Here is a 54,678-nt window from a genome sequence, read left to right as displayed (position 1 = left end):
GCCTATTCTTGTCCCAATAAGTCGGGAAACGCGAAGTTACCATGAGAACCAGGGGAGTCTCATAGGGAACACTTTCTCTCTCCCCTATCTCTGTTGATAACCCCCCTAGGATTCTCCTTTCCATCATTCTTTCGGGGGAGGGGTTTCTTGTTTCTACCCTTGCCTTCCTCGATTCAGGCTCTGGGGGCAATTTCATAGATCAAGGTTTTGCGGAACGTCACCAAATCCCCTCAGACGTAAGAAGAACCCCATAGGTCTTGAGGCCATTGATGGAAGACCACTTCTGAAACCACTCTCCTGGCTTACCTATCAAATCCCGTATCACACATTCAGATGCACTTACCAGAACGCCCTACTGTCTCTGTACGTTCTTCCTACCAACCAATTAGATTGTAAGCACTTCGGAGCAGGGACTCCTTTTCTTAAATGTTACTTTTAGGTCTGAAATACTTCTTCCCTTTATGTGTTATTTGTATTATTTATTATTTATATGATTATCACGTGTATTACTGCTGTGAAGCACTATGTACATTAATGGCGCTACATAAATAAAGACATACATACAGTACATACACCCCCCACTACATATAAAAAAATACCCCACCACACCAATACATACAAAAAATACACCCCATCCCCGAATACATATATAAAACAAAATACACACCCACCCCCCTAATACATAAAAAAATACACTCCCACCCCCAATACATATAAAAAATACACTCCCACCCCCGAATACATATAAAAAATACACTCCCACCCCCGAATACATATAAAAAATACACTCCCACCCCCGAATACATATAAAAATACACCCTCACCCCCCCAATACATATAAAAATACCCTACCCCCAATACATATAAAAAATACCCTCCCCCCAATACATATAAAAAATACCCTCCCCCCAATACATATAAAAAATACCCCCCAAATACATATTAAAAAAACACCCAACCCCCTAATACATATAAAAAATACCCCCACATCCCCAATACATATAAAAAATACACCCCACCCCTAATAAATATAAAAAAATACCCCCCAAATACATATAAAAATACCCCCACACCCTCCAACATATATATATAAAAATTACCCCCACCAATGCATATAAAAAATACCCCCCACCCCAATACATATAAAAAATACCCCCCTAAATAAACATATAAAAAATACCCTGCCCTCAAATACATATAAAAAATACCCCAATACATACAAAAAATACACCCACCCCCTCAATACATATAAAAAATAAAACCCACCACGCCAATAAATATAAAAAATACCCCCCAATACATATAAAAAATAACCCCACATCCCCCAATATATATAAAAATTACCCCCACCAATGCATACAAAAAATACCCCCACCCCCCAAATACATATAAAAAAATACCCCCCCCCAAATACATATATAAAATACCCTCCCAATACATATAAAATATACCCTCACCCTACCCCACCAATACATATAAAATATATAGACTTACCTTGCGGATGGTCAAGCCGGGCCCAGTGGCTGCGGGGGGACCTCTGGCCGGGCCTGCCTGACGGTCCTTTCGTGGCTGGGCCACAGCTCTCCTTCATCTGCAGGCTTCTTCCTCACTCTATCCCATGCTTCTGACGTCAGCGTGCGCCGGGCCTCACTCATGCTGGCGCGTGCCAGAAGCTGGGCCAAGCTTACTTCCGGCGCGCTGACGTCACAGAGGCCCATCTCACGCCAGCGTTGGAAGCTCGGCGTGTGACAGACAGAGGAAGAAGTCCGCAGCTGATGGAGAGCCGGGCCCGGCCATGAGAGGACCAGCAGTCGGGCCTGGTCAGAGGTCGGGCCCAACTTGCAGCAACGGCCAGAGCCCTGCAGCCACTGGGCCTGGGACCCCTGTCCTGGCTGTCCCCTCCTGTCGGCGGCCCTAGCTGTAATCCCTGACAATAATACTGAAACGCACGCTGAAAGTGTAACATGGAATAGTCCGCATAAAACAGTCACAAGTATGATTATAAACAGGTAAAATTATTGTCTTTGTGTTGGGTTTTATATCACCTATTGGATTGAAACACATGATTGTTTTTTTTTTTTTTTTTTTTACACCATCATGCTTTATTACCAATTTAATAATTCTCTAGCCCAAATTACTTTTAAGGTTGACCTGGATTTAGAAAGCACAACTTGCAGCAATTAAAAACTAGGACCAACAAGACACGGGGGGGGGGGGTAAACAATACTGAAATATGCCATATTTTCATCTCTTTTAATTCCCACAGAAAAAGAGATATTTTTAATATGCAGAATTACTTAAGCATGTATGTGTATCACTTAATTCTACACAGAACTGCAAACACCACAACACTAAACCTATGTGTATTGCTTCTTTAGGTGAAATCTAGAAACGCAACCTACAGTATAAATGAAACATTTCAATAGCCTGGACTCAATGATAATATGTTTATCTTCTTTGTCGTCTTCTCTAAACAACCATTTTGTAACTATTAACTTGACGATGATCATGCCGTTACCAATTCCAAAGAATATTTATTAGATTATCAAATAATTTTTAAATGTAATGTAACCCTGATAGGTTTCAGGTTATTATTCTTCCTCCTGGCACTAATCATCCCTGTTAAGGGCAGGTTTGCCAGGAGTAATAATTGGTTTTCCCCACACACACATGTGCAGTGAAGAAGTGAAAATAGTGTCAGCAGGCTCTGTGTCTAATCACAGTGACACAGGGGTGGTGCCTATTGAAACTACTTATTGCATAGCATTTCCTGAATATAGTGAGTTCATCTCCCCCTTGAGAGAGGATAGTCTATCCCAGCAAGCTGCCAGGGCTCTGGTAGGCTTTGTGGCCTTCCCTCTGGCGAGGTGGGAGACTATTCCTTTTACTCCGCCAGGGAGTAAGAGAAGAGCTAGGACAGCTTCTAGGGCCCTTCAGGTGACAACCCTATGATGTGCGGCTGAGTGACCAGGCTGCATGATGGGCAGTCTGCCAGATGGAGAAATAAAGCATATCCTTGACATAGAAACCTTCTTGCCTGAGCCTGGAATCATTCAGGGAGAAGTTGCACAGAGAAGTTCTCCTTCAGAGATTCCTCCCTACCATTCTGGAGATCTGTTGGAGATGGAGGCGCTGTACCAGTGAGTATCACTCCGCTTTACCTCGAAAGCTTTCCTGATATCATCCCCCATACCACCGCGAGAGACCCAGGGCCCCTGTTATCAGCAGGTTTGCACCATCTTAGACACAGTAACCGGGACACCATTTCCCCTAGGGTACCCGACATGAGATTGGGGGGGGAAACAGGGTTACAGTAATCATCTACCGTGACAGGCCTAGAATTGCTAAAATGTGCATGAAAATTTTGTTATTTTTCTGCAAGATAGGAGAAAAAATAAAAGGGGTCCTGTTTTTTCTTAATATATTGCATACACCCATAGCTGTTGCTATGCGCAAACAACAGTCACAGAAGTATAAGTGACACAGACCTTTAGTTGAGAAAAGCTTTGCTATGTCAGCTTTACATACTTATTTAATAGAAAAATATTGGGGAATGACCCCCTTGTGTCCCTGGGGCTACTAAAACCAAGGCTGTTTTTCAGTCCATAATACTAGAGGAGGAAGACATCACTTGGTTATGTATAAACAATAAACTTCATCCAATTGTAGACTAGTACAGGGTGGGGGGCGTTTTTCGGTAGAAGTACAGCTGGGCACCTCCAAGGAAATGCCCAAAGGTAAGTCCATGCAATCCGATACAACCTCACCTGCACCCTGTGTCCAGCGGAGAAGAGCTCAGCGGTCAGTACTCACGAATTGCCTGCGTGATCTGCCAGTGTAGCTGAAGATGAAGCAGCACGATGTCCAGCTGCGTGGTGCTGTCGGCGTGGTGATGTCGGCGTGCTCCAGCCGTGTATAGCAAGCCAGGTAAGGGAAGGAAAAAGGAAATGGCGCGGCGGTCACAGCTCCTCCAATCAGCCTCACGCAAGTAGAAAAAATAAAAAACTTTATTTGTTATGCAACATGAACAACAGCAAAAGGACACTGACGCGTTTTGTCTGGGGTCAGACTTTTAAACCTTTTTTTTTTTTTTTAAAGTCTGACCCCAGACAAAACGCGTCAGTGTCCTTTTGCTGTTGTTCATGTTGCATAACAAATAAAGTTTTTTTTTTTTTCTACTTGCGTGAGGCTGATTGGAGGAGCTGTGACCGCCGCGCCATTTCCTTTTTCCTATACTTATTTAATAGACCAAGCCACCTTCCTGCTGAATGTAAGTACTGTATAATGCACGTATTGTGCAGTGGAGATATTAAGCACTTAACATTTTCTGTTAAAGACACCTACCTAATGTTTGTGGTTTATTTAAGAAAAATATATTTATAAAACTACATTGTTGCTTAACAATGTACAGGATAAGTAAATTGACCGGTAATGTATTAAATCAATTTTTTTATTTTCTTCAAATATTTCCCCTATTTCTCCAAGGCAAATCGAAAGCGTTTTTTAAAAAAAAAAAAAAAAAAATTATAATTTTATATAAAAAAATGAACTTTTTTCTGAGCAATTAGGAACTGGATTTTGGTGTTAGTACATAGATTTTCTCCTGGAAGAAATCGAGTCCCCACCGTTTCTGAACGGGACCGAGTGCATCAGAGATCTTCAAACACTTGATATTGCATAATGAGCCTAAAAGGAAACATAAAAGGGGAAAACTTCAATGTTTAAAGAAATAATAATATATAACATCAAGATTAATGCACAGATGTCTGAAAAAGACACTACTAACTCGATAGGTATGGCATTTTGCTACTGAACAATATCTGGCTAGTGAGAACTTTTTCTGAATACCGTGATAACACAAATGTCAGACCGTTAGGAGATACCTAAATAAGCCCCATAGACTGGGGCAATGAGATTAGCATTACAACAAAAGGAAACAGGTTTTTTGGGGGGCTTAAAGACAATTACATGACCCAAATTATTGGGGAATCTACCAGGAGAGGGGCAATACTGGATTTGGTAATATTAAATAATGCCAAAGTAATAGCAAATATTCAAGTTCGGGAACATTTGGGTAACAGTGATCATAACATGGACTTAAAATTTTAGAAAGGAAGATTATACGAAGTGTAGAAGAGCGGGAGCAAGAACAATTTGCTCATCTGTTACATGTCAATAGGCGAACTGTTTGTGGTAATAATGTTGTTCGAAAAGTGTTTTTAATTTCCCCTTGTTTTTTTGGGCGGGGGGAGTGAGAAGGGAGAGAGACGGTGAGTTGAGAACCTTTTTTAAAGCCATGTTTTGTGCAGGTCACGATATTGTTGTATCATCAAAATCTGTTATGAAGACATTGTTCGGACACACAGTGAAAAACTGGTAGAAAACAAGTGTTTTTGTTATTAGGGGCACATAATGATTTCTGATTTTTAGGTTTTTTTTTAAAGGTGTGTCCGGAACAAGCCAGACTTATTCCAGTATGCTGAAAATAACTTGAAAATCTTCATATACTTCTTCTTCCTGATAAAACATGGTACTATCTGATTAACTCTGTTTCTGTCCTAAAAACGTTGGACTCTTGCAAAGGACTGTCACACAAAATGTATCCATGCAGTGGCTCTGTCACCTTTTCCAACTGTAGCATATCAAGCTTGGCGTAGTCAATGTATTATGGGAACCCAGACATTTAAATGTCTGTGAAGTGACTGTATAACCCTGTTCTTTTATTGTAACCATGTATTTTTTTATAACTCTGTGCCCAGGACATACTTGAAAACGAGAGGTATCTCTCAAGGTATTACTTCCTGGTAAAACATTTTTATAAATAAATAAATATAATAAACTGAGGAATAATATACAAGGAATAAATTGGGATGACGTTTTTGCATGGAAAAATGTGGAAGATAAATGGGCAGTCTTTAAAACAGTGTTAGAATACCTAATGGGAAACAAAATTATTAGTACAGTAATAGTCAGCATGGATTTATGAAGGATTGGTCGTGCCAAATTAATCTTATTTGTTTCTTTGAGGAGGTAAGTAGGAATTTGGACCAGGGTAATGCAGTTGATGTGGTCTACTTAGATTTTGCAAAGGCTTTTGATACGGCTCCACACAAGAGGTTGGTGTACAAAATAAAGAAAATTGGACTCAGTAATAATATATGCACCTGAATTGAAAACTGGTTGAAGGACAGACAACAGAGAGTTGTCATAAATTGAATTTTTTGCCAAAGCGTTATAAGCCTGCAAGCCACGTCACGACATTACCAATAAGCAGGTCCTAACACTAACTGTGAAAATTCTCCTTTACCTCTGCTGGGGGGAGAATGACCACAGTGGGTCTGTCCACACAGGAACATGAAAAAACCTGCTACTGCTAGTTATCGATTTGTCTATAGCTATATGGAAAGGCTTGATATTTTGTCCTAGGCGGCCTCCTTTTTCCCCTCATACCCGCCCTTATCTTGGTGGTTGTGGGGCTATATGTTATTGGTTATCCTTGCACAGTTAGGATATATAATTTTTCACAATTGTAAATTGATTCACAATTAATTATTGTAATCATCACATTATAACAATAGGTCGAGCGCTTGTTTTGTAGTTTAAGTTCTCTTTATATCACTAGTGTTAAGGCCTGCTTACTGGTCATGCCGTGATGTGGCTTGCAGGCTTATAACACTTTGGCCAAAGGGTTTAACTAAGTAACCCTTACTCACAAGAATATTGAAGTATTTTACTATGTATTTTTGTCACATTGGATGTAGCATTGGGCATTTCTGTCTTTTTGTGGTATACATTTGGCATACAAATATTTGGGTACAATACAAGGAGCTTTCAAAAGAACTATTCATCCCAAGGGCAGAACAAAGGACACGGGATCATCCCTCAAGGTTGGAGGAAAGGAGATTTCACCAGCAACAAAGGAAAGGGTTCTTTACAGTAAGGGTAGTTAAAATGTGGAATTCACAACCCATGTAGACTGTGATGGCAGATACAATAGATATCTTCAAAAAAAGGTTGGACATCTTTTTTAGAAAGGAAAGGTATTTATTTATTTATAAAATATTTTACCAGGAAGTAATACATTGAGAGTTACCTCTCGTTTTCAAGTATGTCCTGGGCACAGAGTTAAGACAAATAATACATGGCTACAAATAGTTACATAAATGAACAGGGTATACATTATATACAGGTATACAGGGATATACCAAATAAGTAACCAGGGAAAAATCTGATTGGCAATATTTGGAGTCAGGAAGGAATTTATTTTTCCCCTTATGAGATATCATTAAATAACGTTTCACTGGGGTTTTATGTTTGCCTTCCTCTGGATCAAAATACTGTAAGGAGACGGGCAAGGATGGTTACACTTACATTATCTGAATTGGTGGGGTTCCCTGCAGTTGATCCACGGTCCCTCAACCTCTGGGAACTGCCACGTTCTTAAGACATATGTTTGGTGGACCCAATATGGCCGCCGGCAGTTGTGAAATGAACAGGCGATTCGGTTGATTCTGTTGGTGGTCTGCGGCTATATTTGTATTCCTTTGTGTCAAAAACCGGAACGCAAAATTGATAATATCTTGGGAGAAAACGTGATCCTGGATCAGCTGTACTTCAGGTAATATTAAAAATATATTGCTGATTGCTGCACTAAATTACAGGCAAGAAGCCTCCAGTTCTCCCTGCGATTCCCATTTACTGGACAGCAATAACATGGTTGGTTTGGGGTGACTTACCAAAGAATGTTTCCACATCCTCATCTGGTACATAAAATGGTGGACCTGAAAAAATACAAATGTTAATTAAGTTAACCTTTTAAGTAAAGCCCTGGTGTGCACTGTCAGTGTTACAAGAAACTACAGTAATGCAGCAGAGGCCCCTACGCCAAAGGCTCCACTTGTGATGACGTTGCTATGCACAAGCCAATTTTAAAAACAAAAATAGTTACATGTTCAGATAAATAGCTTCTCCTTGTAGTTTTTCTTACCAGCATGCAATTTTGGATCATATACAACCGTAACCAGGAGATAACGACAATCTTTATCCATTAGTGACAATATTTTGTTGCTGTAACTGTAAAGGCAAAATATAGTGCAGGGAGAAAAATTAGAAGGTTGTTCAATTTAATCCACAAGTACAGATGGATATCAAGCAGGGCCAGCTGGGAGTTATCTGATGCTCAGTGCAGTAGGGTTTTGGCGGGGCCTCTTACCTTCTTCAGAGCAGCATCTCCTCCTGCTACATCGCATTGGCAGAGCGACACATCATCATGTGACATCTTTGTCAAGGCGTTGTAGTCACATGGTTGAAGGAGGAAATGCCGGTTCCAGAGAGAAGGTGAAAGGCACTTATAGAGGCCCAGTGCTCTCCCCCAGCAATCAGTTTAAATGTTGTGGGGAAGAACACGGGACCTCTGCAAGCACATTGCAAGAGGCAGTGGCATCAATGACACTGTCATCAAGCCAGCCCTGTGACAAGACCTGTATTTCTTTGTAGTGAAGGAGTAAAAATACAACATTTAACACAGGATCAAATGAGCTGTTTTATGGACAACTCAAATAGCATTCACCATGCCTTTTGAATGGACATCCCTCTAAATTCCCACAGGCCTATTTTAGACTTTACTAGATGGGAGAAAATCCCTGCTGCATAGGATAGGTCAAAATGGCAAGCAGAATTAGCTGAAGCATCATTCCAGTCTAATGGTGTCACTTCCCCTACTTGGGCTGGAGAGCCAGCTAAAGACGAGAACGTGTCTCCCTAACATAGTGCAATTTTAAAAATTGTACATTTACAAATGGTAAAAATGTGGTGCTTATAATTGGTCACTCTTTCATATAATTTTATGTGATTTGGGACATTTCTACACATCTGATTTGGGCAAAAGAATAAAACTAAACTAAGACATCTAAAGAAAACATGGGAACCTGCGCACTATGGCTGCGCTTATAGTGCCGGCGACGCGATGTTGCGTCAAAACAAATGCATTGAATCTGTAGCATGCGCTTATAGTAGGGGCGATGGCGACGGAGCGACGAAGAGACATGAATCTCTGTAGTCAGTAGAATTTGATTTTTACAGAGACGGTCTCCTCATGTGACAGGCTGCAACCAATCAGATAGCTTCTGATCTGATGCAGGGAGAGGAGAAATGTGTCTGTGTGTGAGTGCAGGGAGAGGGGGGGTGATTGTGTGTGTGGGATTGTGTGCGTGTGTGTGTGTGAGGGGGGACTGTATGTGTGTGTGGGATTGTGTGAGTGTGTGTGTGATTGACGGTGTGTGATTGTGTGTGTGTGTGTGTGTGTGTGGGAGGGGGGGTTGTGTGTGTGTGTGTGATTGTGTGTGTGTGTGTGTGTGTGTGTGTGTGTGATTGTGTGTGTGTGGGGGGGATTTTGTGTGTGGGATTTTGTGTGTGTGTCTGTGGGATTGTGTTTGTGTGTGGGGGGGGGTTGTGTGTGTGGGGGATTGTGTGTGTGTGGGATTGTTTGTGCGTGTGTGTGTGGGATTGTGTGTGTGTGGGGGGATTGTGTGTGTGGGGGGGATTGTGTGTGTGTGATTGTGTGTGGGGGGGATTGTGTGTGTGGGATTGTGAGTGTGTGTGGGATTATGTGTGTGGGATTATGTGTGTGGGATTATGTGTGTGGGATTGTGTGTGTGTGGGGGGGGAAGTGTGTGTGTGTGTGTGTGTGTGTGTGTGTGTGTGGGATCAGGGCCGCCAACAGAAATCATTGGGCCCAGGACAAATGAAAGGAGCAGCCCCCCCCACCCCCCAACCCATAGCGCACCTACCACGGAAATATTTTTTTAGCGTGTAACTTTTACTTAACCCCCCAATACATACAAAAACACACCCCACACCCCCAATACATCTAAAAATACCCCACTCCCCCCCAATACATCTACAAATATACCCCACTCCCCCCAATACATATATAAAATACACCCCCAATACATATACAAATCAGACTTGCCTCGGGGATTATCACAGGTCGGGCCTGTGGCTGCAGGGGAGAGGGCGGTGTGGTGGTGGGGGAGGCCGGAGGCTGGCGATAAGGGGGGGGGGAGATAACGGTGGCGGGGGCCCAGCGGCTGGCGGAACTGCAGGGGGCCAGTGGGTGGCAGGACTGCGGGGGGGCCGGTGGGTGGCGGTAGCACGGCGGCTGGAGGGACTGCCGGTGGCAGGGGCCCGGCTGCAGGTCACAGCAGTTGCTGCCGGCCCTGCCCCGCTGCAGGCACCTCTCAGTCCCACAATGGCTGCTCGTGTGTGCGCCGGGCACTATAAGCGCAGCCTAAGGAATAAAGAGCTGAAATGGATGATGAAAGAGAAAACAGATATCTAATTCTTGTTTGAGATTCTTTAATGAATCTCTCATGTCCTCCCTGGGCACAAGTCATGCAACAGGATGTTAGCTACTTTACTATTTACTTTATTTTAAAAGAAGTATGGCACATATTCTCCTATCCCTCATTACAGAAAGAATACACTTTGTAACAAATCGAGACGAGTGTAAGTAGTGGTTACACATCTTACAATACAGGTGTTAGGTGTAGGACTAAACATTGAATGGCTACGCTGACTGGTTTGTCAGTTTAAAATAGTTTAACACTTTCAATAAACTGAAGCAAGAAAGCTGAAGTCTTATGAGCGAATTATAGTTTTGTGCCACTCTAATGTTGAATGTGTGTTGGTATTTGCACTGAATAGTTTCATTTGCACATGACAATTAGGGCTACTTGTGTGGGGACATTCAGGGGATAGGATTTCTGGCACCTTTTTTTATGAATCATTTGTAAAAATAGGACTAAGATAGATAATTATTATTGATAGGCTTGAGTTGGGTAAATCTCAAGATATTCTGCTGCCCGCCTACCCATCCTGCCCGCTGTCAGATTTCTCATTAGACCCAGGCCTAGGGCGGCAAGAATTGCCAGCCCCATATGCTTTTGCCGCACTCTCGGGCCTATCGGACCTAGTGGGAATGCACTTGCCTGTGTCAGCGGCCTCCTTTCTGCCGCCCTCCTGCTCCTTTGACATCCCAGCGTGAAATGACACCGTGGATATCACGAATGTGGCGTCACACGCCGTGTCTGTGCCATGGCAACGTGACAGTGCAACGTCAAATGATGTCGCGTTTCCACGGCAACAAGACGCCGTGTGACCACGTTTGTGATATCCACGGTGTCATTTCACGCTGGGATGCCAAAGGAGCAGGAGGGCGGCAGAAAGGAGGCGGCTGACAGAGGCAAGTGCCTAGTGGCGTCGGATTTTGAAATCCGCCGCTGCTCCAGCCGCTCATTCTTGGTATACTCTTCATAAACGGCTCACCTTCTTGGGTTCTGCCACGTGACATTCACTTTACACAGCACAAGTCATTTGTTTGGGTTGCAAAAACTGTTCCTTTTTATACATTGTGTTTATTAGTCAGGTAAAGGCCACAATCACAGGGGCGTGAACATGTTCCCCTCTCTTTACTGCCTATAAATACTCCCCCTCACATCCGTCTTCCTGCATTCCAGTATATAGGACACATCCTCGCTCCTAACCACAATGCACAGGCTGGGAGGCGAGGCCAATGCGCTCATCCTAAATAAAGTGCTAGCACTATGAATGCATGGTAGTTACTAGTTAGTCACTGGTGCTGTTGGTTTATAGACAAATGCTTATTTATCAAATAAATCATTTTACAAAAAAAATGATTAGTGACATTAAACAAAGTAAAGGCAATAAAAAAAAAAAAATTGTATTACTAACCATTCTCTGTCACGTGGATTCACAGCTACCAGACCTCCTCTGTCCCATATGCCATCAAACTTGCCAACAATTGAGCTAGAAATAACACAAACACTAAAAATTAGAAAAATTAAATATATTGTCTGGAAAAATGCTTCCATGTTGTACTTTGTCAGCCTTGCGCTTGATGTCTGCCCAGTTCTCTTTTTTTTTTCTTCTTTCTTTTTAACATGTCGACCGATCTCACCATGTTCCCCAGCCAATTAATCCGGGTGAGGATTCTGCCCCCAATGTGCTGATTCTCAGCGGTACTTGTGCGGGAGCAGAGAGGCTACAACCGTGTGGATTGGCTATCAACCACTCCATTGATTAGGCCCTCCAGCTCTTCCTCTGTGAATTGGAGGCTTCGAATCCTCCCAACCTCAGAAGCAGGAGCAGATCCAGCACATTAAGTGGACCCTTGCTCAGCCATGTCAACAGTTGAGCTGTTTAGCTGATATGGCTGAGTTATTCACTTTGTAATGTGAATTATTTGAAATGCCAACATGCTCATGGGCGTTATGTTAGGTAACACAAAGGCGTAATGCATCATAAACTGACGTGCACTAATAAGACTTTTTACCAATGCGCATGTGCAGTGTATTGGTTAACGCGTCTCAGCGCTATGATAATCCCCGTTGATACAGGCAACATTACGTTGGTCGTTTTGCTAACAGAAGTCATTTTTTGCATCTCCGTAGCTTTGAGGATACCTGTTAAACTGAAGAAAAATAACGTCCATTCCCGATTTCAGTAACGATCGTTATTAGCCAAAAGTGACAGACTTCTGTGGCTCTACCCCAGAGAACCCTTGGATGTACGCCATCAGTACGCCAGGAGCTTCGTTTACTTTCATTTTATCAAGCTGCCTATGCACTCCTTCCTCTGTTAACCAACTGTTTGTTAATATAGCGGTTGTAGCTTCCTCCTGTTGCAATATATTTGCAATTGACTCCTCCTTGGTAAATAACGAGGCAAATTATCTGGTATTTACTACCTCCGCCTTTTCCTTATCTCCAATAATTTGCCTCCCCATCTCAAACTGAAAGGGTCCTATATTCTTTTCTAATATTGTTGTTATTAAAACAGCATTACGTCTTTCTTTTTTTTTCTACATAGGTTTGAAGCAGGGGTTCGCGTGGGCCAATAGGAAGTCGCAAGGCATGATGTCACTGCTTCCTATTTCGCGGGACTTGAGAAATTTAAGCCGCCATTATGTTAGCCCCAACTAGAGCTGCTACCGGCACACCCTTCCGGGAAGCAAGGGTCCCCGGATCTGATTCAGCTCCTAAGATCCCCTGTTTTAAAACTATTAAAAAAACACAAATAAAAAGTGTCACGAATAGTAATAACTTTTTAGGGTTGATCTTACTTTCTATTGCAATCCTTTAATAATGCGTTGAAGGCTCATCTGGCAGTGAAGTGAAAAACAGTCCATTTCCATATGCTCTGCAAACAGTTAGCATCTGACTCCTTGCTGAATGAACAGCTATAGAATAAGGTTTTCTGGTCATAAGCAGTTTGGCTGTCAATGCCTATTACTGCCTAAGAACTATTTAAATTGTTAGCACATTACCAACACTTCTTTACTACAAACATGTTTAATAAAACAGTCATTCAATGCTTCATTTCGTAAGTCAAGCTGAGCAACAGCCAAAGACATAACTTGCTGCGGCAACTGAAGGATTGTTGATAATATTCACAAATGTCGTTCATACTTACTCAGAAATATCATAGATACTGCAGCAGTACAGTGAGAGGTTCCCAGATGTGCTCTGCAACACAGACAGCTAAATGTGACGTTTCTTCTTTAGACCACATTTAAAGGTGCAATATAAATCTATGCTGTACAGTGACAGCACTCACCCACTCTCCCATTCTTACAGTCTGTTTCACTGGACGGAGGTGCAGTAGTTTAGCTTAATATATCTAATACTGTACCATGAAATACACAATACACACTGCTGCTGTTAGGAGCTTATACACTGTATCATAAATACACATTTCTCCAAAATATATGTGTGACTCCTCTTCCTACTGCAGTGTCAAAAAAGGGTATTTAAAAGTTGAGTGAATGTGTTCTCTCCAAACCAGTAGTGATGTATGCTGTATAATGTACAGTATGAACATTACAACCTAAAAATTATAAAATGCTCCCGTTTTAATCCATTTCAATGCTGACATATACTCCATTCTTGAATCTGCTAAAAGTTGCTCCCTGTGCCCCGTCTGCCAGTGAACTGTCACTGTTGAGACTCTACTCAACGTTTCTCCCGACAATCTAATCTTTTTCACTAATACAAAACCTTTGATCTGAAACGCGTTGTTGGCCCCTCGGGCAGGGAAGGGGTTTAAACATGGCAGGCTCAGTGGTTGGAACTCATGTGGGGAAAGGGAAGACTTGTGGGAAATTATAGATAAACTGGTGAGGTCAGTGATGCATGTTTCTCCTAGAGGTGCAATGGAGGTTCTGGATTTGAATTCAATGTAACCAAAAAAAAAGATCTCCAAGAGGCGTTTTATCTCTGCTTCAATTAGCTTGCTTCCCCTTCATTTGCTTACTCTATATCAGCCGAGCAGCCGATTGGTTGCTTCGGTTAATATAGAATAAGCCCCTAGATCTAACAGAATTTACAAAATTATCCTCTTCACTTTTAAAGCACATTTTTACTGCTCTGTCCCGTCTGAAATCGTTCACACAGAAGGACCACAGCTTCTGCAACTCTCTTCCACTCATTTTCTGTCAAGCTCATTCTCCCCATTTTCAAGAACCACCCAAAAAGTCCCCTTTACAATCAATCATTTTTACAGCACTGTAACGTGATCTCATGTTACACTACATACACATATATTCTCGACCTATAACATTTGCACTTCCATGTACTCCTGTTTCTGTATGTCCCCAATATACCAGTTAGATAGTAAGCTCTTTGGGGACAGGGATCCCTATCCCCCAATATTTACCTTAATGTATTATGCACTGGTTGGTATTATTGTTATGTGTGCTACAGCATGTATGTGATCTCCGTTCAGCACTGTGTACGTGGCTGGCACTATAGCAATAAAATACTATACAAAACAATAAATGCCACAAATCCAACCTTGAACACTTTAGCTCCAGGAATCCCAGGCACGGCTTCTTCAACATGAGAAATATTTTGCTCCTCAAAAAATCCCTTTATTGCAGTTTCACTAAATTCAGCTCCAACAACATTGTGTCCCATATCAGCCAACCTGCAACACAGCAGAAAGGATCAGATGCTTTTCTTAAAGCCCTGCAGTGCTCCAGTGCGGTCAGTGCATGCTGAATAATGGGCAGAGAGCTACAACATAAAAACAGAAAGGAGACTCTCTATAGACAGAAAAGGGGGTGCGTTAGGGTTGGGGGAGTGCCACAATGTTAGTACACAGTTAGGGTGACCATTCGTCCCGGTTTTGCCGGGACAGTCCCGTTTTTTTGTGTCCTGTCCCGGTTTTAAGTCCGTCCCGATTTTGTCCCTGGTCCCGGTATTGCGGGGCAGCGGCGGTGAGGAGAATGCGGCGGCCGGTAAGTATTTTCTATGTGTGTCTGTGAATGCTGCCGGGGGGACTGAATGAAGGAGAATGCCGGGGGCGGGACTTAGAATGCCGGCCGGCCCGCAGGGGATTGGTCGCAGACATGTCAGAGGAAGCCGGGGGCGGGGCTTCCGCTTTGTGCAGCGCACACGTGACTGTGACTGCCTTCCCGCTCCTGGCTCCTCTGTTCATGGTGAGTGTCCCCCTTCTGCCCCGGGTCCCAGCCAAGGGGGGGTAATAGGAGGTGGTAGCGGGGGTGCGCCTGCCTTTGCCCCCCGGCGCATGCACCTTTGCCCCCCGGCGCTCGCACCTTTACCCCCCCGACGCTCGCACGTTTGCCCCCCGGCGCTCGCACATTTGCCCCCTGGCGCTCCCAACTGTGCCCCCCGGCGCTCCCACCTGTGCCCCCCGGTGCTCCCACCTGTGCCTCCTGGGAGATGGGCTCGGGGGCGGGCAGTGGTGGCTGCGCAGTCGCGGGCGGTGCAGGGGCTGGCGGGCGGTGCAGGGGGAGGCGGGGTGTATCTGTGTGTGTGTCTGTGTGTGTGTGTGTGTGTGTGTCTGTGTATCAGTGAGTGTGTGTGTGTATCAGTGGGTGTGTGTGTGTGTGTGTGTGTGTATCAGTGGATGGGTGTGTATCAATGGGTGTGTGTGTGTATCAGTGGGTGTGTGCGTATCAGTGTGTGTGTGTGTGTATATCAGTGTGTGTGTGTGTGTGTGTATCAGTGTGTGTCAGTGGGTGTGTGGGTGTCAGTGGGTGGGTGTGGGTATCAGTGGGTGTGTGTGGGTATCAGTGGGTGTGTGTGTATCAGTGGGTGTGTGTGTGTGTGTGTGTGTGTGTGTATCAGTGGGTGTGTGTGTGTCAGTGGGTGGGTGTGGGTATCAGTGGGTGTGTGTGGGTATCAGTGGGTGTGTGTGTATCAGTGGGTGTGTGTGTGTGCCAGTGGGTGGGTATCAGTGGGTGTGGCTATCAGTGGGTGTGGCTATCAGTGGGTGTGGCTATCAGTGGGTGTGGCTATCAGTGGGTGTGGGTATCAGTGGGTGTGGGTATCAGTGGGTGTGGGTATCAGTGGGTGTGTGTGTCAGTGGGTGGGTGTCAGTGGGTGTGTGTATGTGTGTGTATCAGTGGCTGTGTGTGTGTGTGTGTGTGTGTGTCAGTGTGTGTGTGTGTGTGTGTGTGTGTATCAGTGTGTATCAGTGGGTATCAGTGGGTGTGTGTCTCCCTCACCGTCCCTGTCTCCCTCTCTCTGTCTCTCTCCGTCTCTCTCACTCCCTGTCTCGTCTCTCTCCCTGTCTCCCTCTCTCTCCCTCCCTGTCTCATTCTCTCTCCTTCCCTGTCTCCCTCCCTGTCTCCCTCTCTCTCCCTGTCTCTCTCCTCCTGTCTCCCTATCTCTCTCCCCCTGTCTCCCTATCTCTCTACCCCTGGCTCCCTCTCTCTCTCCCTTCCTGTCTCCCTTTCTCTCCCTCCCTGTCTCCCTTTCTCTCCCTCCCTGTCTCCCTTTCTCTCCCTCCGTCTCCCTTTCTCTCCCTCCCTGTCTCCCTCTCTCTCTCCCCGTCTCCCTCTCTCTCTCTCTCTCTCTCTCTCTCCCTCCCTGTCTCCCTCTCTCTCCCTCCCTGTCTCCCTCTCCCTCCCTGTCTCCCCCTGTCTCTCTCTCTCTCCCCGTCTCTCTCTCTCCCCCTATATCCCTCTCTCTCCCCCTGTCTCTCTCTCTCTCCCCCTGTCTCTCTCCCTCTCTCCCCGTCTCTCTCCCTCTCTCCGTCTCTCTCTCTCCCTGTCTCTCTCTCTCCCTCCCTCCCGCCCTCTCTCTCCCTCCCTCTCTCTCCCTCCCTGTCTCCCTCTCTCTCCCTCCCTGTCTCCCTCACCCTCTATGTCTTATCTTAACTGCCGTATACCTACACCGAAGTAACCTACCCTGCTTTCTTCCAGATCTGACTCAAGTTTCACGGGGGAGAAATCGGAAGACAGGTAAGGAACACCTCCCCTCCAGTATAGTACCTTGAGGGATTGCGGATCAGGTAAGATCCCAGGCGGGATTGCTGCTTTAGAAATTGTGAAGAGGGGGCATCCTGACACTGGTTAATGGGTTCAGAAACATTCACATCTGGTTTTTTTTTGTTCAATTAGTGATGTCATCACACACACACACACACACACACACACACACACACACACACACACACACACACACACACACACACACACACACACACACACACACACACACACACACACACACACACACACACACACACACACACACACACGTAACAAGGACTCATGATAGTAAAGTATAAGTGTACTACAATAAATAAACTGTCTATCTCACCCTCTCTCTCTGTCTATCTCTCACCCTCTCTTTCCCTGTCTATCTCTCACCCTCTCTTTCCCTGTCTCTCTCTCACCCTCTCTTTCCCTGTCTCTCTCTCACCCTCTCTTTCCCTGTCTCTCTCTCACCCTCTCTTTCTCTGTCTCTCTCACCCTCTTTCCCTGTCTCTCTCTCACCTTCTCTTTCCCTGTCTCTCTCTCACCCTCTCTTTCCCTGTCTCTCTCTCACCCTCTCTTTCCCTGTCTCTCTCTCGCCCTCTCTTTCCCTGTCTCTCTCTCACCCTCTCTTTCCCTGTCTCTCTCTCACCCTCTCTTTCCGTCTCTCTCTCACCCTCTTTCCCTGTCTCTCTCTCACCCTCTCTTTCCCTGTCTCTCTCTCACCCTCTCTTTCCCTGTCTCTCTCTCACCCTCTCTTTCCCTGTCTCTCTCTCACCCTCTCTTTCCCTGTCCCTCTCTCACCCTCTCTTTCCCTGTCCCTCTCTCACCCTCTCTTTCCCTGTCCCTCTCTCACCCTCTTTCCCTGTCCCTCTCTCACCCTCTCTTTCCCTGTCCCTCTCTCACCCTCTCTTTCCCTGTCTCTCTCTCACCCTCTCTTTCCCTGTCTCTCTCTCACCCTCTCTTTCCCTGTCTCTCTCTCACCCTCTCTTTCCCTGTCTCTCTCTCACCCTCTTTCCCTGTCTCTCTCTCACCCTCTCTTTCCCTGTCTCTCTCTCACCCTCTCTCTCTCTCACCCTCTCTTTCCCTGTCTCTCTCTCACCCTCTCTTTCCCTCGTCTCCCTCTCACCCTCTCTTTCCGTCTCTCTCTCTCACCCTCTCTTTCCGTCTCTCTCTCACCCTCTCTTTCCCTGTCTCTCTCTCACCCTCTCTTTCCCTGTCTCTCTCACCCTCTCTTTCCCTGTCTCTCTCTCACCCTCTCTTTCCCTGTCTCTCTCTCACCCTCTCTCACCCTGTCTCTCTCTCACCCTCTCTTTCCCTGTCTCTCTCTCACCCTCTCTTTCCCTGTCTCTCTCTCACCCTCTCTTTCCCTGTCTCTCTCTCACCCTCTCTTTCTCTGTCTCTCTCTCACCCTCTCTTTCCCTGTCTCTCTCTCACCCTCTCTTTCCCTGTCTCTCTCACCCTCTCTCTCACCCTCTCTCTCCCTGTCTCTCTCACCCTCTTTCTCCCTGTCTCTCTCACCCTCTCTCTCCCTGTCTCTCTCACCCTCTCTTTCCCTGTCTCTCTCACCCTCTCTTTCCCTGTCTCTCTCTCACCCTCTCTTTCCCTGTCTCTCTCTCACCCTCTCTTTCCCTGTCTCTCTCTCACCCTCTCTTTCCCTGTCTCTCTCTCACCCTCTCTTTCCCTGTCTCTCTCTCACCCTCTCTTTCCCTGTCCCTCTCTCACCCTCTCTTTCCCTGTCCCTCTCTCACCCTCTTTCCCTGTCCCTCTCTCACCCTCTTTCCCTGTCCTTATCTCACCCTCTCTTTCCCTGTCTCTCTCTCACCCTCTCTTTCCCTGTCTCTCTCTCACCCTCTTTCCCTGTCTCTCTCTCACCCTCTCTTTCCCTGTCTCTCTCTCACCCTCTCTTTCCCTCGTCTCCCTCTCACCCTCTCTTTCCGTCTCTCTCTCTCACCCTCTCTTTCCGTCTCTCTCTCACCCTCTCTTTCCCTGTCTCTCTCTCACCCTCTCTTTCCCTGTCTCTCTCACCCTCTCTTTCCCTGTCTCTCTCTCACCCTCTCTTTCCCTGTCTCTCTCTCACCCTCTCTTTCCCTGTCTCTCTCTCACCCTCTCTTTCTCTGTCTCTCTCTCACCCTCTCTTTCTCTGTCTCTCTCTCACCCTCTCTTTCCCTGTCTCTCTCTCACCCTCTCTTTCCCTGTCTCTCTCACCCTCTCTCTCCCTGTCTCTCTCACCCTCTCTCTCCCTGTCTCTCTCACCCTCTCACCCTCTCTTTCCCTGTCTCTCTCACCCTCTCTTTCCCTGTCTCTCTCACCCTCTCTTTCCCTGTCTCTCTCACCCTCTCTTTCCCTGTCTCTCACACCCTCTCTTTCCCTGTCTCTCACACCCTCTCTTTCCCTGTCTCTCACACCCTCTCTCTGTCTCTCTCACACCCTCTCTCTGTCTCTCTCACACCCTCTCTCTGTCTCTCTCACCCTCTACCTCACCCTCTCTCTCTCTCTCTCTCACCCTCTCTTTATCTGTCTCTCTCCCTCTCTCTGTCTCTCTCACCCTCTCTCTCTCTCTTTCACCCCCTCTCTCTCTCTTTCACCCTCTCTCTCTCTCTTTCACCCTCTCTCTGTCTCTTTCACCCTCTCTCTGTCTCTCTCACCCTCTCTCTGTCTCTTTCACTCTCTGTCTCTTTCACCCTCTCTCTCTCTGTCTCTTTCACCCTTTCTCTCTCTGTCTCTTTCACCCCCTCTCTCTCTGTCTCTCTCACCCTCCCTGTCTTATCTTAACTGCCGTATACCTACACAGAAGTAACCTACCCTTCTTTCTTCCAGATCTGACTCAAGTTTCACACGGGAGACCTCGGAAGACAGGTAGGGAACACCTCCCCTCCAGTATAGTACCTTGAGGGACTGCGGATCAGGTAAGATCCCAGGCGGGATTGCTGCTTTAGAAATTGTGAAGAGGGGGCATCCTGACACTGGTTAATGGGTTCAGAATCATTCACATCTGGGTTTTTTTTGTTTGATTAGTGATGTCAACACACACACGTAACAAGGACTAATGGTAGTAAAGTATAAGTGTACTACAATAAATAAACTGTTATGTAAAAAAAAAAAATGTCCCGGTTTTTCATTTTCAAAATTTGGTCACCCTATACACAGTTAGTGTGTGTGTGTGTATATAAATGTATGTATATAGCTGCAGTTTGTGTATCTGTATATTGTGTGTATATGTATGTAGCGGCAGTTTGTGTGTGTGTACAGGCAGTCCTGGTTTTACAACGCTTCGTTTTACAACAAATGGCTTATCCAACGCTATGCAATGCATACCTATGTTCATTTTTACAACGCCAAAACGGCTTATCCAACGCTCTTACGACGCTTTGCAACATTGTTTATGTGTATATAATATATATATTATACTATATAATATATTATAATATTATATTATATATCATGTTATATTATATATATAATACAGTATATACACTATATAATTTGTGTGTGCTGCATATCTTATTGCCTGCGTAAAATATTTGGTGTATTTTAGTGTTAAAAATGCCTTCAGGAACGGAACCTTTCATTTAAACAGTGTTCCTATGGGAAACCGTGTTTCGCTTTAAGACGTTTCGCTATCCTACACCATTTTGAGTAATGCATTGTGTCCGATAACCGAGGACTGCCTGTATATGTTTGTAGCTGCAGTGTGTGTGTGTGTGTGTGTAGCTGCAGTGTGTGTGTGTGTGTGTGTGTGTAGCTGCAGTGTATGTGTGTAGAGCTGCAGTGTGTATAGAGCAGCAGTGTGTGTGTGTGTGTGCACAGAGGGGACAGCAGTGTGTGGATATAGATAGCTGCAGTGTAAGCGTATATAGGAAGTGCTTTAATGTATTTACCATTTTATTTTAATTTTAAAAATCTATATAACTATACAAAAGTGTCTATTATTTATGAAAAAAGCCTACATTTAGCCTATAATAGTAATAATCCCCTCAGAACAGGGCATTACTGGACAATAATGCCCTGGCTGGGTTAAAGTACCTCGGCTTCGACTTGGGCCTTCAACTCTTCCAGCCCGGGCATTATTGGCCAGTAATGCCCTGTTCTTCAGGGATTATTACTTAAATAGCGGCATATAACATATGTGCAAAAAATTAAAAGTGAGTCAAAAAGTTAAACACAAGGAAGGAATTGTACCTAGTATAGCTAATGGCTATTGGATAACTATTAATCTGCAGTAATACACAATACACTGCATTCAGCTGGTTATGCCTGATCTTAGCAAATATACTTATTGCATTATCAGTGTACTGAAAGCCTTATGTGGCTATTGGATCAGTGTTCCCGTAAGTCAGAAGGAACAATAAACACTGTGCTACGTTTGGACTATTAATGTATGAAATCGCTCTGCACTGTGTAAATTAAACAACATCGAGCTGCTGGCGGTGGTGACCTGTATGTGCAGTCGGAGTGTTAAAACAAGCGAAGTGGCTAACAGACAGACAGTTGTAGGCAACTGGCGCAATGCAGGGTCTGTATTAAACTTGCCCATTGCCTATTTCTTAGTGTTGGCAAAACTAAATCACAGCAGAGGTAGAAGGACGAGATAACATTACTGGAGTAGGCTTACAATTACTCATCGGCGATACTATTTTCAATTCTAAGCTAAAATTGGATGAATCATATACAGTACCCTGTTACATTTCCTATTCTGTAGCCGACATATCCATTTTCACAGGTTGGATGGACTTGGCTTCTCATAAATATGAGAATATATTTTCCAATCATGTATGAGAATAATACTTTATTTCCCTTGGTAGAAGGTGCAGATAGTGTCTAGGTAAGTGTCATAATAGGGCGTTCTCAAAGTGCTGTGATTATTATCTTGATACAGTATTATCACAATAACAGATACAATTGGCATTTGATTGGTTGAAAAAATACCATTTCATATCCACAGCTTTGCCACATAGAGGGAAAAAGATTTTAAGTTGTTTTCTGTTGTTGAGCATCGTGTCCAGGAACTCTGAAAGTAATCTGCAAAATAAACAAAACAGAATGAGGTACTATTGCAGGAAACAAGGATCTTAGTACTATTTGGAAGACATTCTTTTTACTTGCCCTTTTATCCTCTTATTAAAGATGCATAACTAAATGAACTATATTATATTTCCTTAGCTGCACCCCACACGTGAGATATTTATTTGCACATGCACACAATGAGACACAAAAAGGAAATATCTACCAAAATGCTCACTTATGTATTTTAACCTGGTGAAATCCAGTATTCTTATTTTCCCATTTCTGTTTCCAGTCCTCCTCAGTCAAAACTCGGTTTTGTTTTGTGTCAGAACAGATGTTTAGTTCGGATACTACAGATGAACTGTCCATGGTCTATGAAAAAAAGAATAGCTCATTTTGACTTTTGTTCAACATATGGTGTATTTGATGTTGGTTACTCTACATGGCAATGCTATACTATTATTGTCATCAATTATTTATACAGTAATATGCCAACATTTTCTGCAGCAACGGGTAAACACAGAAACAAGCATAACAAACAGATTCAATCAAATAAAGCATGCTTCTGCTGGGCAGCAGTGAGTGGGATAGAGGTGCGGCTGTTAGAAGTACAGCACAAGCACAACCCGGGTGGGTTGCAGTGAGGGCTGATTAGTTACAATGGAATAAAAAGGCACACAAAACAACACGGAGTGCTCAAGCCTGGAGAGAGACTGTCTAAGCAAACCATGCTAGACTGATTATAGATCTATAGAGGGCTGATGCCCAAGGTGAGGGCTGATGGGCTGAGAGCACTAGGCTGGGATGTGGAAGGGTAGCAACAGTCACTGTACATACTTTAATTTGCAGTTTTATGGATCTCTGTATACATGTCTGTTATCAGGGCTCAACTAGTAAGGTCTGCAGCCGCTCAGCTGGTCTAACTGCAGCATGTGATTGTCCTGGCCTCTACCTTGGTTCACAGCTTTCCTGCTACCTGTTAGCTAGCTGTGTTGCTCCCTGCTGCTGTGTACTTTTGGATTACCTGGTTCCTGACTTCGGATTGCCGCCTGCTCTGGACTTCCGCCTGTGACCTGACTTTGTACCTTTGCTGTCTGGACCTCTGCCAGCCCTGGACCTGTGTGTGTGACCTGACTACTAATACTGCTGCCTGCTCCTTGGGACTCTGTCTACCATCCGCTCCGCTGAACCGGATTCCGGGAGTTTACCTCTGGTGAGCAACCATATTACGACCTTCATTGACTCTCCCTGTGAACACACCACCAAACCTGATATCTGTGCTGTACTAAAGGATGCTCTTAAGAGCTGCTGAAATAAGACCTCTTCCCACCTGAGTGTTCGCATCTACAACACAGCCCTGAATCCACCATGTTATATGTCATAAGACACCTTCAGGTGCTGGAAGATACTTTGAAGCAGGCCTGTCAAACTCAGAATAAGTTGGGAGCCAAATCCAAAACCCGACTGCAACACTCGGGCCACACCATCAGAGTGGCGAAAGGAAAAAAAATTAAAGTAGCCTACAGTTTGATAGACGCATATAGTCAGTAAAAAAAAAACCCACCGGCCTTATCCTCTCTCTCGCTCTCCCTCCCCCAACCTCTCTGCAACCCTCCTAACCCGGCTCTAAATGAGGTCACATCAGATTAAATATACACATTGGCAGTGCTTAGTCTCTCAGGCACAGTAAATAGACCGCCGACAGAGGGGGACAGCCGGGATAGGTGTCCCCGGGCCAAGTGTTTGCGGGGGGCCCGGCTGGTAGGCCCTGCAAGCCACGACTCTCCCCAGCTGCAGGCTTCCTCACTCTGTCCCACGCCGGGCCCTCAGACGTCAGCACATGCCAGGCCTCCCTCTCATGCCGGCATGGACCGGAAACTAAGGCCCAGCTTACTTCCAGCACACTGACTTCAGAGAGGTCTGTTGCGCGGCTGCATTGAGAGCTCGGCGTGGGACAGAGTGAGGAAGAGGTCTGCAGCTGAGGGAGAGCTGGTCAGAGGTCGGACCCACTTGCGGCGCTGGTCGCCCCCGCAGACACTGGGCCCAGCCTGACCATCCACAAGATAAATCTATTTTTTTATATATGTATTTTTTTATACTGTATATAAGTATTGGAGCTTTTGCCTCTTACCACGGCTAAAGCCCATCCTTCCACTCTCACTCGAGATATCTCTGCAGCTCGAATGAGAGTGGATGGAGTACGAGAACCATCAGTCCCATTGGGATTGGAGCCCTTTCTCCAGGTCAGTAATGTCTCCTCAAGAAGGTGCTTAAGCTCAGCACTCTTCAGTCACTCGAGGAGCACTTTTCCCAAGCACAGTCTTTCTTCTGACCGCTTGGTCATGAGTTCTCCCCTGCATCAGGCGATCCTTTCATTCCTGAGTCTACGGTGACCACCTGCATCGTGTTCTGTAGCCATAATAATGGGTGGTTCAAGCTGGGCAGAGTTTTTATCCATACTGATTGACACCCGTGGAATCTCAGTTTGGTAGTTACCTAGTGTTGTACCTGTATAGGTGTGAACACTGAAACAGTTCTGCCTCAATCTATCCAAAGACTGAATCTTTCTAGTGGCTATTTTCATTGTGAGGAATCTGGAATGGGCCATGGGGCCACAGTAGCATGACTATATTGGTATTGCCCTTCTCAGTCGCAATTCGGTTCTTCTTTCCTGAATTGTGTGGAAAGCCGATCGTAGTACTGAGATGGCATTGCGGGTGCACTTATAGCAATGCACATCTTGCTTGGTAAGGAGGTAGGATTGATATCCGGACTTAAACCAGTCTAGCAGCTTGACCCACATTCTGGTAGCGTCTTTGTTGCTGGTACTTCCTAACATTTGAATGTAGTAGAATCACACATTCCTTCAAGTATTGATACTTCGTTCATTGCTGCCTCATTCTCCAAAACGACTGAATAACTTGAGCTGCCTTTCTCTGGCGAAAAAGCAGACGAGCTTTCCTCCTTCTGTAGGCGGACTGTATGGCGACAGTCATGGAGCGTTTATGCAAATAGCTTTCTCTCGCCATCCTTCCTTGGATAAATGCTCTGTAGTATTTCTGAAGTGTCAGAATGCTTTTCTCTCTTTGCAGCAGGTTTAGTTCTTCAGCGAGATACCTCTGTTTTTTGTGTGCATCCTGCAATTCTCCTGCCATCTTTTCCATGGACTCCTTCTGTGACCCAAGTGTCTCTTAATTTTCTAACCTCTTTATCTTTGGTCTCTAACGACATCAGAGCCTGTTCCATGTTATTTTTGAAGGATTCAGCTTGATCTGCAGTTCTCCTTTCAGGGCCTTCACCTCTTCCCTGTGCTTGTTCCCAGTTTGCATCAGCGCATCCTCCATATTTTGGAACTCTGTAGAAATAGCTAGGATTGCCTTTCTCCTGGGCGTACTGACTTTTGGGGATGGAGCAGCTTCTCCATCTCTTGCTCTAGTTCCTGGACCTTCTCATGCTCCCAATCATACAGAGTCACCTGGCCTCTAAGCTACGCCTCCAGCGATGCTCTCGTGACGCTCAACGTAGCATTCAGGTCCTCATGCTGCTCTGTGAGCACACACTGGGTACTCAGACGCTCCTGCAGAACTTTTACTTTGTTAGCAGCCTGGATACTTTGTTCCTGTAGGACCCACTGCTGCTCCTTGTCCTCCTGTAGATGCCCACGCAGCTCTTGCAGCTAGCTCTGCAGTATATCCTCGAATTCGGCCTTGGCCAAAGAGTAAATTGTGTGCACAGTAGCTCAGCATCATGTTTTCTCTTCAGTTTCAATTGTTCACAGACATGCCTGGCAGCTTGCAGTGTATCTTTAGGGCTGGTCAAGGGATCGTCACTTATTGGTTCTGACTCTACTTTCCTGGTATAGTTTGTTGAGGGTTTCTAACGGTTAGCACCGGACAGGCACTTCTTTGGACTGCTGCCTTGGGCCCTCTGGATATTCTGTCATCCGCGGGATGAATCCTCCATTTTTTCTAGGCTGCAGGGCATCTCGACCCCCTTTTTCGACGCGGGATCTGCGGAAGTGTCTGTTCCTTCCACGGTAAGTGAAGAACTGCTTTTCTTTTTCCGCCTCTTTGTTTTGGACAACTCCATCCCATCAGGGATACTGGTGTCTTCTTTATTTGAAACTTCAGCCGTTTCACTGTATCCACCCTGCTTTCTTGCAGTTGCGTTAGGTGGCATAAATATTCAGCGATCTGCTGCTTCCGCTTTTGCTCGTTCCGATCACATTCGTCATCATAGAGAGCGGTCTTTTCGGTGTGTACCGAGTTTAGGCACCTCCACCATTTATGTGTTTTTTTGTGGGTGTGATTCGGTTCGAGTTTCCCATAAGGGATATCTTCATCCTTATCCGTATCCTCATAGGGCCACTCTTCCATGGGGTAGGGTTCATTACAGCAGGGGTGCGCAAACTTGTCCCCATGCACACCCCTGTCTGCTCGCGTTGGCGCCTTGCACCCCCCCTGCTCAACCCCGGCATTAAATGAGGCGCAGGGTCATGTGATGTCACGTTGCCATGGTAACAAGACGTCACGTGACCCTGCAGCGTCATTTGATGCCGGGTTACCAGGACGACGCAACGCTGGAAGGTAAGTGTGTTATAGAGGCCTCGCGCGGTCCTCCGGCAATAACGCTGGATCTCTATAACTGCCGCGCCCCCCCCAGAAAAGCTAGCGCCTCCCCTGGGGGCACGCCCCCCCAGTTTGCGCACCGCTGCATTACAGTAACGCCACATCTTGTCCTCCAATTTGGGGGTATCAGGTGTATTTTTCTTCCTGACCTCGGGAGGTGCTATGGCAGCTGTATTCTCTGTGTTCGCTAGTACCCCAGCTTGTAATCCTACAGGCGAGCAGACTTTGCTTGCTGAGTTTGTAGCTCTCACAGGCGTCTCTGTAGACTTTTTCTTTCTTACTTTGGTAGGTTATGAAACAACAGCAGTGTCAGGATTGCCTAGACCTCCTGCCTAGCCATAGCTTCCTTGTCCACTGGGTGTGCTGCTGTCTTCTGTTGGCTCTGGGTTCCTCTGTCTGTCTGTCTTCTTGTTGCTCCTGTCTCTGTCCTTTATAGCTTGCTTCCTGTCTGTTGCTTTTGCCTTTGCTTGCTAGTCAGACTCCTACAGTATGCTCATGCCTGTCTTTGATCCTGACCTGTTTCCTGTACCTGTACCTGTATTGTAGTCTGCTCACAGTAAAGGTCCTTGCTAGTAATCTGGCTTGTCCCTGGTTATTCCTGCTCCCCGGTCTCAGTCCCTGCTCCCTGTTCTTAGTCCCTGTCCTGCCCCGCCTGTCCTGTTCCAGTCTCCTCGTTGCCGACCTCTGCTTGTACCTGACTTCGCTACCTGCCGCCTGCCTCGGACCCCTGCTTGTTATCTGACGTAGCTACCTGCCGCCTGCCTCGGACCCCTGCTTGTGACCCCTACTACGCTCGTGCTGTTCCGGCCACCGAGATCCTACCCGCCACAGGAGTCTCCCGTGACAGAAAGCAAAGGCCACTTCTGGATCTCGCTGGAACAGATTCTTCTTCTGCCTGCACCCTTTCCTGCCTGCTGCAGCAGACCACATCCGCATGGTTGAAGATAAGTGCTTTCGTTTCTTTTTTGGAGATCCAAGTTGGGATTTTGAAAGGTTTTTTTTTTGTTGCTGCTAAGTGTTCTGCAAGAATTATTGCGTTCATAACGAAAAAACATTTTTTCTGAGACTAGAACTGTTGCTACCGACTATTGCAGCTTTCTTTGAGATGTTTATTTTTGCAAAGGTTTCTCCAGGGTTTTTTGTGCCACTTTCTCCCTGAGAAGAATTCCCTTTTACAAAAAAAAAAAAAAAAAAAAAAGAACCCTCCCTGCAGTGCCTGTTTTTGCCGTTTTCGGACTTTCATTGCCTGGACAGGAGTTGTCTCTGCATTGTGGGTGGGCCACTGCAGATTTTCAGACTCACATTTCTATTTAGGACGGTTACCTTGATTTACTGCTGTTCACAGGGTCTTCATTTCAAAAGACAAAAGTGCTCCCATTATTTTGTTGCTGCATGCTTTGATTTTCTTGCATCTATAGTTTTTCATATGATTGGTTCTAAGGTTTCAGGTTTACCTGCAAGTTCCCCTAAAGTTTGTTTCTCTGCAACATATGATATCCCTACGCCTGATATCAAAGGTTTCAGATTTGACTGCAGGGTTCTCTGTCTGATATTCCTATGTCAAAAGTTTCAGATCTAACTACAAGTTTACTCTGGATTAGTTTCCTGCTGTCTATGATATTTCTATGCCTGATATCAAAAGTTTCAGCTTCAACTGCAGGTTTTCTTTGTCTATATGATATCCCTACGCCTGGCGCATAAAGATTTAGATGTAACTGCAGGTTTTCTTTGTCTATATGATATCCCTACGCCTGATGCATAAAGATTTAGATGTAACTGCAGGTTTTCTTTGTCTATATGATATCCCTACGCCTGATGCATAAAGATTTAGATGTAACTGCAGGTTTTCTCTGTCTGTATGATATCCCTACGCCTTATGCCTAAAAGATTCAGATATAACTGCAGGTTTTCTCTGTCTGTATGATATCCCTACGCCTTATGCCTAAAAGATTCAGATATAACTGCAGGTTTCTCTATCTATGTTTTTTCCTTGCATTTATAATCTCTGTGACTGATGTTAAAGTCTCAAAGGGTCAGCTCTCCTATCTTGTGTCTCTCTGTGTCTAATATTCCTGTTGTTCATTCTAATGCTTCTGCTTTAAAAACACATTTCCTCTTTACTGGTTTCTTGGGAAGTGTGGTTTAATTATGGCTCCCACTCAAACAGTCTTGAGCAGTAAATGTGAACACAGTACCACTGATTCTTCAGAACTTCTCAAAGCAAGGAAGAAGAAGAAAAAGAAGGGAGGCATTACTGTGGAAGTTGCAGAAGAAATTAAGACTGAAAATTTAACCTCAGAGTCTGCATTTGATGAAAGAGATATGCTGCAGCTTAAGGCAACTCACAGACGTATCCCAAGAATAGTGGAAGAAAAGAAAGATGCCCTTTCTCAGACGCTTGAAGCCGCACAGAAAGCGATTGATTGTCTTTATGAACGTTTAGATAAGGAGCAAGAGGCCAAGACTGCACTACAAAGCTGTCTATCTTCAGCAATTGCTAAGTGTGTTCTCCAGGAGAAAGAAAGAGAGCAGTTGGAGAGGGACAGGGTAATCCTGTCAAGTAAGCTGGAGAAGGCCTATGCTGATAATGCGCAGTACCAGAGTTTCATGGCTCAAGTTGGCGCAAAACTGGAAGCCTCTGAGGAGAAGAATTGCCACTTCAACACAGAACTACGTTCTTTGAGAGAGATCTTCGAAGGGTTAAATAGCAGTTTTGAAATGGTAACCCAGGAGTGCAAGAATCTCTATGTCCAAGTCAGTGAAGGAGATAAGAAGCTCCATGAATTAGGAGAGGAGAAGAAACAGTTGGCCCAGGAAAAGTTAGACGTGCAGACAGCACTGCAGAATGCAGAGAGAGTGCTGCAAGAAGAACGTGTCTCCCTGGAGCGGCGCACACAAGCAGAAAATATGCTGCAGAGTCAGCTGCGAGAACTGCGTACACATCTGCAGGACACCAAAGAGAAATGGGTAAATGCTGAAGAAAAGCAGCGAGTTCTGCAGGAAGAAAGTTTCCAGACTGCCTACAAAATAAGTATGATGCAAGATTATTTGAGTACCCAGTGTGTCCCCAAAGAACAGCATGAGGAGCTGAAGGCCACACTGAGCATAACCAGAGCCTCGCTGGAGGAAGAGCTAAAGCTAGCAGCTGAACACACATCTCAGCAGCTCACAGCGCTGCAGGCGCTGATCGCTGAGCTCAAGACACAGCTTGCCAAAAAGGAGGAGAGAGAGAAGGTTTCCGTCTGTCAAGTGGCTGGCCTGACACAGCGCTATGAGGTCAAAATGGCCGATGCCTGCAAATTATTGGACCACACAGCCCGTGATAAGGTCCGGCTGCAGCTGGAGCTGGACAATGCCCGGAAGGAGTACCGGCAGCTGCAGATCAGAAATGAAGAAGATGAAACATATTTAAGCTTTACTCTGAGTCAGCTGGGAGATATGGAGTCGCGACTCAACTCCAAAGAAGCCGAACTGACAACTGCATTGAGTGGGAAAAGAAGTGCAGAAGGACAGCTTCAAGAGCTGAAAAATCAAATTGCTGGTCTTAATGAGACTTTAGGTGATACCACAAAACGGCAGTCACAAAAGGAGACCATGGAGCGTGAATTCTATGTTCCCACTTACACATGTGAAAAGTCTGCACCCGTCATTGATGCCCACATTCCTGATGTCCATGCCTCTGCAATGGAGTTGAACGTATCCATTGGGAAGTTCCAGATTCCAAAACTAAAAGAGATATATTGGTCACAAAAAGAGACCACGGAAAGTGAATATGTCCCCTCTGCCGCATGTGAAGAGCCTGATGTATCTGTGTCCGATGCCCCTGCTATGACGTTAGACGGATCCCTGGTGAAGTTCCTTGCTATGCCTAATATTCTTGATGCTGATGCCAACGCTCTTGCGATAAGGATAAATGTACCTCTCACAGATTTCCCATCAGCACTTGACGTACACATTAAGTTGGCCTTCCATCAAGATGTCCCTGAAGAGCCTGGAAGGTTGTCCGGAGTTGTTGCTGATCCCTATGTTCCTGCAAAACTTGGAGTGTTGTCCGAAGGCCATCGTGAGTCGGCCTTCCATCAGGGACACCTTGCTAAACCAGGAGGGTTGTCAGGAGGATCTACTGGCTTCTCTGCCCCTGCTTTTGGGTTGAACGCACCCATTTGGAGGTTCCTTGCTGCACCAAATGTACCTGTGGAGTACCCTCTGCCCACTGACAAGCCACCAGAGGTGGGTCACCTTGAGTCGCCATTTCATCAAGGCCTCCGGGAAGAGCCTGGAGGATCGTCCGGAGAACGCTCTTGAGAGGGGGGAGTAATGTCAGGATTGCCTAGACCTCCTGCCTAGCCATAGCTTCCTTGTCCACTGGGTGTGCTGCTGTCTTCTGTTGGCTCTGGGTTCCTCTGTCTGTCTGTCTTCTTGTTGCTCCTGTCTCTGTCCTTTATAGCTTGCTTCCTGTCTGTTGCTTTTGCCTTTGCTTGCTAGTCAGACTCCTACAGTATGCTCATGCCTGTCTTTGATCCTGACCTGTTTCCTGTACCTGTACCTGTATTGTAGTCTGCTCACAGTAAAGGTCCTTGCTAGTAATCTGGCTTGTCCCTGGTTATTCCTGCTCCCCGGTCTCAGTCCCTGCTCCCTGTTCTTAGTCCCTGTCCTGCCCCGCCTGTCCTGTTCCAGTCTCCTCGTTGCCGACCTCTGCTTGTACCTGACTTCGCTACCTGCCGCCTGCCTCGGACCCCTGCTTGTTATCTGACGTAGCTACCTGCCGCCTGCCTCGGACCCCTGCTTGTGACCCCTACTACGCTCGTGCTGTTCCGGCCACCGAGATCCTACCCGCCACAGGAGTCTCCCGTGACAAGCAGTACTGTGCACACATTCTTTCTCATCAGTGATACTGCTGGTTTTTGAAAAAAAGATTCTTCTGGCTGCTGCCCTTTTTCTGGGGCCATAAAGGCATCATCCTCATCATCGGGATAAGGCCTGAAGGGACACTGCTCCGTGTGGCTGGGCTCTTTACACCAGGAACACATTTTCTTCCCCATTCTTGCAGAGTCTGTATTTGACTTCAGCTGGGTGGCCATTTTAAAGTCCCAGGGTTTTTTTCCCCCACACCAGTGGTGGGGTAGACTCTGGTCACAGCATCAGTCCCTTGTGTGGGTCGCCGTCTGTCGCAGTCCTCCCAGTCAAATTGTGGCTTTCTCCAGTGCAGTGTAGTTTTCCTGCCTGGATGTGTAGCCCTTTAATTATGGTCACATCTACACTTTTTTGTTTTGTTGCCAAGGCTGTTGCAGGAACTGTATGCAGGCAAAAGCACAAAAAAATCCCCTGCAGTCTCTGGAACCCCTTTGAAATTCAAGGGTCACCTCTCATCCCACTTCACACACCATACGTAGGAGATGTGTGCAGAGGTATGCTAATAGAGACCGTTTAGGGTGAAATTAACATATGGCTTTATTGAGCCTGTCCCGTTAAACAACAAACAGAAATATACAAAAACAGCAAACACCTATCCCTTTGTAAGGGCTAACTTACTTCCCCCAGTCCCTCTCTTACAAGACTGGGAGGATAAGCCCATTTCCAGCCTACCACCCCAAAGTCTCAGCGGTACCTTAAAGCAGGCGGCCCTTCAGGTCAGTGGTGTCCAGTTGTCTTGGTGGGCTTGAGGGTCCAGCCTCTGGCAGGTTCCTGGGTCCTCTACGTACAGGAGAAGAGGTCTGGTCCCCTTATGTCTTGCTGTCAATACACAGTCCTCCTGTTTACTAAAACTCTTGTAGTTTGCTTTAGCGGCAAAATCTTGGACATCAGTACTCATCCCCAGGACCTGGCTTTCATAGCAGGACAAACTTGCAAAATAGTACCCAACTCTGGTATCATGCAGAAATCAGCTCCTAGTACAGGCTCGCACAATTCTTTCATACTCCGTGGAAACTTGCAAAATAGTCTCTATGGCAGCAAAGCGGCTGAACGGGTTTCCTAGGCAGAAAACTAAACCCACGAAAAATCTTCAGAACACTTTATTTGCATTAGAAGTTCCACAAACAAGCAAAATAACAAAAACATTTTCTTTGCGCCAAAAGTTCCAAAACAAGCAACATTTTTCATTCCCAGCCCCACGGTGGGCACCAAATGTAACCCCCTTACCCAGCTCTAGAGGGGGGTCACTTCAGATTAACTATACACATTGGCAGTGCTCAGCCTCTCAGGCCTTTGCAGGTTGCTGGATAGGTGCAGGCAGGGCATGATTAAATGGATAGGAAAATATGGGCGCCCGAAACTTTTATTAAACAAATAAGTAAATAAAAGGGTGCTTTATTGACAGCCGTCTAAAACAGTTCACTGGTGTTGACACATGTTGTACCTCGACAAAAACTTGTGGCACACAATAATACCCTGGACTTTATCCCCTTGTAGATCTAACTCCTATTTTGGGGAGGTGCATAACTTGAGTGCCGACCATTAAGGATCAGGTGGGGACCGCTTGCAGGAAGGCGATGATGCAGTGAGAACATGCTGCACGGGCAGGTTCTACATGAATACAGGCTGCAGTGCCGTCATCGCGGCGAGGACAGTGAAGATCAAGCTGCGGTAGGGACAACCCTATGAGAACAAAACAAGTGGCATCCCTCTCTCACAACTTACGGTCCCTATTCCTCTAACAGGCACTATCTTAAACGGCACGTTTCTAACTGAAAACAACAAACGGTGACAGGACACATTGTAATACGTATTACTAAACACATAAACCTATTTAGAGGACTCACAGTGAAGACCCCAGTCAGAGTTCTGAAGAACCTGCTTCTAGTGGCTCTTTATTCAGTTACCAGCCAAAAACTCCCATTGGTGGCAATAAGAGTTTTCAGTCAATGACATCCCGAAGAGCCACTATGTGTCAAGGAAGATCTGAGCTTCATTCACAGATCACTAAATTATTCTCCAGCACGAGGACTGTTACCTCATAGCATATTAAACAAATAAAGTAACTGAATGTACAGTGCACATTATCAGCATTTCAGGAATTTACACAGAATGCAGATTAAAACCTATAGAGATAGTCAGAGTAAAAAAAGATTTTCAAACACTGCCTGCAGTTAAATCGGTTTGTTAAATTTAAAATTAGTACTTCAGTATTAGCTTATACCTTTTTTATTTGGACTAAAAATTGATATTTTAGGGCAAGCTTTAAAGAGTTCTATACTCTTACTTAGGTCTAGCAATACTAATTTCCAAAATTTCCATGCGTTTAACACTGCGAGTGCTCATTTGCATGTCATTACCCAGACTGCGGTGTGAGTCTTGCATGCTAAGGCCGCGATTATAGTGCACGTGACGAAAATGCAGCAGCTCTATCGGGCCGGCCATAGTGTGCGCAACCGCACGCGCGCTGAAGAGTGACTGCGCGGCAGAATTTTGAGCTGCCCAAAAAAAATTTCGCCTGACGGCAGCTTCAGCCAATAAGGGTGAACCAGCCTGGTGATGTCATGGCCACGCCCAGGCCGCACGCGACGCCATGCGCTCCGTCGCACACGCCTCTACTAAAACGATGCCTAAGAGATTATGGTAAAAAGCAGGGTGGCAGGCCTGTCCGAGATGTGAATGTGCTCACAAGTGGTATTTTTATTTGCTATACAGTGTACGGTGAAGAGTTTTTGTCACTTTTTTACTCACCATAACTTTCTTGTTTAACAGAGATGTAAAAAATAAACCACAAGATAATCTAAGGCAGATAAGGTAGAAAAGGAAGGGCAGAAGGAATAGTAAATAAACAGACAGGGCAATAAATGCATGGTGAGAAATGTGAAAAATGATCTTGCGCTCTAGTCTAGTAGATTCTCTGCTGCTGTATAATGGTTATAACAGTGGTTCCCAATATGTGCACCGCGGCGCCCTGGTGTGCCGTGGCTTGCCTAGAGGGGCGCCGCGATTATCCCTTGCCACCATCCCTCCGATTATCCCTCCCCACTATTGTTACGCCGATGCTCGCCACAAACCGGGACCGGACCGCGGGGCTGAGGTGGGGTTACATTATCACCGACCTTAGTCCGCGCAGACTGATCCGGAGTGCGCAGTTCGTAGTCGTACATCGCAGGGTCAGGATTGGAGAAGGCAGCATCGTCGTTATTGAAGCCAAAGTCGGGGTAGGAGAAGACAGGACAATCGATGGCCGAAGCAGGGTCAGGATAGAAGACATCCGGGTGGTCGTAGTCGTAGCAAGGAATCGGCAACAAGCAGACAGGAGTTCCCCGCTTCAGCTTAGGAGCGTGAGCGGCCTCTGCGCGAGGAGCGGCCTCGGCCCATGACGCCGATCTCAGAGGGAGGAGACAGCAGGCTGGCCGAAGTTCACCGCAGGGCAGCGTCGGGGAGAACCAACGCTTCAGCGCAGAAGTCCAAGGCAGGCCACTGCAAGGGGATAGCAGCAGGCCGCAGGAAAGGAAGGGTAGCCACTGCTAGGAGGGAATGCAGCAGGTACCGGTGCTGGCAACACGCTTCAGCACAGGAGAAAGAACAGGCCTCTGGATACTCAGGAACTTGGAAGGTAAGAACGCTAGGAGAGAGGCCTGGGGCGGTTTGTGGCAGAGACAGTAACGTCCCAGGTAGGAGATTATGCTCGGCACTGTTTCAGTGCCATCGCCCAGGATATAAAGGGCGGAGATCCAATCACAGGAGGAGGGTCTGTGAGTATTCCTCCAATGATGTAGCACAGGCAGAAGCTGCAATGAGAAGCAGCACATGTGCCATTGATTGCCAGAGGAAGTTTTTGCAGCTGCAGAAGTCTGCAAAAGCTATAATCGAAGCCAGGAGTGGATTCCTTACAACTATCCCTCCTTAATGCCGGTCAGGGCCGCAGGGGATTGGCTGCAGGTCAGAGGAAGCCGGGGGTGGGGCTTCCGCTTTGTGCAGAGCACACGGTGAGTGTGTGTGTCTGCCTTCCCGCTCCTGGCTCCTCTATCTGCTGGTGGCTGCGGTGTCCCGTCCCCTTCTGCCCCGGGTTAAAGGAGAAGGTAGCGCGGGTGCTGGGGGGGGGAGTTGTATATTTGCCTGTCCTGGAGGTGTGTGCAGGGGGAGGCGGGGAGCTGCCTGCACGGATCGCATGCCTTTCCTCCCTCCCCCCCCAGTCACTCACATCCGTCGCTGCCTCTGCTCTCCACTGTGTGTGTGTGTATCAGTGTGTGTGTGTATCAGTGTGTGTGTGTGTGTGTGTGTGTGTGTGTATCAGCAGTGTTCGACAATTATATACATTTACTCGCCCGGGGCGGGTGGATTTAACCCCCGGGCGAGTAAATATTGGCCCAAGCAGCATACATGTGTTTTTTAAATTTCCCGCGCTCACGATGCTGTTTTTCCCCCGCTCGCGCTGCTGCTTTTCACGTGCTCGCGCTGGAGAAAAAATAAATAAGCCGGAGGCGGGTTCATGTTGTTGGGGGAGATTACCCCGCCTCCGGCTCTCTGAGCAGTGGCCTCCCTCCTCAGCGCTTCCACTCCTCCCCCTTCCGGCAGTCAGCCCTTCCACGCCTGTCTGCCTCAAGCCCCTGCAGGGCCATCTGTCACCCCCCCCTCCCTCCCATCGGGCCATCTGTCGCCCCCCCCCCCCCTCCCTCCCATCGGGCCATCTGTCACCCCCCCCTCCCACCCATCGGGCCATCCTCCCCCCCATCGGGCCATCCTCCCCCCCCCTCCCACCCATCGGGCCATCCGCCCCCCCTCCCATCGGGCCATCCTCCCCCCCCCCTCCCTCCCATCGGGCCATCCGCCACCCCCTGCCATCGGGCCATCCGCCCCCCCTCCCATCGGGCCATCCGCCCCCCCCTCCCATCGGGCCATCCGCCCCCCCTCCCATCGGGCCATCCGCCCCCCCTCCCATCAGGCCATCCGCCCCCCCCCCCTCCCATCAGGCCATCCGCCCGCCCTCGTATCGGGCCATCTGCCCCCCCCCCCCTCCCATCGGGCAATCCATCAGCCCTGATCTTCTCCTGCTCTGATGGCCAGCTCAGATGTTAGCAGGGGAAATCCCCTAACCGGAGCTACTCCCTGCTCTAAGCAGGGGAAATCCCCTAACCGGAGCTACTCCCTGCTCTAAGCAGGGGAAATCCCCTAACCGGAGCTACTCCCTGCTCTAAGCAGGGGAAATCCCCTAACCGGAGCTACTCCCTTCTCTAAGCAGGGGAAATCCCCTAACCGGAGCTACTCCCTGCTCTAAGCAGGGGAAATCCCCTAACCGGAGCTACTCCCTGCTATAATCAGGGGAAATCCCCTAACCGGAGCTACTCTCTGCTCTAAGCAGGGGAAATCCCCTAACCGGAGCTACTCCCTGCTCTAAGCCTGCTCTAAGCAGGGGAAATCCCTCACCCTGTGATGCCCCCGCTGCCATGTGCGACCCCTTCTGCCATGTGGGGGGCCCACTGCCGTGCAGGTGAGTGTTTGTGTGTGTGTGTGTGTGTGTGTGTGAGTGACAGACTGTGTGTGTGTGTGTGTGTTTGTCTGAGTGAGAGTGAGTGTCTGTGTGTCTGTGAGTGTGTCACCCCCTATCTCTCTCTTTCTCCCTCTCCCTGTGTCACCCTCTCCCTCTCCGTGTCACCCTCCCTCTCCCTGTGTCACCCTCTCCCTGTGTCACCCTTTCCCTCTCCCTGTGTCACCCTCTCCCTGTGTCACCCTCTCCCTGTGTCACCCTCCCTCTCCCTGTGTCACCCTCTCCCTGTGTCACCCTTTCCCTCTCCCTGTGTCACCCTCTCCCTGTGTCACCCTCTCCCTGTGTCACCCTTTCCCAGTGTCACCCTTTCCCAGTGTCACCCTCTCCCAGTGTCACCCTCTCCCAGTGTCACCCTCTCCCAGTGTCACCCTCTCCCAGTGTCACCCTCTCCCAGTGTCACCCTCTCCCAGTGTCACCCTCTCCCAGTGTCACCCTCTCCCAGTGTCACCCTCTCCCAGTGTCTCCCTCTCCCAGTGTCACCCTCTCCCAGTGTCACCCTCTCCCAGTGTCACCCTCTCCCTCTCCCAGTGTCACCCTCTCCCTCTCCCAGTGTCACCCTCTCCCTCTCCCAGTGTCACCCTCTCCCTCTCCCAGTGTCACCCTCTCCCTCTCCCAGTGTCACCCTCTCCCTCTCCCAGTGTCACCCTCTCCCTGTGTCACCCTCCCTCTCCCTGTGTCACCCTCCCTCTCCCTGTGTCACCCTCCCTCTCCCTGTGTCACCCTCCCTCTCCCTGTGTCACCCTCCCTCTCCCTGTGTCACCCTCCCTCTCCCTGTGTCACCCTCCCTCTCCCTGTGTCACCCTCCCTCTCCCTGTGTCACCCTCCCTCTCCCTGTGTCACCCTCCCTCTCCCTGTGTCACCCACCCTCTCCCTGTGTCACCCACCCTCTCCCTGTGTCACCCACCCTCTCCCTGTGTCACCCACCCTCTCCCTATGTCACCCACCCTCTCCCTGTGTCACCCACCCTCTCCCTGTTTCACCCACCCTCTCCGTTTCACCCACCCTCTCCCTGTTTCACCCACCCTCTCCCTCTCCCTGTGTCACCCTCTCCCTGTGTCACCCTCTCCCTGTGTCACCCTCTCCCTGTGTCACCCTCTCCCTGTGTCACCCTCTCCCTGTGTCACCCTCTCCCTCTCCCTGTGTCACCCTCTCCCTCTCCCTGTGTCACCCTCTCCCTCTCCCTGTGTCACCCTCCCTCTCCCTGTGTCACCCTCTCCCTCTCCCTGTGTCACCCTCTCCCTGTGTCACCCTCTCCCTCTCACCCTCTCCCTGTGTCACCCTCTCCCTCTCCCTGTGTCACCCTCTCCCTCTCCCTGTGTCACCCTCTCACCCTCTCCCTGTGTCACCCTCTCCCTCTCCCTGTGTCACCCTGTCCCACTCCCTGTCACCCACCCTCTCCGTGTCACCCTCTCCCTGTGTGACCCACCCTCTCCGTCTCCCTGTGTCACCCTCTCCCTGTGTCGCCCTCTCCCTGTGTCGCCCTCTCCCTCTCTCTGTCACCCTCTCCCTCTTTCTGTCACCCTCTCCCTCTCTGTCACCCTCTCCCTCTCTGTCACCCTCTCCCTGTGTCACCCTCCCTCTCCCTGTGTCACCCTCCCTCTCCCTGTGTCACCCTCCCTCTCCCTGTGTCACCCTCCCTCTCCCTGTGTCACCCTCTCCCTCTCCCTGTGTCACCCTCTCCCTGTGTCACCCTCTCCCTGTGTCACCCTCTCCCTGTGTCACCCTCTCCCTGTGTCACCCTCTCCCTGTGTCACCCTCTCCCTGTGTCACCCTCTCCCTGTGTCACCCTCTCCCTGTGTCACCCTCCCTCTCCCTGTGTCACCCTCCCTCTCCCTGTGTCACCCACCCTCTCCCTGTTTCACCTACCCTCTCCCTCTCCCTGTGTCACCCTCCCTCTCCCTGTGTCACCCACCCTCTCCCTGTGTCACCCACCCTCTCCCTGTGTCACCCACCCTCTCCCTGTGTCACCCACCCTCTCCCTGTTTCACCCATCCTCTCCCTCTCCCTGTGTCACCCTTTCCCTATGTCGCCCTCTCCTTGTGTCGCCCTCTCCCTGTGTCACCCTCTCCCTCTCTGTCACCCTCTCCCTCTCTGTCACCCTCTCCCTCTCTCTGTCACCCTCTCCCTCTCTCTGTCACCCTCTCCCTCTCTCTGTCACCCTCTCCCTCTCTCTGTCACCCTCTCTCTCCCTGTGTCACCCTCTCTCTCCCTGTGTCACCCTCTCTCCCTGTGTCACCCTCCCTCTCCCTGTGTCACCCTCCCTCTCCCTGTGTCACCCTCCCTCTCCCTGTGTCACCCTCCCTCTCTCCCTGTGTCACCCTCCCCATCTCCCTGTGTCACCCTCCCCCCCTCCCTGTGTCACCCTCCCCCCCTCCCTGTGTCACCCTCCCTCTCCCTGTGTCACCCACCCCCTCCCTGTGTCACCCTCCCTCTCCCTGTGTCACCCTCCCTCTCCCTGTGTCACCCTCCCTCTCCCTGTGTCACCCTCCCTCTCCCTGTGTCACCCTCCCTCTCCCTGTGTCACCCTCTCCCTCTCCTTGTGTCACCCTCTCCCTCTCCTTGTGTCACCCTCTCCCTCTCCATGTGTCACCCTCTCCCTCTAACCGTGTCACCCTCTCCCTCTCACCCGCTCCCTGTGTCACCCTCTCCCTGTGTCACCCTCTCCCTGTGTCACCCTCTCCCTGTGTCACCCTCTCCCTGTGTCACCCTCTCCCTGTGTCACCCTCTCCCTGTGTCACCCTCTCCCTGTGTCACCCTCTCCCTGTGTCACCCTCTCCCTGTGTCACCCTCTCCCTGTGTCACCCTCTCCCTGTGTCACCCTCTCCCTGTGTCACCCTCTCCCTGTGTCACCCTCTCCCTGTGTCACCCTGTCCCGCTCCCTGTCACCCTCCCTCTCCGTGTCACCCTCTCCCTGTGTGACCCACCCTCTCCGTCTCCCTGTGTCACCCTCTCCCTGTGTCGCCCTCTCCCTCTCTCTGTCGCCCTCTCCCTCTCTCTGTCACCCTCTCCCTCTCTCTGTCACCCTCTCCCTCTCTCTGTCACCCTCTCCCTCTCTCGGTCACCCTCTCCCTCTCTCTGTCACCCTCTCCCTCTCTCTGTCACCCTCTCCCTCTCTCTGTCACCCTCTCCCTGTCACCCTCTCCCTCTCTCTGTCACCCTCTCCCTCTCTCTCTCCCTGTGTCACCCTCCCTCTCCCTGTGTCACCCTCCCTCTCCCTGTGTCACCCTCCCTCTCCCTGTGTCACCCTCCCTCTCCCTGTGTCACCCTCCCTCTCCCTGTGTCACCCTCCCTCTCCCTGTGTCACCCTCTCCCTCTCCTTGTGTCACCCTCTCCCTCTCCTTGTGTCACCCTCTCCCTCTCCATGTGTCACCCTCTCCCTCTCCATGTGTCACCCTCTCCCTCTAACCGTGTCACCCTCTCCCTCTAACCGTGTCACCCTCTCCCTCTAACCGTGTCACCCTCTCCCTCTAACCGTGTCACCCTCTCCCTCTCACCCGCTCCCTGTGTCACCCTCTCCCTGTGTCACCCTCTCCCTGTGTCACCCTCTCCCTGTGTCACCCTCTCCCTGTGTCACCCTCTCCCTGTGTCACCCTCTCCCTGTGTCACCCTCTCCCTGTGTCACCCTCTCCCTGTGTCACCCTCTCCCTGTGTCACCCTCTCCCTGTGTCACCCTCTCCCTGTGTCACCCTCTCCCTGTGTCACCCTCTCCCTGTGTCACCCTCTCCCTGTGTCACCCTCTCCCTGTGTCACCCTCTCCCTGTGTCACCCTCTCCCTGTGTCACCCTCTCCCTGTGTTACCCTCTCCCTGTGTTACCCTCTCCCTGTGTTACCCTCTCCCTGTGTCACCCTGTCCCGCTCCCTGTCACCCTCCCTCTCCGTGTCACCCTCTCCCTGTGTGACCCACCCTCTCCGTCTCCCTGTGTCACCCTCTCCCTGTGTCGCCCTCTCCCTCTCTGTCGCCCTCTCCCTCTCTCTGTCACCCTCTCCCTCTCTCTGTCACCCTCTCCCTCTCTCTGTCACCCTCTCCCTCTCTCTGTCACCCTCTCCCTCTCTCTGTCACCCTCTCCCTGTCACCCTCTCCCTCTCTCTGTCACCCTCTCCCTCTCTCTCTCCCTCCTATGTCTCCCTCTCCCTCTCTGTCGCACTCTCTTCTTCGCTCTCTCTGTCGCACTCTCTCTTTGTCTCCCATTCTCTCAGTGTGTGTGTCTCTCATTCTCTCTCTCTCTGTGTGTCTCTCTTTCTCTCTCTTTCTCTGTGTGTCTCTCTTTCTCTGTGTGTCTCTCTTTCTCTCTCTTTCTCTGTGTGTCTCTCTTTCTCTCTGTGTGTGTGTGTGTGTGTGCCGCTCTCTGTGTGTGTGTGTGTGTGTCTGTCTGTCTGTCTGTCTCTCTCTGTGAAGCGCCGACGTCCAGACACTGGTTAAGGGGTTCAGGAAACTAGTTATTCACATCTGGCTTTTATTTATAGATCCGACATTGACACACACACACACACACGTCTAATTGTAGTATAATGTAATACAATAAATACATTTATGTCAAAAATGAATGTTGTTCTGACTAGGAATTTATTAAATGTATTTTATTTATATATTTTATTTTAAAGCGGGTTGGGGGCGGGACTAGGGGCGGAGTTGGGGGCGGGACTAGGGGCGGAGTTGGGGGCGGGACTAGGTGGCGAGTAGATTTTTTGGTTGGGCGAGTAGATTTTTGGGTGATTTGTCGAACACTGTGTATCAGTGTGTGTGTGTATCAGTGTGTGTGTGTATCAGTGTGTGTGTGTGTCAGTGAGAGTCTGGGAGAGTGTGTGTCAGAGTGTCTGAGAGAGAGTGTGTCTGAGAGAGAGTGTGTCTGAGAGAGAGAGTGTCTGAGAGAGAGAGTGTCTGAGAGAGAGTGTGTCTGAGAGAGAGAGAGTGTCTGAGAGAGAGAGAGTGTCTGAGAGAGAGAGAGTGTCTGAGAGAGAGAGTGTCTGAGAGAGAGAGTGTCTGAGAGAGAGAGTGTCTGAGAGAGAGAGTGTCTGAGAGAGAGAGTGTCTGAGAGAGAGAGTGTCTGAGAGAGAGAGAGTGTCTGAGAGAGAGAGAGAGAGTGTCTGAGAGAGAGAGTGTCTGAGAGAGAGAGTGTCTGAGAGAGAGAGTGTCTGAGAGAGAGAGTGTCTGAGAGAGAGAGTGTCTGAGAGAGAGTGTGTCTGAGAGAGAGTGTGTCTGAGAGAGAGTGTGTCTGAGAGAGAGTGTGTATGTCTGAGAGAGAGTGTGTATGTCTGAGAGAGAGAGTGTGTGTGTCTGAGAGAGAGAGTGTGTGTGTCTGAGAGAGAGAGTGTGTGTGTCTGAGAGAGAGAGTGTGTGTGTCTGAGAGAGAGTGTGTGTGTCTGAGAGAGAGTGTGTGTGTCTGAGAGAGAGAGTGTGTGTGTCTGAGAGAGAGAGTGTGTGTGTGTCTGAGAGAGAGAGTGTGTGTGTCTGAGAGAGAGAGTGTGTGTGTCTGAGAGAGAGAGTGTGTGTGTCTGAGAGAGAGAGTGTGTGTGTCTGAGAGAGAGAGTGTGTGTGTCTGAGAGAGAGTGTGTGTGTCTGAGAGAGAGAGTGTGTGTCTGAGAGAGAGAGTGTGTGTGGTGTCAGAGAGAGAGTGTGTGTGTGTCTGAGAGAGAGAGAGTGTGTGTCTGAGAGAGAGAGTGTGTGTGTCTGAGAGAGAGAGTGTGTGTGTCTGAGAGAGAGAGTGTGTGTGTCTGAGAGAGAGAGTGTGTGTGTCTGAGAGAGAGAGTGTGTGTGTCTGAGAGAGAGTGTGTGTGTGTCTGAGAGAGAGTGTGTGTGTCTGAGAGAGAGTGTGTGTATCTGAGAGAGAGTGTGTGTGTGTCTGAGAGAGAGAGTGTGTGTGTGTCTGAGAGAGAGAGTGTGTGTGTCTGAGAGAGAGAGAGTGTGTGTGTCTGAGAGAGAGTGTGTGTGTGTGTCTGAGAGAGAGTGTGTGTGTCTGAGAGAGAGAGTGTGTGTGTGTGTCTGAGAAAGAGAGTGTGTGTGTGTCTGAGAGAGAGAGTGTGTGTGTGTCTGAGAGAGAGAGTGTGTGTGTCTGAGAGAGAGAGTGTGTGTGTGTCAGAGAGAGTGTGTGTGTCTGAGAGAGAGAGTGTGTGTGTCTGAGAGAGTGTGTGTGTCTGAGAGAGAGTGTGTGTGTCTGAGAGAGAGAGTGTGTGTGTCTGAGAGAGAGAGTGTGTGTGTCTGAGAGAGAGAGTGTGTGTGTCTGAGAGAGAGAGTGTGTGTCTGAGAGAGAGAGTGTGTGTGTCTGAGAGAGAGTGTGTGTGTGTGTCTGGGAGAGAGTGTGTCTGAGAGAGAGTGTGTGACTGAGAGAGAGTGTATGTCTGAGAGAGAGTGTGTGTCTGAGAGAGTGTGTGTCTGAGAGAGAGTGTGTGAAGGGGTTAAAATTATATGTCAGCTCTACAAGTCTCAGGGATTAAAAGGGTGAATATAATCTGCTAGCTTTATCTTTCTTATACGAGCTGTTCCAGTACTGAGAGAATTAACTCACTATGCTAGTTGTAATCTTTATTTACTTCTGGTCTGTAACTGTTTCATACGCCCATAATATATATTTTCTTTAACTGTGCACGCAATGTCTTGTATATAATGTATACCCTGTTCATTTATGTAACTGTATTTGTAACCATGTATTATTTGTTTTACTCTGTGCCCAGGACATACTTGAAAATGAGAGGTAACTCTCAATGTATTGCTTCCTGGTAAAATATTTTATAAATAAATAAATAAATTCTGTTGTTTTCAGTTTATCTTTTATACAATAGCACAAGAGCAGTAACATGTCCCAAACAATACAGCTGCATGCTCTTGATAAACATTCCCTGTATTTCTCTTTGTAATGTAGAAGTAGAAACTGCCGGCAAACACAAGCAAGATGTAATGATTTACTAATGCTTTGTCCAAAGACACAGATACATAACCTCTACAGAAACTTGTTATTTCTCATTGTTAAACATGATATGTTATGTATTAACATGCCCTTGGTTTTCTGTATAAAGTCTGGGCACAACTGAATAAACTTTGAAGTGTGGAAGCAGACCTGTTGTCTGACTCCTCTCTTCCCGAGCTCGTATTTGTCTGTGTTTCGGAGAGTGCTAAACCAGTGCTGTCCAAATCACTAGGTTGAGTGAAGTGATTCCTACCAAAGTAAAAAAGTAACGCTTTCAGATGGTGGCAGCGGTGGGATCTCCACTGGGTCGGTGAGTATACTCTAATTTATTCTTTCTTGCCTTCCCTCTGGGGATCCCTATTGGTAGGATATCAGGGTATAAAGTCCCTGATATTATTGGGGTATAAAGTCCCTGATACCAATTATGGGTATAAAGTCCCTAATTGTTGTTGTTCATCAGACTGGTTTACGCTCTCCTGGACACAGCAGACTTATTATAGAGTATAAGTGTAAAGTGTTGTATTATAGAGTATAAGTGTTGTATTATAGAGTATAAGTGTTTATTATAGAGTATAAGTGTTGTATTATAGAGTATAAGTGTTGTATTATAGAGTATAAGTATTGTATTGTAGAGCACAAGTGTTAAGATTACAGTGATAAGTTTTTTCTCTTTTAGATCTTCTGTATAAGTTTCCTTTGTATTGCAATCATTTCATTTTTAAATATAAACTAATTATGGGTACTAACACTAGTAAAAATCTGGGAGGTAAACCAGAGTTTATTAAGTATAAAACTAACAAAAAGACTAAGAAAAATAAAAATGAAGGATAGGTCACCGTTTGTAGACGGAAACCAGGTCAAAGCCCCAAAGAATTTGTTGTACAGATTGTCTGAGATTATTATGTTGATCCGTTTGTGGACAATTTGTCTGGGTGGACTGAAGCAATGGGTTCCACTAGTCCGTTTCCAAGAGACGGTGCCTTTGATGATTTTCATATGTTGATGCTCAGAGGCACTTGTCTAGGGGATCCTGACTGGTTGTGGTTTGGTCCCAACCCAAAGTGGAATATGAAATATATGCGGGAATCTGCCAATGCATGGGTTAAAATTGCCCCCTACGGGTGTGAAATGTCACCTGATAAAATTGTGTCCTCCGCACCTCCACCGCCTTATATAGCTTCCCTGTACACTAGTTTATCTCAGGAACCCTTTTCGGATGAGGATGTTTTATTAGCAATAACACCCCGTGTTGACCCCAGTCCGACTATGAGTCACAGTGAGACCCCTCCACCCCCTTCGGGTTCGGGTACGCAACAAATATTCTCCACTTCTGTTAGTGAGGGTACCCGAGCTAAAATACAAGCTGCTCAGCAACTGGCTGCTTCTAAAACTGGTCTCACTGAGTTAGTCAGCCCTCAAAAGAGCAGTGATAAGTCGTGGACCATGAGTAGTCCTAGAGGTCTCTTAAAAACCATAGCCGATTATGTGGCACCTTCAGCCCAGGTTGACACTGTTGTTACAATGCCATTTATGACTGTGGGCGACCAGTTGATTACTAAACCCCCTGATATTATGACTCTTAATGCATGGACAAAGACTCATGGTGTACCAAAAACAAAGGGCGACCTGAATTGTATAATACAGGAATATGTAATACACCTTGTTGACAAGTTGAATGGCATCTATGGTGATGTATCTATGTCTCTTCCTTGTCCCACAGGTACGCCAACACCCTTTCAAACCAGGTGACACGGTCCTGGTCAACCACTGTTCAAAAACAAGACGCTGGATCCTCCCTTCGGCAAACCAACCACCATCATCGTTGTCACCTGTACTGCAATCTTGACAGAAGACAGCCCAACATGGATACACGCAAGCCGTGTGAAGACCGCACCAATTAGTTTCCATGGTCCACCCATCCTGGACCAGTCATCAAGCTCTTAATACTTGCCATGTGGTTATCTATTATAATAGCTATAATCTGGGGACTAATTGCGGGACTAACTGCCTGTTATATGCAACACACGGAGATATACACATATATAAATGTTACACCCACCAGTTGTATGTTCAATTGTACAGAATATTCTGGGCGACACAAAAGGGAGAGATGCCAACCTTTGCGGTTCTCTCAGACCACCCATATATTCATCTCTAATCGTCACATGAGATACCTAGTAAGAGATAGGTTTCTGCAAGCCCATGGTCTTTTGGAGGTTTCTTCCCCCGGGAGTTTTTCCTCTCCTGAGTGGTGAGCAGAAGAATAAATGGGTTTGGTCAAATGGTTGTTCTTTTAGAACAAAAAGGAGGGAATTGAAGGGGTTAAAATTATATGTCAGCTCAACAAGTCTCAGGGATTGAAAGGGTGAATATAATCGGCTAGCTTTAATCTTTCTTATATGAGCTGTTCCAGTACTGAGAGAATTAACTCACTATGCTAGTTGTAATCTTTATTTACTTCTGTTGTTTTCAGTTTGTCTTTTATACAATAGCACAAGAGCAGTAACATGTCCCAAACAATACAGCTGCATGCTCTTGATAAACATTCCCTGTATTTCTCTTTGTAATGTAGAAGTAGAAACTGCCGGCCAAACACAAGCAAGATGTAATGATTTACTAATGCTTTGTCCAAAGACACAGATACATAACCTCTACAGAAACTTGTTATTTCTCATTGTTAAACATGATATGTTATGTATTAACATGCCCTTGGTTTTCTGTGTAACCATGCTGTAAAATGGCTACAGTCATCTCTCCTGCTGACAGTAAGGCCTGGTAAGTTATGGGCATGCCAGCAGTAATTATGGAGGTTTTCCCTCACACCCTGGTGAGGTGCCCTATTTATGGAAGGGAGTGGTCACATGCTCTGAATCCATGATTAGTGATGTCAGAGTTGTGCCAGCCCCCAGAGGATACATAAGCACAGCACTGCTCAAAAGTGTGGTTATGTCAAAGGTTGTTGCTGAGCTGGTAGTAGATGATGAAACAAGGAGCAAGTCTGAGTACAGACTTGGAGGAGACAGCTCATGAGACTGTGACCAGGGACCTGGCACAGGGAATATCTCCCTAAGGGGAGATAGGGAATCCACCAAATTGGGAAAGGACACCTTTCAAAGGGAAGTGTGGTGAACATGAGCGGCTGAGTACAACCGCTGTGAGGGGCAGATGGCCCGCCGCAAGTCAATAAAGATGATCTTGTTAACTCATACCCTCGTGTGTAAGTGTGGAGTGATTACACAGAGGAGTGCACCACAGAGGAGTTCCTCACCAGGACCATCCACAAGCGGACACTGGGATCCTGATGAGGTGGAGGCGCTGCACTGGATATAGGTAGGACTCATGCACACTACCTCAGCTGCCTGTCTGGGTTGGCAATCCCCACACAACATCATGCGGGAGACTCAGGAGTCCTGTTGCCAACAGGTGCACCACCAGACACTACACTGTAATGGGGACTGGTTAGACCACAGGGGCCAATGTGAGATTGGGTGGGTCAGGCTAGGCCAGAAAATCTGTTACAATTGGAGGCGCTGCTGAGATAGACCTGTCAACAGGACAGGCTTTTGTTAGGTCACTTGGAAACAGGGAGAGTGTCTGCTGCCACTTTGTGCTGCGTTGGGACGGACCTAGGGGTAGTCAAGGGGCTGATGGAGTTTGTCAGTTCGCAGGGACAACCTAGGGGCCTGAAAGGAGTTGGGGGTTTGGAGCCGGGCTATAGCTGTCCTAGTCACCTTGAGGCAGTGCTAGTTGGTAGGATGCCTAAAGGGATAGCCTGTTAACGTGGTCAGGAATCCTGGAGAGGGTCTGTGCTAGGCTAGCCAACAGTAGGTAGACGCCCCAGTACTGCATGGTAGAGCCAGAGTACTCTAGCCCATTCCAGACCACTTACCGAAGGGAGCACAGACTGGGAGGAAGCAGACACAGAGAGAGTGAGCCTAGTCTGAGGTAGTGCAAACATGAGTCCAGCCTACATTAGGTACACAAGGTGGTGCATCAAGGTAATCTTTATTGTACCGGTGTGGTAGCTGCCCCACAGTTGTGAGGAGCTCCATGTACAATAATTCTAAGTACAGTGAAAGAATGGCGACCGCTAGAATGGAGGATCCGTGCGGTGCGGAAGGTCCAAGATGGCGGACGGAGGCTAATGGAGAGAGCGCACATGGCGTGTGTGCGGGTGAAGGGCAAGCTAAGGAAATGACTTTCACGAGCCTGCTGTGGAGTGGTGCTAAGGCTGTGGCCGCACCGTTTTGGTACTGCCTAGGACCGCAGGGTACTACCCTGGAGGACAGTGTTGAGGACATTGTCGTAATGTGTGATGGAAAAGAAGGATCTGCTTGCCAGCCGGTGAGCACTATGCAAAAAGCTACCTCAGTAGCTAAAGTAATTGGAAAGGCAAACCAAGATGGCGGCTCCCGCTTCCCTGGGAGACCGCGTGGGCTCGTTGCAGAGAATTTGGCAGTTGCAAAAGTTGCAGACAGTTGGCCGGGATTGGCGCCAAAGAAAGATCCCCGCCCTGTTGGGGGTAGTGGCACGAAAGCTGTGGCCGCGCCCTCCAGAACTGTGACAGGCTCAGAGCTAATTATGGGCCATAACGTGAATCTGTGGGACCCTCCCCAAATATTCACCAGGGGGAGGGGTCTCTATCTCTGCCAGGCAAGACCCGAGTTGTCTGAGGGAGGAGCTGGATGTGAGCTTCCTGTTCCACAGTTGCGAGGAGCTGGTGAACAGGAGAGACCACTGTGCAAAGTGTCTCCCGTAACCAGCACAACAAAGAGCGAGATGGACATTAGGGTATATCCCTATTCATTGCCAGGAGGCTTCCTGGTAGTCAAGGCTGGGGACAAAGAGGCATTGCGGTGCCTGTGCATGCAGTGCAGGTTACCCGGCGGAGAAGCTAGCACAACAGCAAGGTGTCCCCAATGTGGCATCCACTACCTAGGGGCCATGCAGCCCTTCGTACCAGGGCAGACCGAGGAGGCGGGAGCGGACACAGCCATGCTGACGGCTGAAGCACCGCGTGTGGCCTGCAAAGAACCAGTTGATCCCGGTACCGGGGGATCGCTCCTGATGATTAAGACGGAGCCGGAAGAGAAAAAGACCTACCAGCGAGGTGGGGGCCGGGAACCTCACCGTCGGTCCCCTGCGGGAGTGCCACTCCCCGAGTCGGAGTTCGACTCCTCGAAAGAGGAACAAGCGACCCTAACGACGGTGGTGATGCGCCTCCCGGCGGACCACTACAGCGGTGCTGGAAAAGAACCGGCACTTACCTGTGTCGTGGCGGAGCGGAGTCTCGTGTCGCCAGTGCAGAAACAACCTGAGAGGCGGAGTTCCATGGCCGTGGTGACTGACGGAGTCGATGGCGGAGGAAGAACCACCCCGAGCCGACGGAGCGGTGAGACACATCCTTACCCTCCACAGGCGCCGGTGGTGGCAACGGCGGAGGAAGGCCTAGCCCAGGCCCGAGCAGAGCGGAGAGCAGAACCATCACTTCCGGCGGCGGATGTCGTTCTGGAGGAAGAGGTTCCGGTTGGGAGCCCAACGCAAGATGGCGGCGGCGAATCCCGCGAGATCCAGTACATCATTTCCGGTGGGCACAGCGGAACCGGATGGAACAAGGACACGAGTGAACCGGAAGGCCAGTCCGATGGTACCGTGCACAGTTGCGGGTCGTAGCCCCGCATATGCCGGCAGTATTTCCCTATGCCCAACCCCCGGCCATAGTTAAAGCCCCTGCCCCTGTCACGTCTCCCTCGGGGTCCCGATCGAGCCAAGGGTGGCCTGGGGAGTCACAGGGCAGCGCTGATGAACGGACTGGGGAGAACCTGGACTGGGGTAATTGCTTTACTTCCGAGGAGAGATCGGGGAGGGAAGTGTTAACCTATGTGAAGTCTCCTGGGGTGATTCCTACTGTAATCAAGCCTGTGGCTAACGGGGAAGTCAATCGTTATGGTATGCACACTCATACCAGTGGGATGTCTGGGGATTTGGGTAAAGTTGCTCGTGTTGTGCCTATTGCCCGGGGAACACCCTATGTACCTCCAGTGTCGGCAAGAATTGCCAGGGATCGCCAAAAGCTGTTACTTTATTTCCACCATCCAAGGGAGGGAGAAATTGAGTTTGAGATGGGTTCCACTGATGAGGATAGGGGATATAGTACTGATGAGGAGGAAGGATCAGGGGAAGAAAATTGGGATTCTGATAGTTCCATAGAAGATTGGGATACTGATAGCTCTCTAGAGCAGGGGGGCGCAAACTTTTTTCCCTGCGCCCCCCTGACGGCTGTCCCCTCGCTCCCGCGCCCCCCCCCCAACCCCAACTTACCCGCGCTCCGGCGTAATGACGTCACGTTGCCATAGCAACGTGACGTCACATGACCTCGCAGCGTCATTTTGACGCCGCGTTGCCATGGCGCCGCAGGGAGGAAGCCGCCGGAGCCACGGTAAGTTAGGTTTACAGAGGCCCTGCAGCTCCCCCGGCACTTAATTTAAGTGCCTTCGGGAAGCGCGCGGGGCCTCTGTAAACCCCGCGCCCCCCGACGGCAGTGTTGCGCCCCCCCTGGGGGTCGCGCCCCACAGTTTGCGCACCGCTGCTCTAGAGGATTGTAATCCTGAAGTGTTAGACGAGAAGTGGTGTAATCAAGAAAGGATAGATTACATCTCCAGGAAATGCCTTAAGGAAGTGTATGGGCATGATCCTCTCAGTCCACTAGCAGACCAGAGTTATGGGCTGATTGTGGGTGTCCAGTATGTCACCCAGAAGGTTATAGCATTTCTGCTCTAAACCCAGTGGACCATGCTGTGCGCAGGCCACCTTAAGAGGGTATGGTAGTACCACTAATGGATACTCCATCAGGGAGTAATCCTGGTTGTTATACATCTACGTTAGGATGTATCTGTTATTATGTTATGATGAAGATATGTACTGTAATGTTGTGACTAATTATGTATGTCATTCATTTTACAGTGCTTCCTGAAGAAAGGTACTTAAAATTTAGGTCCCAGCCGGGAACGGTGGGATTCACCAGGGGGAGAATATAACCATGCTGTAAAATGGCTACAGTCATCTCTCCTGCTGACAGTAAGGCCTGGTAAGTTATGGGCATGCCAGCAGTAATTATGGAGGTTTGCCCTCACACCCTGGTGAGGTGCCCTATGTATGGAAGGGAGTGGTCACATGCTCTGAATCCATGATTAGTGATGTCAGAGTTGTGCCAGCCCCCAGAGGATACATAAGGCACAGCACTGCTCAAAAGTGTGGTTATGTCAAAGGTTGTTGCTGAGCTGGTAGTAGATGATGAAACAAGGAGCAAGTCTGAGTACAGACTTGGGAGGAGACAGCTCATGAGACTGTGACCAGGGACCTGGCACAGGGAATATCTCCCTATGGGGAGATAGGGAATCCACCAAATTGGAAAGGACACCTTTCAAAGGGAAGTGCGGTGAACATGAGCGGCTGAGTACAACCGCTGTGAGGGGCAGATGGCCCGCCGCAAGTCAATAAAGATGATCTTGTTAACTCATACCCTCGTGTGTAAGTGTGGAGTGATTACACAGAGGAGTGCACCACAGAGGAGTTCCTCACCAGGACCATCCACAAGCGGACGCTGGGATCCTGATGAGGTGGAGGCGCTGCACTGGATATAGGTAGGACTCATGCACACTACCTCAGCTGCCTGTCTGGGTTGGCAATCCCCACACAACATCATGCGGGAGACTCAGGAGTCCTGTTGCCAACAGGTGCACCACCAGACACTACACTGTAATGGGGACTGGTTAGACCACAGGGGCCAATGTGAGATTGGGTGGGTCAGGCTAGGCCAGAAAATCCGTTACATCTGTATAAAGTCTGGGCACAACTGAATAAACTTTGAAGTGTGGAAGCAGACCTGTTGTCTGACTCCTCTCTTCCCGAGCTCGTATTTGTCTGTGTTTCGGAGAGTGCTAAACCAGTGCTGTCCAAATCACTAGGTTGAGTGAAGTGATTCCTACCAAAGTAAAAAAGTAATGCTTTCAATGTGTGTCTGAGAAAGAGTGGGTGTCAGAGAGAAGGAGAGTGGGTGTCAGAGAGAAGGAGAGTGGGTGTCAGAGAGAAGGAGAGTGGGTGTCAGAGAGAGAGTGGGTGTCTGAGAGAGAGTGGGTGTCTGAGAGAGAGTGGGTGTCTGAGAGAGAGTGGGTGTCTGAGAGAGAGTGGGTGTCTGAGAGAGAGTGGGTGTCTGAGAGAGAGTGGGTGTCTGAGAGAGAGTGGGTGTCTGAGAGAGAGTGGGTGTCTGAGAGAGAGTGGATGTCTGAGAGAGAGTGGGTGTCTGAGAGAGAGTGGGTGTCTGAGAGAGAGTGGGTGTCTGAGAGAGAGAGAGTGTATCAGAGAGAGGGTGTATCAGAGAGAGGGTGTATCTGAGAGAGAGGGTGTGTCTGAGAGAGAGGGTGTGTCTGAGAGAGAGGGTGTGTCTGAGAGAGAGAGGGTGTGTCTGAGAGAGAGAGAGTGTGTCTGAGAGAGAAAGAGTGTGTCTGAGAGAGAGAGAGTGTGTCTGAGAGAGAGGGTGTGTCTGAGAGAGAGTGTGTGTCTGAGAGAGAAGGTGTCTGAGAGAGATACCAACTGCGCACTGCAACTGTTAGGTATGTATATACAACTTTTTTACTTTTGGCGCCGCGGAAAAATCCTGATCGCCTTGGGGAGCCTTGAACCGAAAAGGTTTGGGAACCACTGGGTTATAACATAACAAGCAATGCAAACAATAAAACTCTTTCAAGAAGTGAACCTTTAAAGTGCAATCCCTAACAGGCTTGATGCCAAAACAAAATGGTGTTAATGTCACCTTCAAAAAAAGATGTTTACGCTCTTCAGAAGGATCCTTAGCTTGCTTTATTCACATGTAGCCTTTCAAAAATATCTTCTCCTAGTTTTGGGGGATAGAATAAAATATCTGGCATTTCCTTCATTGGACACCGTTGTAGAATAGGAGTGTAAAAGTTAAATATTAAAACAATGATACAAAATGTCATTCCAACATCTTTATGGCACAAAGAAAACATTGAACAAAATTACGTAAAGTTAGATTTTTTTAATTCCATGTGCGGAGCCGGGAGTGTGGGGAGCCAATATAATTCATTAACTCAAGCAGTCCAAATGTTCACTGGTTTAAAAGAGAATAGCCCTTTTTGGTGCTTGAACTGGTTTTTCCTCTCTGTCAACTCTATTGCTTGGTGACCTCATCAAATCCTTTGGTTTAAGTATCACCTCTACGCAGATATATAGATCACCCCTAACCTCACACCTACAATTCAGTCCCAAATCTCTGATTGCCTCCTGGCTGCATCCTCGTGGTTTGTGTCTAAACCTGAGCTGCTCATATTTCCTCCTGAATCTGGTCTGACATTACTTTCTCCCCCCACAGTAAACAGAACCACCAACCCTGTACTGTATTGTCTCTTTTGTAAAGTGCTGTGGGCGCTATATAAATAAAGATACACATATAAGCAAAGTTTCTTACCTGTTGGTGTTTGTTGCAGGGAATAGATGTCTCTTCGACACACTGCACTCTGTCAATTCAATCCCTTTCGAACCTTGTAGTGACAAAGAGGCTGCAATCTTTCAAGAGAAACCCTTTCTGCTGGTACAGCTGTCTTGTCCACTGCCCTCTACTGGAATTTGCATAGTACTGTATACCTCAAAATGTTCTCTGACACTTTTCATGTTCACTTGCTTAGTTGAAGACTAGAATGTAAAAATCATAAATCATTAAAAAAACTAAAAAAAACTAAAAAAACCAGCAGGCACAAGTTCGTTATCCACATCATTTTTCATTCCAGTCTTCAAATAAGTAAATGAACATGAGATGTGGCAGAGAACATTTTATACTGTACATGTTAAAATGGATAAGAAGCAAAGTGACACATTGTGATTGCTCATTTGCATGTCATTACCCAGAATCCCTGGCTGCAGTGGAAGCAGTGCATGCCGAGTGATTATGGGAAAAAGCAGGGTTGTGGATCCGTCTGAGACGTGACTTTGCTCATAAGTCTTTTTTATTTGCAGTCATTAAAAAAAATCTGTGATCATTTGCATTGACCAAAAGAAAGGGGAACAACAATTACAGTTCCAGATGCATAACTTGATATATTCCATTACACTGAGACTGCAAAGTAACTCCTCCTATTGACACACATATTTGGGAAAAGAAGCACAAAGTATGTTAGATACATTAGCATTATCTGATGTATGTTCAGTTTAATTGCAAAAATGCAATTTTCAGACCAAGTCTTTATTTTATTATTATTATTTTAGTAATGATAATTTCTTATATGGGTATTGATCTTATGAATAAGGGTTATTTAGTTAAACCCCTTTGCCAAAGCATTATAAGCCTGCAGCTAACAT

General features: G+C 47.9%; 1 protein-coding gene across 3 annotated transcripts; it reads right to left on the bottom strand.

The window, feature by feature from the left end:
• Positions 1-4,432: 4,432 nt before the first annotated feature.
• On the bottom strand, positions 4,433-53,923 carry TPMT (thiopurine S-methyltransferase). Of its 3 annotated transcripts, none has more exons than XM_075585622.1 (10): positions 53,792-53,912; positions 53,117-53,234; positions 22,545-22,681; positions 22,232-22,324; positions 14,871-15,003; positions 13,492-13,544; positions 11,752-11,826; positions 7,988-8,073; positions 7,737-7,781; positions 4,433-4,686 (listed from the first exon to the last, which is right to left on the bottom strand). In XM_075585622.1, exons 3-10 carry the CDS (start codon positions 22,676-22,678, stop codon positions 4,565-4,567), a joined length of 741 nt encoding a protein of 246 aa, XP_075441737.1. In that variant the 5' UTR covers positions 22,679-22,681; positions 53,117-53,234; positions 53,792-53,912; the 3' UTR covers positions 4,433-4,564. The 3 variants fall into 3 exon arrangements, with proteins under 3 accessions (XP_075441737.1, XP_075441736.1, XP_075441734.1); XM_075585621.1 differs by having other exon boundaries at positions 53,117-53,197; positions 53,792-53,900; XM_075585619.1 differs by lacking the exon at positions 53,117-53,234 and having other exon boundaries at positions 53,792-53,923.
• Positions 53,924-54,678: the final 755 nt, after the last annotated feature.

The sequence above is a fragment of the Ascaphus truei genome, chromosome 2, assembly GCF_040206685.1.
Source record: "Ascaphus truei isolate aAscTru1 chromosome 2, aAscTru1.hap1, whole genome shotgun sequence".
NCBI classification, from domain to species: Eukaryota; Metazoa; Chordata; class Amphibia; order Anura; family Ascaphidae; genus Ascaphus; species Ascaphus truei.
Note: the sequence above shows the minus strand (reverse complement) of the source record. Positions and strands in the feature narration are given on the sequence as shown.

Bases quoted from the DNA above. Each gene is read 5' to 3' on its own strand.
- TPMT (XM_075585619.1), bottom strand. From the start codon at position 22,678: ATGGACAGTTCATCTGTAGTATCCGAACTAAACATCTGTTCTGACACA. The intron at 8,074-11,751 runs GTTAGTAATACA...TTGCCTTTACAG, and splicing joins AATCCACGTGACAGAGAATG to TTACAGCAACAAAATATTGT. The intron at 7,782-7,987 runs GTAAGAAAAACT...GTATTTTTTCAG, and splicing joins TGATCCAAAATTGCATGCTG to GTCCACCATTTTATGTACCA.